The sequence below is a fragment of the Trichosurus vulpecula genome, chromosome 6 (assembly GCF_011100635.1).
Source record: "Trichosurus vulpecula isolate mTriVul1 chromosome 6, mTriVul1.pri, whole genome shotgun sequence".
NCBI classification, from domain to species: Eukaryota; Metazoa; Chordata; class Mammalia; order Diprotodontia; family Phalangeridae; genus Trichosurus; species Trichosurus vulpecula.
Genome location: NC_050578.1, coordinates 283,768,633 through 283,837,445, shown reverse-complemented (window position 1 = coordinate 283,837,445; position 68,813 = coordinate 283,768,633). Strand labels below are relative to the sequence as shown.

The following is a 68,813-nucleotide window of genomic DNA, read 5'->3' as shown; positions in this document are numbered from 1 at the left end:
AAACAAGGATGTCCATTATCACCCCTATTATTCAATTTGGTACTAGAAACATTAGCTGTAGCAATAAGAGAAGAAAAGGAAATTGAAGGAATTAGAATAGGAAAAGAAGAAACTAAATTATCACTTTTTGCAGATGATATGATGATTTATCTAGAGAATCCTAGAGAATCAAGTAAAAAACTACTTGAAATAATAAACAACTTTAGCAAAGTTGCAGGATATAAAATAAACCCACAAAAATCCTCGGCATTCCTGTACATTACTAACAAAGCCCAACAGCAAGAGATAGAAAGAGAGATTCCATTTAAAGTTACCGTAGACACTATAAAATATTTGGGAGTCTATCTGCCAAGACAAACCCAGGGACTATATGAACATAATTATGAAACAGTTTTCACGCGAATAAAGTCAGATCTAAATAAATGGAAAAATATCAGTTGCTCATGGTTAGGCCGAGCTAATATAATAAAAATGACAATTTTACCTAAATTAATCTATCTATTCAGTGCCATACCAATCCAACTACCAAAATTTTTTTTTACAGAGCTGGATACAATAATAACGAAATTCATCTGGAAGAACAAGAGGTCTAGAATATCTAGGGTATTAATGAAAAGAAATACTAGGGAAGGTGGCCTAGCCATACCAGATATTAAACTGTACTATAAAGCAACAGTCATCAAAACTACCTGGCACTGACTAAGAAACAGAGTCGTGGATCAGTGGAATAGGATAGGCAAGCAAGATGCAGAAGTCAATGACTATGGCAATCTACTCTTTGATAAACCCAAAGAATCTGGCTTCTGAGCTAAGAATTCACTATTTCACAAAAACTGCTGGGAAAATTGGGAAATAGTAGGGCAGAAACTGGCCATAGACCAATATCTTACACCATATACCAAAATAAAGTCAAAATGGGTTCATGATTTAGGGATAAAGGCTGATACTATAAGCAATTTGGGAGAGAAAGGAATAGCTTACCTATTAGATTTATGGAAAAGAAAAGAATTCATGACACAACAAGAGATAGAGAGCATTACAAAATGCAAAATGGATAATTTTGATTATGTTAAATTGAAATGTTTTGTATAAGAAAACCCAATGCAACAAAGATTAGGAGGGAAGCAGAAAATTGGGAGAAAATCTTTATAACCAGTGTCTCTGATAAAAGCCTCATCTCTAAAATATACAGGGAACTGAGCCAAATATATAGGAATACAAGTCATTCCCCAACTGAGAAATGGTCAAAGGATATGAACAGGCAGTTTTCAGAGGAAGAAATTAAAGATATCTATAGGCAAATGAAAAAATGCTTGAAATCACTACTGATTAGAGCAATGCAAGTCAAAACAACTCTTAGATACCACATCTCTCCTGTCAGATTGGCTAACATGACAAAACAGGAAAATGATAAATGCTGGAGAGGATGTGGGAAAATTGGAACATTGTTACATTTCTGGTGGAGTTGTGAACTGATCCAGCCATTCTGGAGAGCAATTTGGAACTATGCCCAAAGGGCTATAAAAATGTTCATACCCTTTGACCCAGCAATACCACTTCTAGGGTTGTATCCCAAAGAGATCACACAAGTGGGAAAAGGACCCATATGTACAAAGATATTTATAGCGACTCTTTTTGTGATAGTCAAGAATTGGAAATCAAAGGGATGCCCATCAATTGGGGAATGGCTGAACAAGCTGTGGTATATGAAGGTAATGGAATACTACAGTGCTATAAGAAATGGGGAAGATACGGACTTCGTAACAACCTGGAAAAACCTACAAGATACAATGCTGAGTGAGCGGAGCAGAACCAGGAGAACATTATACACAACCACAGATACATGGATTCTGTGAGGACTAGCCCTGACAGACTTTGCTCTTCTCAGCAACACAAGGTACAAAGATAACTCTAAAGTACTCATGATGGAGAGAGCTATCTACATCCAGGAAAAGAACTATGGAGTCTGGATGCAGATTGAGGCACACTTTATGCTCGCCTTTTCTTTTCCCTTTTTTCTCTCTTTTGTTTTTGTGGGGTTTTTTTTGGTTCTGTTTCTTCTTTCTCATGATTCATTCCATTGGTCATAATTCTTCTTTACAACTTGACTAGTGTGTAAACAAGTTCAATGCAAAGTTATATGTAGAAGATATACTGGATTCCGTGCCGTCTTGGGGAGGAAGGGGTGGGGGGAAGAAAATCTGGAACTCAAAATTATGTAGAACCGAGTGTTGTAAACTAAAAATAAAAAAAAAGAGGGCACTGAAGAACAGACTTAGAGTCAGTGTCAACAGAGCTACAGAAGAGAGTGCTGAGTGGAGAGTTGGGATTCATGAGTGATTGTTTACAGGAAGGCCCTAGCAGGGGAGACGGTTATAGGATGACTTGGTTCCTTGCTATAATACTGTGTTATAATTTCCTTTTTGCTGCATTGAAGTGGGCTTACTGGTTTTGGAATATAATTACTGCTATATTGAATTTGAGTAGCTGGTCCTGAGATTTTATCCTCTGGAATCTAAATAAATGTTATACTTCCTCTGTCTTCTAAAAAATAAAAAAGAACACATCAGGAGGACCCAAAAGGAGAAAAGCTCAGCTCAGATACTTAGTCCAGAAGTGTTCAGAGCCCAATCCCAATATAAAGTCTAATGTGAGGAAGTTAGCTAGAAGAATAAGTAAACAAACAAATAAAAAAATTCCGCCATAAAGAGTTCAGGTGACAGGCATGCTCAAAACACAAACCCAGAAGAAGGGAATGACTCTAAAACATTTTCAAGCAAAGTCTCTAAGAAAAACACAGATGGGCACAAGGCCTACCAGAATTCCTGGAAGGGATAAAGGAAGATTTTTTTTGAAGAGCTAAAAATTATTTTACAAACCAAATGAAAGTGCTGGAGGTAAAAAGGAAAGGAATTGAGAGCGATGTAAGATTTGGAAACAGAATTAACATCTCAGAAGAAAAGGACCAAAACCTTACCCAAGAATCAAATTTCCTGAAAACTGGAATTGGACGATAGAAACAAAAGTGTCCCTGAGACAATGAGGAATATTAAAACAAAGTCAAAGGATTGAAAAAATAATAGAAAATGTCAAGTAAATTATAGCAAACAACTGAACTGGAAAACAGATCAAAGAAGTATAGCTTAATAATCACTGGACTACCTGAAAGCCAGGATCAAAGAAAGAGTCTAGGCATGATATTTCAATAAATAATGAAAGAAAACTGCCCAGATTTATTAGAACTGGAGGGCAAAGCAGAAATCAAAAGAACCTGACTTTCAGTGACCACCTGAAAGAAACCCTCACATGAAAACTCCCAAGACTATTATAGCCCCCAATCCAGAACTTCAAGGGCCAAAAGAAAATATTGCAAATATCCAGAAAGAAATGATTCAGGTACAGAGAAGCCAGAATCAGAATTCCACAAGTCTTAGTGGCCACCATCATAAAGAAGTAGAGAACTTGGAAAACTATATCCTAGAAGGCAAAAAATAGTAGGCTTAGAACCAAGAGAAATTTACTTAGAAAAACTGAGTATAACTTTATAGGGGGAAATGGTTCTTCAGTAAAATAGAAGACTTGAAGCACTCCTGATGAAAAGACCAGAACGGGAACGGGGCAAGGGTGAATAATAGAGAGAGAGAGAGAGCAGATTAAGGAAGACATTAGTCTTCAGTGAAACAAACTCTAAGGAGGGGGGATTTGGAGAAGGGCTTGAAGGAAAGGAAAGGGAACTGTGCCCAAAGGGCTATAAAACTGTGCATGCCCTTTGACCCAGAAATACCACTGCTAGGGTTGTATCCCAAAGAGATCACACAAGTGGGAAATGGACCCATATGTACAAAAATATTGATAGCAGCTCTTTTTGTGGTGGCAAAGAATTGGAAACTAAGGGGATGCCCATCAATTGGGGAATGGCTGAGCAAGTTGTGGTATTTGAATGTAATGGAATACTATTGTGCTATAAGAAATGGTGAGCAGGAGGATTTCAGAAAAACCTTGAAAGGCTTGAATGAACTGATGCAGAGTGAAATGAGCAGAACCAGGAGAACGTTGTCCACAGTAACAGAAACATTGTGCAATGACCAACTTTGATATCAACTTAGCTCTTCTCAGCAATGCCAGGATCTAAGACAAACTCCAAAATACTCCTGGTGGAAAATTCTATCCACCTCCAGAGAAAGAACTTTGGAGTCTGAATGCAGATGGAAGCATTCTGTTTGCTCTCCTTTTCTTTTGCTGTTTTGTTTTGTTTTGTTCCTCCTTTCTTGTGGTTCCTCCCATTAGTTCTAATTCTTCTTTACATCATGACTAATGTGAGAATATGTTTAATATGATTGTACAAGTAGAGCCTTTATCAGATTGCACGCCATCTTGGGGCAGGGGGGAGGAGAAAGTGGGGAAGAAAATTTAAAACTCAAAATCTTATGGAAGTGAGTGTTGAAAACTAAAAATAAATAAATTATATATTAAAAAAAAGGAAAAGAAAGGTTATGAACCTGGGTGAAGGACAGAGAAGAGGGGCAGGAGCAGATTACACCAAACCCAGAGCATTGATGCTCCTCTCTCATCACTCTCCCTTTATAAAGATGGGGCAGAAAAAAAGAGGAGAAAAAGTGTAAGAGAATAAGATAGAGAGAAATACACAATTAACAATCATAACTGATTATGAACGGGATGAACTCACCCATAAAATGGAAGAGGATAGCAGGATGGATTAGAAGTTAAAATCCAATAGTATGTTGTTTATAAGAAATACACTTAAAACAGAAAGATGTACAGAGACATAAAATAAGAGACTGGAGCAAAATCTATTATACTTCAGCTGAAGCAAAAACAAAACAAAAAAGGCAAAGGTAGCTAGCATTCATGATCTTGGACAAAGCAACAGCAAAAAAATTAGACTTAATCAAAAGATAGAAACATTCTGCTAAAAGATACCATGGCCAATTAATGAATAGCAACACTACACATATAGGTACCAAATGCCATAGCATCTAAATACTTAGAGGAAAAGTTAATGAGTTAGAGAGAGAAATAGATAGTAAAACTATAATAGTGGGGGACTTCAGTTTACCACTACCTAGATAAATCTAACCAAAACGTAAGCAAAAAAGAAGCGAAAGACTCGAATAGAATTTTTAGAGAAGTTAAATATTAGAGACCTCAGGAGATTATTGTATAGGAATATAAAGGAATATGTTTATTTCTCAGTTCTGTATGGCACCTTCACAAAATTGACTATCAATAAAACCTCACAGACAAATGCAGAAATATTAAGTGCATCTTTTACCTATCACAATGCAATAAAAATTATGTTCAATAAAAGGCCACTGAAACAAGGATTAAAAATTAATCAGAGATGAAATAACTTAATCCTCAAGAATGGGTAGGATAAAGAACAAATCCCAGAAACAATAATTTCATCAAAGATAGAGATAGCAATGAGTTATGATCTTTTCATCTAGTAATTGAAGGCCTCTCCTGGGAAGGAACATTCATACTTATTCTGTTTAAGTCCAGAGCCTAGAACTGAGAACGATGGAGGGAAAGAAGGAGATGTAGGCTCAATGCAAGGGTACAATGGCCCAGCAGCGAGAGCTGTCCAGAGATGGGGAGGGCTGCCCTGGGAGGGCCGAGGCTTCTGTTTCCTGGAGATCCTTGCACAGAAGCTTGGCAACCTTTGTTGTGGAGGGAATTCTTGCCTAGAGTTAGGCTTGGTCTGGGGTCTTTAAGGTCCCTTCTGGCCATGCCCTTCTGAGATTCTGTGAGAAGGTTCTAGGGTGCTGGACTGGCAGCGGGACTGGGGGTGAAGGTCTGACTGCTCTTTGGCTGGTTCTGGGTGTCTGACCTTCGGTGGATCCCTCCCAGCTGCATGTGGTGGGGGAGGGACAAGAAGGAGATAAAGAAAATAAGAATAAAGAAATAATGATAGAAGAGCACCTGGCTAGCATTATCTAGTGCCTTCTGGCCTAGAAAGTGCTGTGCACACGTCATCTCACTGGGCAAAGAGCCAGCCCCAAGCCCTGCCTCTGCTCTCTCAATGCCCAGACAGCTTTCTAGGACTCTCGCTTCCAGATCAGGTGCTGAGCTGAACTGGTTGATGGAGTTTCCCACCAGGAATTCCCTACACTGAGGGAATAAGACATCAGAGCGAGAACAAAACAGTTCCTGTGTTTTCAGAGCACCTCAAGGTGTGCAAAGGGCCTCCTCACAGTACCTAGAGGGAAGCAGTGTGAAATTTATACTCCTTTTACAGTTGAGAAAACAGTTTCAGTAAGATGAGCTGCGTCACACATGGTCACATGGCTAGCCACCGTCTGAGGAGGGATTTTAACCACATTGCTATTCCTGAGATTCCAAGTCCAGCACTCTGCCCATGGTCCCACACAGCTGCCCTCTACTAAAGCCAGACACAGAGCAGCAGGGCCTGCTAGTCAGGGCCCTGAGCAATGACTGGGTCCCTACTGCCACTCTGTCTGGAAGCAGAGGCCCTTGGGGCTGGTCCAACCCTCACCACCAGCAGGAGCCTAGAGAGGGAGCCCAGAGCCAGGGTCCAGAATGGGCCAGAACACAGGAGCTGGGGTGCAGGGCCTGGGAGTCCACCCCAAGTAGGGGCTGTAAGACCCCCATTCCAGCAAACTTCACATGGCACAGTGCTGCCTGGCCGACAGGGTGGGACCATCACTTGGGGTCACTGAGCTTTCTTTCCCCCAAGCTTCAAAGGCTAAGTGTAGAGGCATTCAGGGTGAGTGGACAAGTTGGGGTCTGCCATGTGCCAGGAGTGTCTGGGGCAGAATGTTGTTTATCACCTGTGAGCCTGGGCTGCGTGCTGGTGGGGACTGCTGAGGTGGTCCTTCCAGAGGACTGGGGGCTGCTTTGGCTTGTTGGAAAAGTGACTGGGCTGGCCACGGTCGGTCTGGAGGACGAGCTGATGGTCCCAGTTGTCTTGGTCAACCCTGATGACGCACTGAGTGTCTGGAGGGAGCTTGACAGAGGCTTGTTGGTGAACACAGTGGTGGTTTCTGTTCCCCTGGTGCTCTGGGGTGTGGTTTTGGAGTGTGAGCCTGATGGGAAATAGCCTAGATGTTATCTGCTCAGTGCTGGGGTCACAGCCACCCACCATTCAGCTCTGGGGAAAAAAGCATTCATTTGGGCATTGTAATCCTCTTCTTGTCTCCTGGGCCTGCTTGAGGGGTGAGCTTCAGGGGCTCACCAGGAGGCAGGACATGACTGGGGAAGGGGTGATTGTGGGAGAGGGCATCTAATCAAGGGGTCATGGGCACTGAGGACAAAGGTGAGGAGGACAGGAACTCCCATTTATCACCCCCTTGGGTATCTCAGCATCTCTGTGAGCCAGGCTATACTGAGCCTCAGAGCAATGTCACTCAGATCTGGCTCTTCCGACCCCAGACCCAGTGAGCCTGCCACACTGCCCCACTCTCGGCTCCTCTGACTGGTCTCTGTGCCATCCTAACTGGAAAATCATGTGGCCTCAGTCTCTCTCAGACCTCTCCATGACCACTCATCCTCTGGAAGATCTCATGAGATCACAGATTTAAAGACAGCTGTGGAGGCTGGGGACCTGCCTGGCTTCTTCCTTGGCTTCTGTGTCTCCTACCCCCTTCTCGTCTTTTGGCTTTTCTAGCCTGTCTTCCTCTGATTCCCTTCCTGACCACACAGGGCTCTTCGGCCTTCTCATCTTCCTTCCTTCCAAGGACTGGACTTTCAAGCCTCGGCTGCCAGTTCTGACCTCTGGCCCCTACCCCACCTGCCTACCTACCTGGCCAACTTCTCTACAGCATCTCTCCCTGCAACCCTCTCTTCTCTCTGACTTCTCTGTTGGTTGGCAGCCCTACCAGGCCCTGGACCAGTCGTGCAGTGGGAGCCTTCACTATCTGCCTCCAAGCCTGGGAGCTGTCCACTGCCCCCCCGCGGCCTCCCCCTACAGAGCTCTGCCTCAGAGGTGCTGTGTTCTTTGATGTCCTGGCTGAAATTCCGGGCAGGGGAGGCCTTCTTTTCCATTCAGGCTTTGTGTCAGACTGATCCCCTCCCCACCATATACAGTCCTCCTTCTAGTTGAGTTTCCTTTCTCCACAGGCCATGGGTGGGGCAGAAGCAGCCTCACTGTGCTCCAGGCCTGTCAAGACCTCCCCTGCAGCATGGGGCAGGGGCCAGGGCTGAGAAGGGTGCCTGAGTCATCTGGACATTTAGTGGTGCTACATTCACCTGCTGTGTCCGCTGATGGAGTCGGGAGAAGTACTTCAGCTGAAACAGAAGCAGAAGAGGGTGAGTTACAGGAGGGGAGGCCCAAGCCTGAGCCCTTCCTTAGATCCCTGAGGCAGGCTGGCCCAGGCCTCCCCTCAGGGGGCCACATTTGGGCTGCTCTTGCCCAGGCTTTCTGAGAGCAGGGGGAGCTTGGGGAAAGGGCCCTTGGGTGCCTGACTCCCTAATCCTTCTGACACCCATGGTCTCCTTCCCTCCAGATGAAGGGTCCAGGAAGTAGAGGTCTGGGCAGGTGGAGGTCATCATTTTTGACCCAGAGTCACTACCCAGGTCATGGAGGAGAGTGGGAAATGTGGGCGTAATGGCGGTGGGAGGAGGTCAGCAGGGATGCTGGCAAAGGGGATGTCTGAGGAGGGAGGCAGGGTGGGAGGGGGCACCTGGAAAGCTTCCTGGTGGAGGCAGCTTTAAGGAAGGTTCTCTAGCAGGAGCAGAAGCCCAGAGCTGGAAATGCTCAAGGGATCTGAAACCTTGGGAAAAGCCTGGGCAGGGAAGCAGGGGTGGAACAGCTGACTGATTTGGGGGGTGCTTTAAAAGCCCCTCATCTTTGGAGCCTTGTTCTGTCTGCCTGCCTCTGCTGCTGATGGCAAGGGGTTCTGGGGGCTACCTGGGCCAAAGCCCTCATGGTCCAAGCCTCTGTCTGTCCGTCCCTGGGGCCTCTGCTTTTTCTTGCCTTTCCAAAAGACCCAGAGGGTCCTGATGAAGGCCCTGCCTGCAGCTCAGAGGACAGGGCCTTTTGAGGCTCGAACCTGGGGACTTGCTTGATAGCCTCTTTGGAGAGCCTTGTGCCCACAAATCTGGGCCTGTCTGCTTTGTGGGTAGCAAGGATTCTGGGCTGGTGGCCTGCAGGGGGAAGGGGGCCTTGCCCTAAGGCTAGAGGATCCCATCCCTCCCCTTCTCAGGAGCTGGTGCTGCCACCTCACCCCTTTCATTGGTGAGGCTGAGCTCCCTGCCACCCCTGGGGTTCAAGGAACCCTTCCTGGAGGGATGGACCAGGGCCAAAGGGGGAGCTGAGGATGAGGCCCCCAGAGGGTCAATCTGAAGAGTACTTACAGCAAGGCACACATCGCCCCTCCTCATGGTCAAAGTACTGGTCCTGAGTGCAGTTATAGCAGCCTATAGATAAGCAGGGGATGTGGAGTGAGGAGGGGGGGGGGTCCACTCTACCTCCAGGGCCTGCTGGATCCAGGGCTGGGGGGTAGGGCTGGAGAGTATGGATCTGCCTCCTTGTCTGGGCACTGGAGATGGACAGGGCCGGCCACGAGGGTGGCTGGGCTCCCTTCCCTCCCCTTCCTCCTCTCCTTCCCCTTCCTTTCCTTTCCCCTTCCTTCCCCTCCCTCCCCTCTCTCTCCTTCCATCCCTCCCCTTCCTTTCCTTTCCTTTCCCCTTCCCTCCCTTCCCTCCCCTCCCTCCTCTCCCCTCACCCCTCCTTTCCTTTCCCCTTTCCTTCCTTTCCCCTCTCTCTCCTCCCCATCCCTCCTTTCCCCTTGTGCCCTCTCTCAATGCTGCTCCCTGGGCTCAGGCCTTGCCCCCTGGGACTACTCTCAGGGCAAGACCTCATCTCAAGGCTCCCAGGACAGAGCTGACTCTGGCCCCGGTATTAAGAGACACTTGAGCACCAGTGGGTGGTATGTGGGACATCCCTCAGCCAGAATAGCCTTTCTATCCTTAGAACCCCTCCCCTAATAGGGCCACCTTGCGTGTCTGGGTGGAGCCAGAGCCCCTTGGGGCCTGTGGCATGGCAGAGCCCATGTATGCCAGCACTGGGATATGGCCTGGTGCCCTTTCCATCCAATCAGATGAGAGCATTGGTGCATAGTGCTTAAGCCAGTGTTCGAGACACAGACAGTGCCGTAGACATTTCTGTTTCATTCCCCTTCCCTTCCACCCCAGGGAATCTGTGTCTCTTCTGGTCAGGCTATCACCTTCAATGTTGATGTATTTGTTACTCTGGGACTGGAATGGGCAGAGGCAAGGCTGGTAATGCCATGTACAGTTGGCTTCCCTTGTGTACTGGTAGCTGCCATCTCCATCGATGAGTTTGTGGGTATTGAAGAAGTCACAATAGAGAGCTGAAATACAAAGTCATATCCACTCAGCAGCCAGAAGCCTCTGTCCCTGTGTGCTGCCCAGCTCCCTGCTGGGAGAGGCCAGGACAATGCCCAACCTGGTAGAGCTGATGCCCAAAATATACTCAGGCACCCTGGCAGCAGAGAAATCCCTCAACTGAGCTCACACCAGGAGGCTGGCAAAGTGCTGACCTAGGAGGCAGAGAGACAGATAAGGAAACTGAGGAAGCCCAGAGGGCAAGGGATTTTCCCTAAGCCACACAGGTTGAGAGCAGAGATGGGAATTTAGCCCAGGACTAGCCTTGTTCTATTTAGTCCCAGATGGAAGAACCAGGAGAGGGGAGAGAACTATGTGGCTTATCTCTACCTTCCTGAACTGAGCCAGAGGACAGAAAGAGTGGCTGGGGTTTACAGGAAACAGATCGGAGCAGCTAGGTGGCACAGCGGCTCTAGCACTGGCTGTGGAGTCAGGAGGACCTGAGTTCAAATCTAGCCTTGGCTACCACCTCACACCCATCAGATTGGCAAAGTTGACAGAAAGGGAAACTGAAAAGGCCAGGTACTGGAGGTGTTATTGGGACACAGGTACTTCTGTGCTTTTTTGGTGGGGCTGGCTGGTCCCAGCCATTCAGGAAAGCCCCATGGGACTATGTCCTTACACTGTGCATACTCTTTGACCCAGTGATATCCCTACTAGGTCTGTGCCCAGACAGATTAAAGAAAGGGGGAAAGGACCCATATGTACAAGAATACTGATAGCAGCTCTTTTTGTGGTGGCAGGGATTTGGAAACTGAGGGGGGACCTACCAACTGGGCGGTAAATGAAGGTGACCAAATAAGGAATAGTGAAGGGGACAGTTTCAGAGAACCCTGGGATGACTTGTATGAACTGATGTAGAAGAAAATGAGTAAACAACTTCGAAAGACTCAGGAACTCTGACGGACACAATGTAACAGCTGGAGGGAGATGCCATGGGCTCCTCCGAGGACTGACTGAGGCTTAGTTGCTGTGGATGTGACTCGTGTAGGGATTTATTTTGCTTTATTTACACTTTGTAATGGTTTTTTCCCCTTCCTGGCTTTCTCAATAGATGGGATGGAGAGAATTTGGAACTGAAAATAAAATAAAATAGAATTAAAAAAAACCAAACAAGCCCCAGCTGAGAGAGCTGAGCCTGCATCTACCTCACTTGCCAGCCTCAGCTCCCTCGTCTGTAAAATGGAGATCTCCATAGTGCCTCCTCTCTCCCCTGAGGCATAAGACCACAAGAAGTAACAGATGAAGCCCCTGGTAAAACTTGTGTGCTATGTAAGGGGTAGTTATTGGGTTTATTCATTCTGGAGTAAGGGCATCAAGAGGGACATGTGTGTGGGCATCAGCCTGGGGCATGCTGGCAGCTGGCCGGCCATCATGGGGGTGCTGCCTGAACTTTGCCTGGTGGGTGGGCCCTTAAAGGATCCTAACCCATTCCAAGACTAGAAAGGGCCCAGGAGAGAGCATCTGATCCACTCCTGCTTGCCTTACCATCAAGGCTGTGTGCCCTTGTCCCAGGGCACACAGAGGCTCCCTGATGACAGAGATGCCCTCTGATCCTGCTCTTCCTCTCCTCTCCCCCATAGATCATTTCCTAGGATTGACTCTGCTTTCTTCCCACCGTGGTGGGGGTCCTGCAGCCCCTCCACTCCCTCCATGTGTGGGCAGATGGGCCCTGGAGAGATAGCCCAGGAACACCAGACCCCACTCTGAGTTCCCTGGGGCTCTGCCAACAAAGTCTGAGTGTTCTGGCCACCTGTTTGGGATGATGACACAGCTGAGAGTGAAAACAATGGCCAGCAATGTGTCCTGGGATCTTGGCTGCCTCTGGTCCAGCCCATCTGGGCAGGAGCAATTCCCAGGCCAAGAGGCAATCCCCGAAGCCTCCCTGGAGTGGGAGCTGCCTTCCCAAAGCCAGGGCAACCCCCCAACTTTGACATTGTCTTGTTCAAACGGCCCTCTCCCATCCAGCCTAAGCCAGCCTCCTTGTGATCGGAGCAGCAAAGAGAAGCGCATCTGAGGACCCAAGAACAGGGGTTGGCCGTGGAACTCTTACGACAGAAGTCTGGAGCCCTCCAGTCGACACAGACACCCACGTCCAAGCACGCCTTGGCATAGGCTGCCACGGCATCACACATGCACTCGCAATCTCCTCCTGAGTCACAACCGCAGGCATCACGCACGCAGGCATCGTAGTAAGGTATCCGGTACACCTATGGGCAGAGGGAAAGGGACACTTCAGTGCCTGGCCCTGTCTGGGCAGTGCCACTCAGCTGCTGTTGGGCTGAGATCAAGCCCAGATGCCCAGCCTGGCACCTTTTAGCTCTGAGGCTCTGGCCAGATGGGCTCAGGGTCAATCCACTTGCTGTACTCTGGTCCCATGTGTACTAGTAGGTGGGGACCCCCTGGAAGCTGCTCGCCCTAAACACATGGGGACTTGGGGATTGGCTGCTTCCTGGGTGGTCCCAGAGGTCTGGAGGCTCTGGGGTCTGTGCCATAGCTGGGGTAGAGAGGAGTTTGAGAAACTCTCACCTCTGCCAGAACCTGGCTGGGTCATCGTCTGGGACAGTTGTGCCTGGGGGCTTCGCTACCCATGCCCTGTGGACCACAGGAGGGAGGGATAGTATCTAAGCCTCCCTTCCCTGGCCTGGGCTGGGACCTAGAGAAGGAGCCAGCTTGGGGCCCCAGAGCACTGACATGGTGAGCCTGGGCCCTGGGGTGTCTGTGAGCCCTGCACATGGGGCGGGTGACACTGGGAAGGAAGCCTCCCATTTCAAGGGGTGAGGAGGAAATAAGGTTTTGTCCCTGCTGCTCCCCTTCCTCAAACCCCTTGCTCCCCAGCCTGCTTTTCCTGGGGCTCCATGGCCACTCCACCCACCTGGCCAGAGGGTCCCAGCACAGCCTGATTGAACTCCACTGGGCTCCAATGCAGCCTGGCCACAAAGGCTCCCTTTGGAGTTGGCCGGAGGCGAATGCCAGGCACATACAGCATATGTTTGTCCCAATGCTATATGGCTGGGAGGGCCCTGGGCCCCTCAGGCTAGACTACTGATGGCTTCGGCTGCCTGGGGCTGCCTCTCAGCTGGACCGTGTGCTCTGGCATCCCTTCCCCACCTGCATCTCATCTGCCTTTCCCCAAAGGCCTCCTATCACCCATCAGAATTCAGAGGTCAAGGGAGGAGGGCCGCGGCTTTGTGCTTAGGCCCCACAGAGCATAGCTGGATAGATCCTCCAAGCAGGGCAGCCCTGGCACAAAAGCTCCCAGGAAATGATGGGCCTGAGCTCTGGGGGAAGCTGGCAAAGGCCCCACCCCACACTACCCCATCTGCCAGGTCCCCAGCAGGCCCAGGCTCCCGCCCTAAGGCTGAGAGGGGGAAATGCTGCCTCAGCCTTCCAGCAGACTCAGGGCAGCTGTACCTGTCTGCGTCCCCCTCCCCAGGCCTGCTTCCACATGCTAACCTTGTGAAGTCCCTGGGGCCTGCCTCCAGGAGCCAAGCACAATGCATGTACACAGACACACATGCAGACATGTGCCCCCCAGCTGGCACACATCCACATCCACCTTCCCTCAAAGGCACACTCACAAGCATGACATTCAAACACACGCACGCACGTGCACGTAGATATGTGCACAATTCATACATGCGCCCCAAGCAGGCAGCATGCCCCGGCACCCAGAAGCAACACATGCACACGTGAGAACAGATGTGTATACACTCACACACGTCCACAGCGTGCCTGGAAGTAAGGTGGATTTTCGTCTGCCAGGATCCATGTCTGTAACAATCTCCATTTCCCAGGTTCATGGTTCAAAACATTCCCACCACGCTTGCGCAGTGTTACATAATGATAAATGATATAAACATTTGTACTTAAATTGCAAACATCCACTGCGACCGCGCAGTGAGAAATCATGGTAACAGACCGGTGAGGCCATTGCTAGCAAGGTGCCTTCTTTGTCCATCGCCCTATAAAGCAGGTGGGCTCTGATCAGTGAGCGGGGAGCCCGTACGGTTGAATGCACAAGCTGGATGCTGTATGTGCCTTGATCACTCCCTATCAAGGCTTGGGGGGAATCCGTGTTTGCCTCAACTGGCTCCCATTGAGGCTTGAGGGGATTCAGGGGAGTGCACGAGCTGTGCCTGTCTCGATTGACCCCATTGAGACGTAGGGGTAGGCACCCTCCCTTCTCACCGGCACCTGCGAGAAGCGCGATTAGGGAATGCTGTAGGAGCTGGCGCAGCCCCTTTGAGAAGGCTAGACTAGAATGAAGCTGATTATCAACCCCTCCGAAGGTGTCTGCCTGTCCTCGCTGTCTGACCCGGTCAAGAGTGAACCTGGGTGTTGGCCGGTCTTACATCACCCCAGAGGCATGGCACACAATGCACACACAAGCGCACACACACAGTGGCCTTCACTCATGCACATACATACACCGGCACACGTGCACAGAACTCACATAACGTGCACGCACACACACACCCCCACACATGCATGCATCCTAAGCACATACATATACACACCCAAACAGGAATGTGCACACACACATACGCACAAGCACACATATGCACAGAAGTACCACACACACACACACAATACACACACACACAATACACTCACACACACATGCATGCATCCTAAGCACATACATATACACACCCAAACAGGCATGTGCACACACACATACACACAAGCACACATATGCACAGAAGTACCACACACACACACACACACAAAGCACGCACTCATGATACACAAAGCACAATAACACACATCTACACACAAACACATGTGCACACAATGCAGACACACAAGCACACATGTGTATAGGCACAGAAGCACCACACACACCATACACTCACACACACAATGCACGCACTCATGATACACACAATACACACACACAATACACTCACACACACATGCATGACTCCTAAGCACGTACATATACACACCCAAACAGGCATGTGCACACACACATACACACAAGCACACATATGCACAGAAGTACCACACACACACACATAATACACACACACAATACACTCACACACATGCATGCATCCTAAGCACATACATATACACACCCAAAAAGGAATGTGCACACACACATACGCACAAGCACACATATGCACAGAAGTACCACACACACACACAATACACACACACACACACACAATACACTCACACACACATGCATGCATCCTAAGCAATACATATACACACCCAAACAGGCACACACACACACATACACACAAGCACACATATGCACAGAAGTACCACACACACACACAATACACACACACACACACACACCAAGCACGCACTCATGATACACAAAGCACAATAACACACATCTACACACAAACACATGTGCACACAATGCAGACACACAAGCACACATGTGTATAGGCACAGAAGCACCACACACACCATACACTCACACACACAATGCACGCACTCATGATACACACAATACACACACACAATACACTCACACACACATGCATGCCTCCTAAGCACATACATATACACACCCAAACAGGCATGTGCACACACACATACACACAAGCACACATATGCACAGAAGTACCACACACACACAATACACTCACACACACATGCATGCCTCCTAAGCACATACATATACACACCCAAACAGGCACATACACACACATACACACAAGCACACATATGCACAGAAGTACCACACACACACACAACACACACACACACACACCAAGCACGCACTCATGATACACAAAGCACAATAACACACATCTACACACAAACACATGTGCACACAATGCAGACACACAAGCACACATGTGTATAGGCACAGAAGCACCACACACACCATACACTCACACACACAATGCACGCACTCATGATACACACAATACACACACACAATACACTCACACACACATGCATGCCTCCTAAGCACGTACATATACACACCCAAACAGGCATGTGCACACACACATACACACAAGCACACATATGCACAGAAGTACTACACACACACACACATACAATACACACACAATACACTCACACACATGCATGCCTCCTAAGCACATACAGATACACACCCAAACAGGAATGTGCACACACACATACGCACAAGCACACATATGCACAGAAGTACCACACACACACACAATACACACACACACAATACACTCACACACACATGCATGCATCCTAAGCACATACATATACACACCCAAACAGGCATGTGCACACACACATACACACAAGCACACATATGCACAGAAGTACCACACACACACACACAACACACACACACACACACAATACACGCACACACACATGCATGCCTCCTAAGCACATACATATGCACTCCCAAACAGGCATGTGCACACACACACAAGCACACATATGCACAGAAGTACCACACACACACAATACACACACACACACAATACACTCACACACACATGCATGCCTCCTAAGCACATACATATACACACCCAAACAGGAATGTGCACACACACATACGCACAAGCACACATATGCACAGAAGTACCCCCCACACACACACAATACACACACACACAATACACTCACACACACATGCATGCCTCCTAAGCACATACATATGCACTCCCAAACAGGCATGTGCACACACACACAAGCACACATATGCACAGAAGTACTACACACACACACACATACAATACACACACAATACACTCACACACATGCATGCCTCCTAAGCACATACATATACACACCCAAACAGGAATGTGCACACACACATACGCACAAGCACACATATGCACAGAAGTACCACACACACACACAATACACACACACACACAATACACTCACACACACACATGCATGCCTCCTAAGCACATACATATACACACCCAAACAGGCACATACACACACACATACACACAAGCACACATATGCACAGAAGTACCACACACACACACACAACACACACACACACACAATACACGCACACACACATGCATGCCTCCTAAGCACATACATATGCACTCCCAAACAGGCATGTGCACACACACACAAGCACACATATGCACAGAAGTACCACACACACACAATACACACACACACACAATACACGCACACACACATGCATGCCTCCTAAGCACATACATATGCACTCCCAAACAGGCATGTGCACACACACACAAGCACACATATGCACAGAAGTACCACACACACACAATACACACACACACACACAATACACTCACACACACATGCATGCCTCCTAAGCACATACATATGCACTCCCAAACAGGCATGTGCACACACACACAAGCACACATATGCACAGAAGTACCACACACACACAATACACACACACACACACAATACACTCACACACACATGCATGCATCCTAAGCAATACATATACACACCCAAACAGGCACATACACACACACATACACACAAGCACACATATGCACAGAAGTACCACACACACACACACACAACACACACACACACACACAATACACGCACACACACATGCATGCCTCCTAAGCACATACATATACACACCCAAACAGGAATGTGCACACACACATACGCACAAGCACACATATGCACAGAAGTACCCCCCCCCACACACACAATACACACACACACACAATACACTCACACACACATGCATGCCTCCTAAGCACATACATATGCACTCCCAAACAGGCATGTGCACACACACACAAGCACACATATGCACAGAAGTACCACACACACACAATACACACACACACACACAATACACTCACACACACATGCATGCATCCTAAGTAATACATATACACACCCAAACAGGCACATACACACACACATACACACAAGCACACATATGCACAGAAGTACCACACACACACACACACAACACACACACACACACACAATACACGCACACACACATGCATGCCTCCTAAGCACATACATATACACACCCAAACAGGAATGTGCACACACACATACGCACAAGCACACATATGCACAGAAGTACCACACACACACAATACACACACACACACAATACACTCACACACACATGCATGCCTCCTAAGCACATACATATACACACCCAAACAGGCATGTGCACACACACATACACACAAGCACACATATGCACAGAAGTACCACACACACACAATACACACACACACACAATACACTCACACACACATGCATGCCTCCTAAGCACATACATATGCACTCCCAAACAGGCATGTGCACACATACACAAGCACACATATGCACAGAAGTACCACACACACACAATACACACACACACAATACACTCACACACACATGCATGCCTCCTAAGCACATACATATACACACCCAAACAGGAATGTGCACACACACATACGCACAAGCACACATATGCACAGAAGTACCCCCCCCACACACAATACACACACACACAATACACTCACACACACACATGCATGCATCCTAAGCACATACATATACACACCCAAACAGGCACATACACACACATACACACAAGCACACATATGCACAGAAGTACCACACACACACACACACACAAAGCACGCACTCATGATACACAAAGCACAATAACACACATCTACACACAAACACACGTGCACACAATGCAGACACACAAGCACACATGTGTATAGGCACAGAAGCACCACACACACCATACACTCACACACACAATGCACGCACTCATGATACACACAATACACACACACAATACACTCACACACACATGCATGCCTCCTAAGCACATACATATACACACCCAAACAGGCATGTGCACACACACACACAAGCACACATATGCACAGAAGTACCACACACACACACACACACATCGACACACAAGCACACAGGCACACACGCTCCCCACCTCCTCACCTTGCTGTGACAGGCAGAGAACGTGTTGCTATTGATGATGGCGCACTTCTTCTCGGCCCACGCCTTCCGGTAGGGATTCTGGAGGCAGGGCTCCACCACGAAGCTGATGTCGCCACACAGGGGATTCTCCTTCCAGGAGTTCACAAACTCCAGCTCGCTGGAGGCCACGTACTTGCTGCGGGCCTCAAAGTCGTCCTTCATGTTACCATTATAATTCCCACACAAGCCGCACAGGGGATCCTGAGGAGGGAGACCCAGGGTTGCTCCCCTGTGCCCCGCCCCCACCCCTGCCCAGCCTCTGGGGTCCCTGCTCACCACCCTCCCCCGCACCTCTGATCCCTCTTGCTATCCCTGAATCCGAGTGGGGGGTGGGCACTGTGTGAACTCATGACTCATCTTAGAGATTTTTTTCCTGTCATCTCTCCCTACCCTGCCAAGAGAAGTGAGGGGGTCTCGGGCAAAAAGTGTGGGGTGGTATCTGAAAGCAGGGCGCTGAGCTGCATTGAATTTCTAGATGGGGGTGTCCCAGGCCAGGCCACACACAGCATGGCAGAGAATGTAGATGGGAGAAGTCCCCACTTCCCTCTTCCCCATTACGGAGGCCCACGGGTATGCCCCACAAAGTGAGGGGTTGGGAAGTCAGGCCCCACAAAGTGGGGGGTTGCGGGGGCTCTGTGGCCAGAGCACCAGGCTGAAAATGCGTCTCTGACGATGGTCCCAGGCTATTGTGTTGTGGGCACATAACAGACCTGGCACTGTGGGGCTCCCAGGGAGGTGAAGGAGGGAGCTGGGCACCCCCAGCCAGGCCTCACCTGAGAGTCCCGGAACACCTTGATGAAGACGCTCATGTGTTTGTTCCAGATAAGAGTCAGGTTGAACTTGCTGGGAATGATGACATCAAACATCAGGTGCAGAGCGTTCTTTTTCACCTGGATTTGTACCTGGGGGTTCGTCCCCGTGATGGTGTACGAGGCGTCCGATAGCAGGAGGGACAGGTCCTGTGAAGGGGCAGCTCTCTTTGAGGCCCAGGCAGCCTGGACGTGGGCTTGAGCTGATGCCCTTAGCCAGGGGGCCATGTCCGGCCTCCGGCCCCTCTCTTGGCCTCAGGGAGGGTGGCCCTGAGAACTTAGAAGTCCAGGAATGGAGACCTGCTTCCTCCCCACACTGGGCGACCCTGGGCTAAGTGACTTCTATGAGCCTTGGGGGGGGGTGTGTGGAGCGACCATGGGGTCACATGTGACAGCCACACAGATTTGAACAAGTTGGCATGGACTGGAGAGGAGCATGGGAAGTTGCTGATGGAGGGCCTATTAGTGGTTGTAGGGAGGGGTCAGGAATGATGAGGATAAAAGCAGCCAGTCCTGGGGAGCCTTCTGGAGACAACTGCATGTGGAGCCATGGGTACAGCCCCAACCACCCTCTGCCCTCATTGTGGGCCCCCATAGGATCACTTTGGCTTGTCACTTGGTGGCTCTGGGTTCTAAAGCACCTTCTTTCCTATGGCCCTAAGGTGGGGAGGTCCTGCCTGGTGCCTGGCAGAGCCTTGAAGGCTCCCAGCCCAGGTGTTTCTGAGAGAGAAGGGCAAAGACACAGAACTTGGTAGCCCCGAGGGCCAGGTTCTGGCAGTCTGGAAGGAAGCAGGAAAAGAAGTAGGAGTGGGAGGAGGAGAAGGGAAGGGAAAGGAAGGGGAGGGGAAAGGAAGGGGAGGGGAGGGGAAGGGGAGAGAGAGAGGGAGAGAGAGAGAGAGAGAGAGAGAGAGAGAGAGAGAGAGAGAGAGAGAGAGAGAGAGAGAGAGATCGAAGAAGAAGAAGGAGGAGGAGGAGGAGGAAGAGAGGGGAGGGGGGGAGAGAGAGGAATGCTAACAAGACAATGAACCCAGAGGCCTGAGGCCCCCCCCTCCCTGTCAGGCCCCAGTCCAGCTTCTCACCCCAAGAAAGAGTTTGATGGCCCGAGAGCAGGTGACCCCTGACTTCCCACAGATGACATTCTCTGTCACAATCTTGAAGGTGGGATGAGAATTGTTGGTGCTACAACCATCCTGAGGGAGAGGAGAAGTTTGTGTAACCATGGTGGAGGCCTGCAGGAAGGCTCCCTCCTGCCATCAAGAACACTAGTAGTTAGAATGTATGAGAGCCACAGAGATGCCAGCCTCCTGCAGGGGTGCATGGGCACTTCTGGGCAGAGATGCTGGCCTCCTGCAGGGGTACCCGGGCACATCTGGGCAGAGATGCCAGCCTCCTGCCGGGGTGCCTGGGCACATCTGGGCAGAGATGCCAGCCTCCTGCAGGGGTGTGTGGGCACTTCTGGGCAGAGATGCCAGCCTCCTGCAGGGGTGCCCGGGCACATCTGGGCAGAGATGCCAGCCTCCTGCAGGGGTGCATGGGCACTTCTGGGCAGAGATGCTGGCCTCCTGCAGGGGTACACGGGCACATCTGGGCAGAGATGCCAGCCTCCTGCCGGGGTGCCTGGGCACATCTGGGCAGAGATGCCAGCCTCCTGCAGGGGTGCCTGGCGGTCCCTAGGGATGGGGATGGCCCTGGTCCACAGTGAGATGCCCCTTGGTGGCTGCCTCACCGTAGTCAGGACATATTCGCAGTTCCCGTCAAACACGAAACGCTGCCCATCAAAGGTGGTCAGGTGGCCCTCCCCGTAGAGGGTGCAGGTGGAGGAGCACTTGTCTTTCTTCAAACATTGCCATTTTCCCCGCATGCAGGTGCTGGATGGGGGGGGGGCAGGAGAGAGTGGTCAGTGAGGAGCCCTGTGCCTGTGAAGCCTGGCTTCTGAGGCTTTCCCATTCTCAGGGACAGTATCTCCTGTTCTATAGAGGAAGGTCAGAGGAGGGCTTGTGAACTCTTTGGGGCTGGGACCTGGGAGAGAGCTGGAGCAAGAGCCCCCTCAGCCTGCACCCTCCAACTTGAGGCTAGATCGCAGCCAGGGTCGTTCAGGAGCCCAGGGCACTGGGCCAGGGGTCTGGGGCAGCCTGCAGCCATCTCCTTGGAAGGCCAAAGGCCATGAAGGTGCCATCTTAGTACAGCGGAACGAGCACTGGGTTTGGGGTCTGATGCCTGGCATGGCCACTTGCTAGTTGTATAACTGGGGAGTCCCTTTTCCTCCTCAGGCCTCAGCCTCCTTGTCTGTAAAATGAGGAATGTGCACTAGGTGACTTCTAAGCCCTCTTCCAGCTCTGAGCCCAATGGTCCTCTGAGCCTGTGCCACAGTGAGACTTCCTGGGCTGTCTCAAGACCATGTCCTCTTGTCTCTGCTCTCAGGCTGACTCCAGGGAGGATGAGCCTCCCTCCCCAGAGAGCCCCGGCCAGCTTGGGAGGGCTCCCATGGTTAGGAAGTGTTTTCTGACAGCCTGCCTCACGTGGCCCCCGGCACCTTCTCCCACAGCTCCTGGTTCTGCCCTTCAGGACCAAGCAGGATGAAGCTCCCCCATGTCCAAGGTCCTTCCCCATCCTGCTTGCTCCACCTCCAGATGCTGTCCAGCTCATGAATGTCCTTCCTAAATCGGGCTGCCCACCATGGAATCCAGGCCTCCAATGAGGTTTATCTAGGGTAGAAGGCCAGGGCAGTGATCCTTCCTACTTCATGCAGCCCACGGTGGTGGGAGCATTTCTGGCTGCTGTCACTCATGTAGGGTGTGTCCTAAAGACACACACATACGCACACACACAGACGCAGATACACATATACACAGATAGACAGATGCAGACACACACAAAGACACACACACAGACACAGACACATGGACACAGATACACATACACAGACAGACAGACACACAGACATACACATACACATACAGACATAGACACATAGACACATACACACACACACAGACACACACATGCACACAAAGACACACATGGACACAGACACACACAGACACACACAAACACAGACACACAAACACAGACACACAGAGACACAGACACAGACACACACAGATACGTACACAGACACACACAGATACAGACACAGACACACAGACACATATAGACACACAAAGACACACACAGACACACCCATAGACACACACACACAGACACAGATACACATAGACACACACAGACACAGACAGACACAGACACGAACACACACAGACACACACAGGCACAGACACACAGAGACACAGACACAGACACACACACACACACAGACACACACAGATACAGACACAGACACACAGACACATACAGACACACAAAGACACACACATAGACACACACACAGACACAGACACACACAGACACAGACACACACAAACACAGATACACATAGACACACACAGACACACACACAGACACACACAGACACACAAACACAGACACATAGAGACACAGACACAGACATACACAGACACATACACAGACACACATAGATACAGACACAGACACGCAGACACATATAGACACACAGAGACACACATAGACACACACAGACACACACAGACACACAAACACAGATACACATAGACACACACAGACACAGACACACAAACACACACAGACACAAACACAGACACACAGAGACATATACACAGACACACAGAGACACATACACAGACACACACAGATACAGACACAGACACACAGACACATACAGACACACACAGACACACATAGACACACACATAGACACAGACACAGACACACACAGACACACAAACACAAATACAGACACACAGACATACACACAAACACAGATACACATAGACACACACAGACACGCAAACACACACAGACACACAGACACACAAACACAAACACACAGACACACACAGACACACATAGACACACACACACAATACACCCACAGAGCTCTGGAGGGTGCTGATTCTCTCCTTGCACACAGCCAAAGTGACCTGGCCTTTTCAAAGCCCCTGAGCTCACCTGTCCTGAGTATTGCTGTGCCACAATGGCCTCAGAACCATCCAGGAAGGCAGGGGAGAGGGGCTCACTTACCACGTCTCGCACTCGCTTTGGATCTGGGCTCCTCTGTTGTAAGAAAGGCCTCCAAACTCACAGGGGCAGTCGTCGGGCGGCACACAGTCCCCATTCAGGTTCTCGTAGAGTCCCTCAGCACAGGCACAACCGGACTCACATTTGGTGGGTACCTGGGGAGGATGGATCCAGGGTCGGGGAGGGGCGGCGCAAAGAGAGGAGCCATGAAAGGCCAGGGCGGGCACATTCTGCTCCAAACCCAGCCCGCAGAGATGGTGGGGGCAATGGAGAGGACCCTGGAGGCAGGGAGGGCCCCAGTTTGAACCTCAGCCTTAGCCCTCCTTGCCAGTGTAACCAGGGCACTCCTCCTCCTGTTCTGGGCTCCCATTTCCCTCCTCAGTAAAATGAGGCAGCCGGACTCCATGCTCGTCATTGGGCAAGCCACCTCCCCATTGTGCGGCCTGGCTTCTCATGGCTTTCCTAAACTCATCCTTGCCTCCCCAAACTGGCCGCCTCACTGCCGCCAGAACTCCAGGCAGCCCAGTTCTCTAACTGTGCCCTAGGCCTGGGGCTGTCGGCAGCCCCTGTCCCCCAGTGGCCTTCTCTGTCCCTGGGGCCCAGCAACGGCATAGAGGGCTGTTTGGGGGAAGGTGTGGCTTTGCTTTGGGGTCTGCATCCCCAGGTCCTCCCCTCAGAGATGGGGGGCCCTCCCTGTTTCTGTCCTCTCCCCTCAGCAAAGAACTTACACAATCAGTCCCAGTGGCTAACATCTGGCAGGTGGGAGCGCATGCAGCACCATATTTACTGTCTGAAGACTGAGAGCAGGACAGATATTTCTTGGGGGCCTTACAGGACTCTGGTGGAGAGGAGAGGAAGAGGAGGAGGAAGAGGTGGAAGATGAAGGACATAAGGAAAGATATGGGGGAGAAGAAGGGGGAAGGGGAAAGAAAAGAGGGAGAAGGGGAGGAGAAGGGGAGGAGGGGAGGAGAAGGAGGAGGAGGAATGGGGGGAAGAAAGGATATGGGAGAGGAGAAGGGGGATAAAGGAGAAAGAGGAAGGGGGAAGAAGAGGGGGAGGGGGGGAGAAGGGGAGGAGGGGAGGAGAAGGAAGAGAAGGAATAGGGAAGAAGGAGGAGAGGAGGGGGGAGAAGGGGAAGAGAAGGTGGAGAGGGAGGAAGGGGAGGAGGAAGGATATAGGGGAGGAGAAAGGGAAAAGGGAGAAGGAGGAAGGGGGAAGATGAAGGAGAGAAGGAAGGATATGGGGGAGGAGAATGGGGAAGGAGGAGGGGGGAGGGGAAGAAGGGGAGGAGAAGGAGAGCTCGTGAGTTTCCCTGGATATTCCCCCCAGCCCAGGCTACTGGCTGTGGGGGCCTCCCCCCGTAACCCCTTCCCCGCATACCTGAGGGATCTGGAGGTTTGCCAGTACAGCTCAGCCTTCCGTTAACGCAGTAGCTACGACAGAGAGGAGGGCAGGGGTCAGCAGAGCCCCTCTACCCCTGAGCGGTCTTGGGGAGGCCAGTCAGGCAGACCCCAGCCTTTGGATCCCCACAACATTTATGAAGACACCGTGGCTCACACTGAGGGAGCTTGACTTGCCCAGTCCCCCAGCTCCCCATCTGTCGGAAGCCCCTGACTCCAGCCCTGCTGCTCCCCCCTCCCCACCACTGGGCCCAAGAGACCATCAAGCCTACCCCCTGATGATACACACAGAGTGAGCCCAGAGAAGGGAACGGACCAGTCCAAGGTCATGCAGGACCCCAGATGCAGAGCCTGAGGTGACAGCGAGCCCAGGGCGCTCCTGCTACCCTGTCCTGCCCATCATGTCCCACCCATCTTCCCTGGGGCTGCCAGGAGGTGGATGGTGGCAGTGGAAGCCTGGGAGGTGCGTTATGTTGGCGCTGCTACTGTCACCGAGCCCCACCCCCACTTCAGGCAAGCGCTGTTGCCCATCGGAGCGGGCATTCCTCTCCGGCTCAGAAGGGGAAGAGAAGGGGGCCGAGCGCTGAGCTGAGGACTATTTACCAATATTATCTCAGCGGATCCTCAGAACATCCTTGGGAGGTGAGAGCTATTATCAGCCTCACTTTACAGATGAGGAAAATAAGGCAGACAGTGACGAATGACTTGCCCAGGGTCACTCAGGTAGTAAGTGTCCAAGGCAGGATTTGAATTCAGGTTGGGTACTCCCTTCGCACACAGAACCACCCGCCACCGCCACCCACACCCCCCTGGTGCTGCCCCCCGTACCCATTCTCAGTTCTGTAGGTCTCTGGTCTAGGTCCCTGAGCTCCACTTCTGTGGTCAGTTCCAGAGACTAGGAGCTGGCCACCCGGCACACAGCAGGTGGGTGTGCACAATACCCCGGACTAGTGTGTGTTCTGTGTTGGATGTGGGGCTAACAAGACCCAGCCCCTGCCCACAGAGAGATAGCTCCTCACTGTCCTGGTGGGAGAGGAGACAAGCCAGCAGTGGGCACGGGGAAACTGAGAAGACAATGGAGGAGGTGCACAGGCCTCGGGTCAGCTGAGGGCCTTAGGGACACATAAGGGGAGAGGAAAGAGAGCAGTGGAAGGGGGCGGTGATCATGGGGAACTTGTCTGTGTATGAGTGTATGTTTATGTGTCAGTGTGTGAATGTGTGTGTCTGTGGGTGTATGATTGTGTGTGTGAGTGTGTGCATGAGTGTATCTATGTGTGTGTCTGTATGTTTGTAAGTGTGTGTGTGTGTGTGGTGTGAAGGACCTAACTTAGGCTTGGACACAGGTCCAACTGCTCAGTGCCTGCTGGTTCCCTCCTTCTTCTGGTGCCATTCTAAGCCTTTTTACGGTCTGACTCCAGCCTGCCTTCTGTACCTGCGTCCCATCTCTCCCCTGCGTTCTCTCTCCTGCTGTGCCCTTGAGCTTGGCGCGCCATCCCTTCAAGGCTCAGCTCATGAAGCACCTCCTCAGGTAAACATTTTCCCCTCAGCTCCTCGGATCCCTGCTTCTTTCCTCTTTGCAAGACCCTTTATTGACCCCTCTGGACACAGATTCAATTCCACCCATCCCCCTGCCTCTGAACTTGAGGTCAGTAACTTTCCAGCCTAGCCAGACTAAAAGATCATGCAAGAAGTAACCTCCCTATTGTCTCGGTTCTAGCTTGATTGGCACTGGTTCAGCAAGTGGAAGGCCCAGCTGTCCCCTTGTGCTGGGCATGGCCTAATGATGGGACTGTGGACGAATCACTTACTGACCTCATGCCTGTTTCTCCATCTGTAAAATGGGAGCAACCCACCTCCCTTGGGCCTCAGATGCTCAGAGAACAAGCTCACCAAGGAATTCCACTGATGATGGTGGACTGATCAGCCAGAATAAACTTCTGGTCTTCCAGGAAACAGGGGCATCGGGACTGGCGGACACATTCACTTCTGTGGTCCAGGTAGGTGCCTTCTGGGCAGTTACAGCCATCTACTGGGATGTCACTGGGGTGGCACTCGAGGGTGTGGTCAGCAAGGGACAGGCAGGTCCGGTTACAGGCTTGGCTGTCATAACTGAAGGTCTGGTTCCCAGTGCAGGAGACGGCTGTGAGCATAGGCCAGGAGGGAATTAATACTTGTGTGCCCCTCCACAAGAATGTTACAGAGCCACCCAGGGCCGCTGGTGGGGAGGCTGGTAGGTTGTGTTAAGGGGGTGGCCAAAGGTGTCCTGGAGATGGACAGGCCCCTTCCCCAACCAGGGGTGCTGAGGGCAGGCCTTGCTCCTCCCCCCAGGACAAGGGGGGTCCCTGGGGACACGTACTGCAGTTGTCCACAGTACTTCTCCAGTCGGTCAGGATGAGCCCCATGGAGGCACACATTCGGGCATAGGAGCCCAGGGCTGAGCAGATATAGGGGAAGGTCTCCTCGTAGTTGCAAGCTTGGTAGACACATCTCTGGAAGCGAAGCAGGTGGGGTCAGGGTGAGGCAGAGCCAGGGGTGGGGGGTAAGGCAGAGAGAGGGGAAGCAGCTTCCATAGGGACCCCAGGAGAGGAAGACTCAACCAACAGGTACCACTGCACCACTCCAGGCACTTTCTGGGACAGTGTAGATACTCCCCGCCCCCACCCTGGGAGGGGGCAACCTGGGCTCTCTGACTCCTGCCCAGCTGGGCACACAGATGTGGCCATGGAGTAAAGTGCTAGGAACCATGCCAGACCGATCTCAGAGTGGTGGCTCTTGGATTTTCTTCTCCTGTCCCTCATTTTTCTTGTCCGTGCCTTGGCCGTTTTAAAATGTAATCGCCACCCCCACCCCCCCAATTAACAAGCATTTAGTTTTCATTCCCTCCCATCTCCCCTCCCTCTCCCACCCCGCTGGAAAAAGAAGAAAAGAAAAATTGAGCTCTTGTAACAAATATGTGTTGATTTTTATTATTCGGTCTTGTCTGACTCTTCACGACCCCATTTGCGGTTTTCTGGACAAAGAGGTGTGGTTTGTCATTTCCTTCTCCAGCTCATTTTACAGGTGAGGAACTGAGGTAAATGGGGTTAAGTGACTTGCCCAAGGTCACACAGCTGGTGTCTGAGGCTGGATTTGAACCCAGGGCTTCCTGACTCTCTGGCACTCTGGGCACTGTGGTGAGCCTAGCTGTAGGCACAAACAAAACAAATTCCCTCCTCGGCTGTGTCCCCCCCCCCCCCCCGCCCCATATGTGAGTATATGGAACGCACACATGATACATATATGTATGCATGCACATGTGTGTATGTGTGTGTATATTCACACGTGCGTGTGCAGCTCCACACCCAAGCGTGGCTGGCCCCTGCTGCCTCAGCCGGCTTTCTCCGGCTTCCTGGGGTGTCCTGGCGGGTCCTTGCCCGTCCTTGCACTGGCCAAGGTGCTGGAGCCCTGGTTCCGCTCCCTCCCTCAGCATCAGTACAGACGAGTCTTCCTTGTGCACAGCCTGGAAGCGCTCGTCCCTGCTCCTGGTCTCCTGCTTAATGGGTCTTCCCTGAACGTCCAGTGCTAGGCCACCCCCAAAGAGCCATATGCCTCAGGCATGGTGAGGAGCTCCACCGCAGCCTCGGGACTGACCTCACAGGACAGGCCTCAGAGACTGCCCACTAAGGAGTGGCAGAGGGGCATGCCACCTGGCATTTCTGGCAATGGTGTTCCACTGAGGCAGCTGGTGGTGCCACAGTGCCCAGAGAACTGAGGAAGGCCTGAGGTCAAATCTGCCTGAGACACAGCAACTGTGTGACCTTGGAAAAGTCACTTAACTGATGTCTGCCTCAGTTTTCTCATACATAAAGTGGGAATAGTAATCACATCTACCTTAAAGGACTGTCATGGGGATCAAGTGAAATGCTTGGCACAGTGCCAGGCACACAGGGAGTGGCTGCTGTGATCCAGGAGGGGCAACCATGACTGAGGCCTTTGACCTGCCCAAGCCTCAGTATTGTCATCTGGCAAATGGAGATAGTTACTTCTACCTGCTTCACAAGCCCCAGTACTGTGTGGGAGAGCAGGGGTGAGCTGTGGAGCCCCATGCCGGGCATGCGCCTGTGAGGGAAGGTGCCACTCTACCTTGTAAAAGGGGGTCGGGTTCACTACCGCATGACAAGCCTCAAACACCGTCCCTGTCTTCACCAGCATGGAGCAGTGGGTCTCTGCACACATCTCTGAGTGAGGGAAGGCCAAGGTCAGGCATGATAAATGGGGCAAGATAGCCACCCACCCACCTTCTGTGCTCCAAAGGGTGGCAAGGGGAAGCTACCTAGATGTGTGCCAGGTGTGGGTGAGGTTTCAGGCTAGAGGGAACAACAGGGTTCCCTCTAGGGAGTGCCCAAAGCCAAATGGGCTCAGCCCCCACCCTGGACTTGCTGGGCCTGTGGTCCCAGGCTGGCCTTGGGGTCTGGGGAAGCTGGTGGTTGGTGGCAGAGCTGGCCTGGGGATGGGCTGGAGTGGGTTTCAATGGAGGAGAGGCGCTCCAGGGGACAGTGGAGCCAGGGGTGAAGGAGGCAGATGCTGGGTGGTCCGAAGGCATTGACCTAGGGCAGAAGTCCCCTGGACCCTTTAGCCAGAGGCTGAGGCCTGAGATCTTGCCCACTGAAAGTCCAAGGGTTGAGGCTGGAGGAAGGGCCTGAGGCCCTGGGGCTGCCCAGAGGCTGCTTGGTGCCCACAGAAAGTGCCAGCTGTGGCTTGCCAGGCCCGTGGGGGTGCCATGGATGGCCTGGGATGGGGGTGTGACTGCAGGGCCCAGAGCCTCTCTGGGGCACTCACTGTTGAGCTGGCTCATGGAGCAGGGGTCTGTCTCGCGCTCCAGGGCATTGGGGCAGTTTCCTGACCTCCAGGAGTCCACAAAGAGGGAGGCTGTGCCCTCAATAATATTCATGCTGCTCAGGAAGTCGTCTGTTGTGTCTCCGTTGTAGTTTCCACAGAGTCCTAGCAACAAGGACAAGCATAGCTGCTGGGATGTCCAGCTGTTCTCTGCATACCTGTCTCCATCCCTTGGAGATCCAGGTCACATAGGCAGCCTTAGAAGCTGGGGCCAGAGGGGACCTCAGACCCAGATCCGGCCAAGACATGGCAACCCCCTCGCCAAGTGGTCACCCCACCGTTTGACCTCTGCACCGATGGGGAGCTCACTACCTGCCCAGGCAGCTGCTTCTTTTGAATACCTGCAATTGGCTGTTTTCCTTTATGGAGCCTCCCTTGTCCTGTCCTCTGAGGCTAAGCAGAATTTGTCCAGCCTCTCCCCAGATGTCAGCTCTTGAAGACAGCTTTGACATGAAATGTCCTCCATCCCTGGGGTTCTCTTCTCTAAGCTAACCTCTCCCTTTCAATGGCTTTATTCAACAGTCTCGAGCCCCCTCCACATCATGGTCACCTCCTCGAAGGCCAGCTATGCCTCCAAGGTCTGTGTTTTGTAGCCTCACTGGCTTCCCTGGACTCCTGGGGTAGATCAGCCCGGCTCTGGGTGACCTGGCTTGGCTCATGGTGGTGAAGTCTCTGGGGAGGTACAACAATCCTGCAGACTGTGCTGGCAGGTACGTCAAAGCTGTTCAAAGCCAAGCTTGCCCCCTGCCCCTTTCCCCCACTGTCCCTCTTGTGCCCTCAGAGACCCTGGCTCCAGGCTGGGCAGTGGGAAAGCCCTGCTTCCAACCCTGCCTCTGATGCTCACTAGATGGGTGACCTTGGGCATCTGGGTAAACTGAGGCACTGGACCCAGAGGATTGACCGGAGCGTCTCTGAAGCTCTGCTGGGCTCCTGCCTGGGCATGGTGATTGAGGCTGCAGGGGACACTCACCTCGGGTATTGCCTTTAAACTGGAGGCCAACTTTTACATAGACCTGGAAGACGGGCCGAAGCTGCACCACCAGCTCCAGCCCAAAGGTGGTGGCCATCTGGAGGTGGGTGGAGGTCTGCCTGAAGACTGTGATGTCACCTACAAGGCATCCTACTCAGGCCCGGCCTGGGCCTCCTGCCCACCCTCCCAGGTGTTCCCTCCCTATCAGCTGGCTTGGCTGCATGGGAGGGGAAGTCTCATGGGACTGGATTCAGGAGGTGGTTGGGATGCCCCAGAACTGGGGAACTCCCATGGGACTCCCCATGCCTGTAGTAGGGTGAGGAGGGTGTCACCTGTAGCAGCTGCCCTGAGCCCAAGGGGCCTCAACATTGGCTGGGAGGCTGACTCTCTTTGACAGTCCTGCAGGCCCAGCCTGGCTCCTTGAGCCCAGTGGGGCTCTTTCTCCTCCCTTCCTCCCAATTAGAGGCTAGTGAGAAAGGCTCTAGGCTGTGCAGTGGGACCAGAGCAGTGGGCATCATTCTCCTTGCTTGACCACAGTTGTCTCAGGCCTTCCCAGCTCTGAATTTCCTAGCAGAGAGTCGGGAACCAATGAGGGCCCATGAAAGTGCCTGCAGTTGGGGAGGGGGCATTGGGCTCAGAATTGCCCTGCATGAGCTCTGCTCTGCCAGCTGACCAGGGACAGCTATGGGGTCCCATGGAAACTTTAAGCAGGGTGGTGGTGCCTACCAGGGGCTCATCATCACCTGTTTGATATGGTAGCCACTTGATGTCCCCATCATCTGTGAGAAGCTCATCTTGCGAAATCATGATTTTGTCCTGGAAAGGGAATGAGCCAGAGCCCAAGGAAAGGGGGAGGGGGAGATGGGATGGGGGAGCAGGGGATACAATGGGGGAGGACATGATGGTAGAGTGGGCTAAGAGGAGCTGGCCGGCCAGGGGAGGGTGAAGGTGAGAATTCACAACCACCCAATGACTTTGAGATCGTTGGGAGTTTGCTTCCAGTCAATGTCCCTCTGTGCCCTGGGAGTGCATATTCTTACTTTTCTTAACTTATCCATTTAGTCTTTTTCTCTCTGTGTCTGTCCATTTCCCCTCTTCCTCCCTCCTGCCCACTCATTCTCTTCCTTCCTCTCTGTCTTTCTCTGCATGCGTCTCTGTCTCTGTCTCCAGCTCTGGCTCTCTTGCTTGCTCTGTCTCTGTCTCTATCTTGTCTCTCTATCTCTGCCATGCTCTGTTTCTTTGTCTCTTTCTTGTTTCTCTCTCTCTCTCTCTCTCTCTCTCTCTCTCTCTCTCTCTCTCTCACCCACACACCCCCTCAGTCTTTCACACACTAACCATCCTTCCTTGGTTCAAAGTGAGGGTGGCACACCCAGGCTAGGAAGAGACATTTGTTTTCCCTGTCGGTTCCACGCCCTGGCACCAGCCCATGTTGGTGGCTCTTGGGGGATCTTGGGGGAGCACTTTGTTGGAGACACCTCCACTCCCACCCCAGGGCCTGCTTCAGGACCCGAGTAAGCTTTGGCTCTCGTTGCTTCCCCTTCTCTAGAAGAGATCCCTAAGCTCCACCCAGCCGTGCCAGCTCTGGCCCTGTGCCCTCAGACTACCTTGGTCGATGAGTAGATGACAGCTGTGAGCGAAGTCTCTGAGTGAGAGTAGCCAGATTTGTCGTACACAGCCATGAGGGTCCCATTGTTGGGCAGGTTTGGGCTCTGGGGGAGGGAGATGAGGACGGCCTTGATGAGGAGGCAATTGGGTGAAGAGGAAGCCAGAGTCTGGTCTTGCCTACTTCCTCCCAATCCAGTGCCCCTGAGCACTCAGTGGCCCGAAGCCCCACCATCAGAGAAGTGCAGACCGTCCCAGGGGAGCCTTAACACAGTCTCCCTGGAAGGTGCCCAGACAGGGGGTGGCCCTGCTCTGAGACCACCCTGGATTTTGTGGCTGCTAGAAATAGATCCATCAACCAACCAATAACCAATAAAGTCCCTACTATGTACAAGACACCAGCTAAGTTCCGGGGGTACAAAGCCCCAAATCCAACAAGTTCTGCCCTCAGAAGGCCTGCAGTCTAACAGGGGAGGAAGTAGGATGAACATGAGGTCATTTGGGGAGGGAGGGCACAGAGAGACTGGGGAAACAGGAAAGGACTCACAGGAGCGGGGGGCGGGATTCTAAGGGATGGCAGTGAGGAAGGAAAGCCTTCTGAGCAGGGAGGGCAACAAGGGCACAGCCACAGAGCGGGGGCATGGGGCGCCATGCGTGGAGAGCAAGTCGGCCCACATGTCAGGAGCACGGAGCACGGGGGAGGTTATGAAGGGCCTCGAAGGCCAAACAGAACATTTTAGGCTTGATCCTGGGGGTAAAAGGGAGTCCCTGGAGGTTACTGAGGAGGGGGTGTGTGTTGGTAAGCAAAAATGGGCTTCTTAGCACTTAGTTCAGCAAGTGCCCTTGAATAGCTTAGCTTTGTTCCCTTTGAGTATTTCATGGAGCCTTACTAGGTGCTAAGCCCCGGGCCCAAACCCCTATTAGGTGTAAAACCTTAGTGGGTGTGGATTGGCAACTAAGGTGGGGCCCAAGGTGGGGCTAACTCCAGGGAGGGCCTAGTTTACACGTCTGGGACAGCAGAGGCTTTTAGACCACGTGGGTTTAAGTCCACCTCTTTGTGATGATTCTAGGTCACGTGGGTGAGTCGCATGTGTGACTCACCCCTGATGCTGAAAAAAGATAGAAAAACCAGGGGTTGGCTGTCTGTTCCTTGGAGCTCCTCCCTACAGCAGTGGTGGCAGCATGACTCTGGGCCAACCCCTTGTTCCGAGCTCCCGGGCTGAACCTAGATGTTGGTAACTATGAATCTGTATTGGGTCTGTCTGTTGATGCTTCTAATCTGTTTGTATTTTGTTCTGAAGTTCAGGGTGCTGGATTTTTCCCTTGAACTAAGTGAATGCTGTCTGTATGCCGGATTAAAGTAAACTTGTCAACCCCTTCACCTTGCTTTCCTTAGTTAAGCAGATCAGAAGAACCTGTGCTGTTGGCAGCTTTCTGGGTGCTGGCTGTGGGTGGATCTTATACCCCCACAGAAGCTGCTAGCCGGATTGTGGAAACAGGGTGACATGGTCCATCCCATGCTTTAGGAAGATCCCTTTGGTGGCTGGATGGAGGCTGGCCTGGAGAAGGCAGAGACTGAGGCAGGCAGGCCCCCCAGCAGCCACTGCAGAGATCCAGGCTTGAGGGGAGGAGGGTCTGACCCAGGGAGGGAAGGGTGCGCATTGAGGGTTAGGGTGACAGTAGGAGGCACAGGAAAGAGACAAGATTTGGCCATCGACTGGATGTGTGGAGGGAGTGAGAATGAGGGAGCGAGGAGATTCCCACAGTGGTTTTTTCTCTTTTTAAAGGTCAGGGACATCGGCATGTTTTAAGGAGAGGGACAGTGCCAGTATCTGGGAGGGGGAAGATTAGTGACAGTGGGGATGATGGAGCAGGCAGTCAGTGGGAGGAGATGGGGTGGAAGGAAATCACTTGGGCAGGGGAGGGATAGGCCTTGGCAATGAGGAGGGTTTTCATGTGAGACTGGGTGAAGGGGGACGTGGTGGAAGAAGGCATTGGGGAGATGTGAGATGAGGAGGAGGAGGAGGAAGAGAGAGAGGGAGAGGAGGAGGAGGAGGGGGAGGAGGAGGACAGAGAGGAGGAGGAGAGAGAGGAGGTGGAGAGAGAGGAGGAGGAGGAGGAGGGAGAGGAGGAGGAAGAGGAGGGAGAAGGGAGAGGAGGAGGAGGAAGAGGGAAAGGAGGAGGAAGAGGAGGGAGAGGAGGAGGACGAGGGAGAGGAGGAGAGAGAGGAGGAGGAGGAGGAGGAGAAAGGAGAGGAGGAGGAGGAGAGAGAGGAGGAGGAGAGAGGAGGAGGAGGAGGAGAGAGAGGAGGAGGAGAGAGAGGAGGAGGAGGAGGAGAAGGGAGAGGAGGAGGAAGAGGAGGGAGAGGAGGAGGAGGGGAGGAAGGGGAGGAGGCCGAACGGTGGGGGAGAAGAGCGAGTTTGTGGCGACTGGCATTTCATTTTCTCAGACCCATCCCAGCCCCAGGGGTAACATGCATTACTGTCTTAGCACCTCCCATAGGGAATGGTGGCCCATGTCCAAGGTCATTCATTCGTGGTAAGGGCAGTTTCCCAGGAAGCTGACAGGGAACACAGGACATGATTTTGAGCTGGGAGGGACCTTGGCAGGCAACTAGTGTGACTCCCTCATTCTACAGAGGAGGAAGCCCAGGCCCCAGACCCAGGCTGGAAGCTCGGTCCTTTGGATGCAGAGCGCTCTGGGTCCTGCTGGGTGGCCGGAGCTTCCGACTAGCTTTGGGGAGAGGGGAGGGGGAAACCTTTATTCTCTCTGCTCTCCTTTGGAAGCTGATCCAAGGGACCAACTCTGCTCTCCACATGACGGGATTTCCCAACGCTGCTCAAAAAAGGATCCCGCCCCCCCCCTCCCCCACTGCCTGACGCACCACCATTAGCATATAATTCCTTTGTTCCCTCTGAAGAAAGCCAAGCTCTCCCACCCTCGCCCTGGCTCAGGGATGGTCATGTGTACTTGAGTATGAATGAGCTGGAGAAGTAGCAGCCCTGTTCAGGGTGCAAGCTAACCTCGGGCTGGGAGGTCCTGGGAGTGGGTGTGCAGGTGGAGGGGAGGCCCAGGGCCCCCAGGCAAACTTCTCCAGTCCTCACCTGGTCCAGGGCTGTCGCTGTCTTCTCTGCCCACTCTGGAGTGAGACTGTCTGAAGCAGCAGACATCCTTCTTGGTGACCTCCCCCCGCACTCCCCCAGTCCCATACGTGGGAGAGCGACTCAAGGGGTGGAGGCTAGGTGATTGAGGGCTCCCTGGCAGAGGGGGCCCGGTCCTACCTTGACTAGGATGTAGGTGCAGGTCCCATGAAAGCGGTACGGCTGGGAGTCAAAAGTGGTGACGAAGGATCCCCCCTCCAGGGAGCATCGGCCTGGACATGGCAGCTCGGTGCAGATCCACTGGCCTGAGGTGCACTGACTGTGGAGCACACGGCTCTGGTGAGGGGGGCCTACTGGCCCTCCATCCAGGCTGGGCCCTTAGGTTCTGGCTGATTTGAGGAGCCCCCAGAGTCCTGGAATTTCAGAGTGTGCCTCCACTGGGCTGTGGGGGTGAGGCTGATGTATGCATGTGTGTATGGGAGGGGGGTCCTGAGGGAAGCAGAGCTCCCCACTTCTGACTTTCTAGACTAGTCCTGGGCCAGGTTGCCCCAGGAATGAGGACTGCTGGGTCACTGGTAATCCACCAAGGCATAGAATCTTTAGTCATTCCTGGGTCCTGGGAGGGTCTGTCTGCAGAGCAAGACTATTGGGTGTGGGATCTGGGGCTGTCTCAGTGGTTCCCAGACTCCTGGGGCTAGAAGGGTCTGGCACAGCCTCCAGTCCAGCCCAGGCCTGACCCAGAACCTCCAGCATCTGCTTGGGGAGCTCCAGGGAGGGGGCTTCTGAGCTGTCATGAGCTGCCTGCACCGCTGTCCAAATGGGCTGTGCCCCATGGCTGACTCTGAACCTCCTGGGCCCTCCAGAACCCTCCCCCAACCCTGGGGACCCACCAGGTTCTGCAGGTGGCTTTCAGGACTTCTCCAGGGGCATAGATGGCTTTGTTAAACGTGCAAGGGCACTGATCGATGGAGACACAGCTCTGGTTCTTGGAGATGTCATCAAGTACCATACCTGTGGTGACAGGAAGCGTCCATGAACTTTAGAGCTGAAAGGTGAGTTGGCTCCCAGAGAGGGCTGGGGCTCCCTCAGGAAGTCAAGGAAATCCCGTTGGGACTGGAATAGGGTGCTCTGGTGAGGGCTGGGAGGCAGGGCCTCCTCTCCATAGCAGGGTGATGTGGGGGACCCCCCGTGGGACCCCCCCATCTTCTCCAGCCCCTCAGGGCCTCTGGGCCTCAGTTTACCTTCAGGGCAGAAACAGCCAAAGGTGCAGAAGCTGGGGCAGCTGTGTGCTGGGTTGGAGCATGTCTTCATGCAGGGCATCCCACACTCCTGGTAGACCTGGTTGGCAGGACACTCCCCCAGCGCTATGGTCACATGCCCAGGAGAAGCCAGCAGTGAGGAGAGGGACCAGCAGACATGCCAGGCCCCTTCTCCCTTCTCCCTTTCTGCCTTGAGTGGTGTAGCTTTGTGCTTTCTCTGCACTGGACTGTAAGCTCCCTATGGGGCAGATCTGGGTCCTGGCTGTGCTTGCACCCCTGCCCACCCCCCTGTCCTGGCCCCTGTCCAGGCCCAGCAAATGAGACTGCAGCCCCAGCTCTAGACCAGTAAGAGATGCCCAGGGAGGAGGCCTGGGGCAGGGCCCAGGAGCGCCTAATCACGGGGAGTCCCTGGGACCTGAGGGTTTTCCATGGGGAGGAGTTTCTCCTCCCCCTCTGTCTAGGGCTTTGTTGTAGATTCCTAGGTTCTGCCGAGGTCCCCAGGGTCACACAGATCCTAAGCATCAGCAGGACTGGAGCCCTGATTCCAGGTCAGTGATCTTTCTTCCACCTCCTCTGTCTGCAAAGTACTCTCCTTGGAGGAACAATCATGGCTATTCTCAGATGAGGAAACTGAGTGTCAGAGAAGTGACCACATAGGCTCTGTGACTGAGCACGCCTTTTCACCCTTCCTGCCTGACAGAGACTTCAATCCTGTGCCCCTGGCCTCCTGGCTGTCCCACCAACAAGAGCCCCAGGGGGCGGCCGGGGGATGGGGGTGGGGAGGGATGCTCTAGTCCCAGGCAGCTGCCAGCATTGGTCGGGGGGAGGCAGTAATCGTGGCTGTGCCTGGGGTGTGTGTGTGTGGAGGGGTGGTGAGGCAGTAATCCCAGGCGGCTGCGGCTGGGGTGTGTGTGTGTGGGGGGGGGGAGGCTGTAATCCCAGGCAGTGGCCCGGGTGGGGAGCAGATTTCTGGGGCCCCTGGGCTCCTGCCGCTGCCTACTGAACAAGCCAGGGGAGCCCCCAGCTCCTCCTGCCCCGGGCACTCACAGCAGAAGTTGGGCCTCCTCCAGTCGTTAACCTGCTGGCCACTCATGGAGCACTGTCGAGAGTACTCGGACAGTGTGGGGCAGCTGCAGTTGGGCCGGGCTGGCTCGGGGCAGGTCTCCAGGTCCAGCTGGCAGCGGGCAGCGAAGGCGGCCTTGGACACATTGCAGTTGGGACCGACCTGAGTCAGCAGCTGGAGACAGAGCTGGGTCTGTTCAGGGAGGGAGACGGGGTCACACTCCTGCGGCCGCCCCAGCTTTCTGAGGGTCCTAGGGTCCGACTGGGGGCCATGGGAGCTAGCACAGGGAAAGACATTCCCATCCCACAGGTGAGCCAACAGGGTCTGAGAGTCTGAGGTCCCTCAGATTCGAGTAGGGCTGGGCCAGGAGCTGCCTTGGGGCAATAGGACAGGGAGGGATGGGGGTGGGGGGGATCTGTCTGGGCACATTCAGAGTACTGGAGTGGGGGCAGTCCGGAGGAAGGCACAGAATCACCAAAGGGGCCACAGGCAGGTGTCAACAATCCCTCTGCCCAGCCAGCCTGTGCTTGGAGACCCCACCAGCGATGGGGAGCTCACTGTGTCCCGAGGCAGCCCAGCCTCTCCCAGCAGGCTGGATCTGGGATCCTTCCTTTATTCCCCTCTCCGGCTCCTGCTTCTGTCCTTTGGGGCCAAGCAGAAGGCTCCTCCCTCTTCCAGGAGACAGGCTGGCCAATGCTCCAATGCTCCAGACAGCTCTCACTACGGCACCCCCCCTTCCCTTCCCCAGTCTCCTAAGACATTGGCCTCAGGCCATTCCCCAGCCCGGTTGTCCTTCTCTGGACATTCCCAGGCTCATCACTGTCCTCTCTAAACTGTGACTGGTGTCCAAAGGTGAACTCAGTCCTCTGGACATGCTCCATACGGAGCAGAGATGAGCGGGCCTCTCACACTCTTCCCTCAGTCCTAGACCCTCTGCCTGTCTGATTACAGCTGTAACTGAATGAGCTCTCTGGACCTTCAGGGGATCCCAGGGAGGATCTCAGCCCACGCCCACTCCCAGATCTTTTTCAGATGACTCCACTATTGATCTTGGGCCCTGGCTGGCCCAGACCCCTCTGGGGGGAGGGCATGGACTGAGGTGGCCCAGGGCTGCCAGGCACCCCAACCACAGGCTCCCCCTGCTTCCCCCATTCCAGTGGCCCTGGCATGCTGGCTCACTAACATGCAGAATTGTCTTTGGTTCCTCTGACACCATGACTGTCTGGTCTGCGGGGTGGGCCCCAAGCATTGGCTGCCACCTGCCCTTCAGGGCTCACATTGTCTGCCTGGCCCTGACACTAGACAGCCACCCTACTAGCAGCCAGTAGCCTTGCAGGGCCTCCCTCCAACTCAGCCCCTGCTTTGAGATCGGCCAAAGGCAAATGTGAGTGGCTGCCTTCTTTTTATTGAGAGCAGAAGGGTCATGGCTCCTAGCCCAGGGGTATGAGGTCTCTTTCTGCCAGTGTCTGAGGGCTTTGGGATCTGTGCTGGGAGAGCCTGCTGGGAGGGGGTAGTACACTCACGGTGGAAGGGCTGACCTCAGGGAAAAGTGTGTGTGTGTGTGTGTGTGTGTGTGTGTGTGTGTGTGTGTGAGCATGTGTGTGTGTGGGAAAGAGTGTGTATATAAGTGTGTGTGTGAGCAGGTGTATGGGCACGTGTGTTGTCCCCTCCCTCCCAGCCCCGCCCGGGGCAGCAGTGCCAAGCCTTCTCCCGTACATGGTTCCTGGGCATCCTGTCGGCCATGGGCAGCTCCTCATAGGCACAGATCTCCGTGGGGTCATCCAGCTTCTGCAGGGCGGCGTACTCATATGGCTCCAGAAACTTGCCTGGCAGGGAGTGAGCGGAGTGTGTCACAGTTGGGCACGGGAGCTCCCTGCCAGCCTCACCTTCCCCAGGACAATGGAACTCAATGTCCATTTACCGTGGCATACAAAGACAGAGGGGGAAACAAATCCCTGCCCTCGAGGAGCTTCCCTTCACAGGGACATAGATAACAGGTAAACGTAGCCGTGGCACTGAGAAAGCCTCCCCCGGGAGGAGCCGGGGGTCTAAGAGGCAGCAGTGAAAAGGGAGAGCCCAGGCATGGGGGAAGGGCAATGCCCAAGCAGCCGAGGGAGCAGCAAGCAGGGGTGTCTGGCTCCAGTTTGTGGTGGGAGCCGTGGGAAAGGAGCTGGCAATGGGCAGTGTCAGGGGTGGGCTTGAGTCTCCTTCCTGAGACTATGGTGAGTGACCAAGGGGTCCTGGGCGGGGGGGCGGGTTGGGGGGTGCACAGTCAGCTGGGCTTTAGGAAGCTGATTTCTGTGTCCATAGGCCATGTCCCTATGAGGGGAGAGACATGGACCGGGACGGGAGCCACGCTGGGCAGGAAGAGGGAACCAGCAGCTGAGCCCAGAGCCTAGCTCCAGCCCTTTCCAAGGATCCCTTCCCAGGGCCTGTCCCCCTAGACTTTCTGCCTCTGACCGAGGCAGGAGGAGACCAGGATCTCTCTTGGGGGCCTGCCTGGGGCCAGTTCTGCTCCAGGGATCTGGAGGCCTCCCCTCTCATGGGCCCAAGATAGCGGAAAAGGGGAAGGAGGGGAGGGGAAGGGGGAAGAGGAGCGAGAGGGGAGGGGAGGAGAGGGGGGAGGGGAAGGAGGAGGGAGAGGGGAGGGGGCGGCAAATGTGGGCTCAATGCCAAATCAATTGGTCACCACCTTCGCTCTGAAACTCATTAGTTTCTTCTCTGTCAAAGTCCCCGCACAATCCGCAGGTCTTCTTCATGTACTTTGTCTCCACCATGACCTGGAGGGAAGGAGAGTGCGGCAGTGATCGGCCCCCACCTGGAAGTGCTCCAAGGAGCCCCTGGAAGCCGTCCCGGGCCAGACCTTACCATGAGATAGTCATCGTCATTCCACATCACCACCAGCTCCATCTCCAGGAGCTTTGCCACCAGCCGTACGTTCTGCCCAAAGGGCATAATCTGGATCCCATTGCAGGTGTAGGGCAGGCTGACCACCCTGGAAGAGAGAAGCCCTCAGCCCTCTGCGTGGCTGCCCTCCGCCATGAGTTAGCGAGTGATCTTGGCAAACAGAAGGTGAGCCTGCGGGGGGCACCTCGGGAAAGCTCAGGTCTGGAGCCTGGAGGTGACTGATGGGCCCAAGGCCATGCAGAGAAGGAGTGGCAGTGCCAGGCCTTGTGACCAGGCACTTCCCTGTTGCCAGCTTTGGTCTCCAAAGTCTGTGGTTCCCCTTCATTCCCGTCTGCATCGAGGGGCCGTGAGGTTGGGCCAAGCCCTCAGCAATGCCCTCCAAGACTTCTGTCCTCTGCCCCCCTACCCCTGGGATCCTGTCTTTCTTCTGGATCTTGTGGATCCTGGGTGTCAGCTCTGTCCCCTGGAACCCCCTGGGAGAATGCTGGAGCCCTGGCTCTGGGCCCGGGCACCCCCTGGGAGAATGCTGGAGCCCTGGCTCCGTCCCCCAGTACCCCCAGGAGAACAATAGAGCCCCGGCTCTGGGCCTGGGTACCCCCTGAGAGAATGCTGGAGCCCTGACTCTGGGCCCGGGCACCCCCTGGGAGAATGCTGGAGCCCTGGCTCCGTCCCCCAGTACCCCCTGGGAGAACAATAGAGCCCCGGCTCTGGGCCTGGGCACCCCCTGAGAGAACACTGGAGCCCTGGCTCTGTCCCCCGGGCACTCCCTGGCTCCAGGCCCACATGGCTGCCAGCAGGCAGAGCTTACCCAGCATCCTTAATGGAGATGACCGAGTTCTCCACAATGATGACCGAGGGCCCCACCTCAATGATGATCCTGGAGATTTTCCTGTCCCCGCCCCTGCGCAGCTGGATGTCAAAGTCGGGGGAGGCGTCGTTGCAGACGGCAGCAAAGATGTAGTTGCAGGTCCCAGAAAAGTCATAGAGGTGTTTGTCAAAGGTGGAGAAATGTCCCCCACCCCACGTCGAGCACCAGCCTCGGTTCAGGGCTGTGGGGGAGGAAGAGCAGGTCAGAGGTCAGTGGACCTGGTATCTGAGTGCCCAGACAAGGCAGGTGGGGGTGGCAGAGCCACTCAGTGTGAATGGTGACTGTGGCCCAGAGCTGGGAGGGTCCTTAAGAGGCCTGCTCAGGAATCCCTTTACAGATCCTAGCCTCTCCTTGAGCACGTCAGGTGACAGGGAGCTTACTCTGAACCAAGAGAGTCTGTTCCTATTGTGGGTCAGAGAGTTCCTTCTTGGACTGAGTCTGCCCCTTGTAACTTCTCCTGGGGTCCTGGTTCTGCCCTTTGCAGTCATCAGAACAAGTCTGTCCCTGAATCTTCCTTGTGATGACCCTTCCCAGTGGGCTTGTTCCCCCACCGCCTTTTCTTTCCCAGGGTCAGTACCTCCCAGCTCCTTAGCCATCCTCATCAGCCTGATTGGCCTGGGTACACGTCCCAGGCAGTGAGGAGGCCACTCAGAACAGAGCATGGTGCTCAGAGGACAGTGGGACTCTCACCTTCCCTGTCCTGGAAGCTAAGCCTCTCCCGATGTGTCCGGACATGGTGTTCAATGCCTCAGGTGCCACATCCCACCCCGCTGACTCCCTGCTGTCCCAGGACTAAAAGTCTACATTTTGTGGGGCTGGACTGCTGCTAAGCCTGTCACACACCTCCATTCTGTACTGGCCAAGGGAAGGCCTTGAACCTAAGCGCAGAACCTTCCATTTGTCGACTCCGGTTGTCCTGCCCATGGGGTTATTCTGTGGCTGCCAAGGTCCTGGCCCTAGGCAGCAGGAGGCAGCCCTAGGGAGTCAGACTCGGCTTCTTCATTTTGTAGGGGCCAAGAAGGGGAGAGAATAAGCATTTAGGTAGCATCTCCTGGGTGCCAGGCACTGGGCTAAAGTCTTTCTACGGTCAGGGAAGACCCTAGACTTGGAACCCTTCTTTGATTGGGTGGCCTCAGAGGCTGGCAGCACCACCCCAGAGGGATCCGTCCTGCCCAGGGGCCACAATGCAGCCCACCAGAGATTGCAGGCTGGGCCCAGGGGCAGGAGGGCCCATGGCTTCTTCTCCTCTGCTGCCCCGGCAAGGTCAGTGTGCCCTTGGAGGAGCACAGGGATGGAGCTGGTTTAGCCCCACTTCACTCAATCCTGACACATTTTCTCTTCTTTTCTACACCCCCCACCCCATGCTGGGTAGGTGCCTCCCCAGCCCCCGCCCCCCCAGGCCACATTCTAACTTACTGGAAGGAAGGTCCTTTTTCTCCTCCTTGGCCAAGGATACTGCAGCCTCAGGGCCTAGTGGCAGAAGGAGCATCTCAGAGCAGTGGAGGCTGTGTCTACCCAGCCCCCTCTCTCTGAGGCCCGCAGCCTGGCCTCCCCAACTCCCTTCTCAGTTTCCTCTGGCAGGGTTTCCCAAGGAGGAGTTATGGGGTGCCAAGCATCCAGCCTCCCAAGGTTTTGTGACCCCTCACTGGGTCCCTTGTAGGGTCCCGAGGCCCTGCCTGGACATGTGCTGGGGCCCATGGTTGATTTGGGCCTCCTACAAAGGGGCCACTCTGTCCTCGCTATCTCACAGGCAGGTCTGAAACTCTGGGGAAGTTGGCTGGCTTGGGCCCCAGGCCAGGTCTTAGAGCCCTGCAGGTCCTGACCTCTGGCAGCCCCCAGCTTCCTGCTCTGAAGGAGCCCTCCCCTAGGCTTGACAAAGCCCCTCCTTCTTTGTGGGTGGGATGGACCCTTTAGTCCCATTGAGGACACCTTACCTGTGGTTGTCTGAGACCCTGTCCTGCTGCCTGGAGGAATAAAGACACCAGGAAGAGGGGTCAGTGTGCCTGACCTCTAGGGGCTTCGGGCCAGGGGCTAAGAGATGCCTACGGATAGGTGGGGCCAACATCATCCTAGCCTTTACTCCGGGGAGGCAAGAAATGGGGAAATTGTGAAATTGAGTCAGGAGAGCTCGATCCTGGCACCAATGTGGCTTCCTGGCCACGGGGCAAGTCCCTCCCTGCTGCTGAGTCTCAGTATTCTCGTCTGTCAAATGAAGCTGATGATTCCTCTCATGGCCAGGCCATGCCTAAGCCTGCTCTGAGGAATGTGCCTTGCAAACCTCAAATCACCAGAGAAATAGGAGCTCAGCCTGGTGAGGGGGTCTGATCTGGGGAGAAGCTCCTCAAGGCAGGCCCAGGGTCCTGGCCAGGAGGTAGCGCACTATCCCAAGGACTGGTGGACACAAGGAACCTACCATCCAGAGCTGGATTAGAGGCCATTCAGGCCAGCTTAAACAGGGGAAACCAAGGCCCACAGAGAGGTGGGATGTGCCCAAGGTCCCATGGGGAGGAAGTGGGGGAGATGAGATTTGAACCCAGGGCCTTTGGCCTCAGCTTCAGGAGTCGCACAGTTTTATCCAATCCTTCTCTGGGTCTCTGCCCCCTAGAAGTGCCCAGGACAGTGCTAGAGATCCCAGAGCTGGGATTGACTCACCCAATGTCAGGGCCCTCTTCTCTCTCTGGTGTAGTTTGTTGGCAAAGTAATTGTCCTCCAGGCCTGTCCAGGGAAGAAGGTGGCATCCATCAGACATGCAGTCCATTCCCTCATCACCCCTCCCATTGTTCATGCCCCATGTATTAAGCATCTACTATGTCTAGGGCCTGTGCCAGGCATAGTGCCCACCATCAGTGAGCTTGCATTCTACATGAGCATTGGTGAGGGGCAATCCTACTGCTCTGTGGAGCATTGGAAAAGGCCTTCCTTAAGGACATGACCCCAAAGGGCAGACCCAGGAGCAGAGGGAGGAGAGGATAGGGGCCAAGCTGTGAAGGACAGAACTCGCCTGGCCCTTTGCCATACTGGATACCCTCCTCTTGAGCCTTCTACCTCCCTGGGGTCATGGCAGTGGAGCTGGGTTCTCAATGAAGGGTTGGGGTTTGGCAGAAGCAGCAGGGGGTGCCATTCCCAGCCTAAGGACCACAGGCTGACTGACCACCTGAAAGCCCAGAGCTGGTATGGAGGCCAGAGCCTGGTCCAGCTTGGCTGGTGAAAGGGATGTATGGTGGGGAGTTAGTAGGAGCTGGATCTGGAAAGGCAAGGTGGCACCGGTCTTGGGAAGGCCATCAATGCTGGGCAGACAGGTTGGCACTTTCCTCAGTAGGCAAAGGGAAGCGATGAAGACCTTTGAGCAGGAGAGGGTGTGGAAGAGGGTGACTTGGCAACACATAGAGTAGGGATCCTACAGTGGAGGGAAGAGAAAGAACAGGAGGGAAGTGGAATTGGCCCTACAGGTGGGGCCAGCCAGGGCTTGGCACAAGGCCATGCTGTGGTCACTGCCTGGTCCACTCCTTGCGCTTTGCCACTCTGAAAACACAGGCAGACCCCTGGGCAGGCGATTAGATGCCATTATCAGAGGCCAAGTCCATTTCTAGAAGGCAAGAGAATCAGGGGGCCAGTGGTGAGTCAGATGGGCAACTCAGAGCCTCAAATCTGCCCGAGGGGAGGACAGAGCATTTGTGAAGGGGAGAGTGAGGGACAAAGACAGGGATGGGGAAGAGGGAAGGACTGAGCGCTCCCCTTCAGCCTGGACACCTGAGGCTTCTGTCAGCACCCAGGCCATACCTGGGAGCCCAAAGAAAGGTCTCTATCCCTCAGCCTGGGCTGGCTCTGGGCTTGCCCTGCTCTAGGCCTCCACTCAGAGGGTGCAGACACCAGGAGTCCAAGAAGCAGGTGAGAGAAAAGCAGTGAGGACCCAGAATGGAGCTCAGGACTGGCCCACAGGCAGAGGATGTGGCACAAATAATGAGCCAGAGAAGGAAGAGATGGAGCGCTAACCAAGGCTCATTGAATGGCCATCATAGCCAAAGGCTGCGGAAAGGTCAGAAAGGAGGCACACCGTCGGAGAAAGGGTCATTAGATGGGTGGGTGGGGGGCAGAACCAAGATGGTGGATTAGGGGCAGCCACCCAGCTGAACTCTCCCAACATTCCCCTCCAAACAACTTGAAATAATGCCTCGAATCCTATTTTGGAGTAGTAGACCACAAAAGGTCAGAGTGAGACATTTTTTCAGACTAAGAAAACTTAGGTTGGTAGGAGGACTTTGTGACACCAGGGTGGTAGCCTGTCTGGAGCCCATACATGTGGCTGCAGCAGCAGCTTCGGGAGCTCAGAGACAGAGAGGGGGTCAGACAACTGGTCAGGGGACTCTTGGCTGGCACCGGGTGCAGCTGGAGCTGACTGGCCACTCCTTTGCCCATGCACAGCTCTGGGTCGCAGTTCCAGGATGGAGAAGAATGCTAGTGGTCAGTCACAAGGGAGGAGAGGTCCTGGTCACAGTGCCAAAGCAGAGAGGAGCACTAGCGCTTGTGCTTGCAGGGGAGCAAGGCCCCTACCAGAGTGCAGACCAGGGGAGCAATGACCATGCCTCTCCTTGGATCATACCACTTTGGGAGCACCAAAGACTTGCAGGCCCCCAGAACTAGCTCTGAAAACAGCAGCATGAAAAAGCCCAGAGCTTGGGACAGAGCTTCCCCACCCCAAGGTGAGCAGAGCTCAACTTTAACATAAAGTTCAAAGTCAAGAAATAGCTGGGAAAAATGAGTAAGCAGCAACAAGAATCTGACCATTAAAAAGCTACTGTGGTTGTAGGGAAGAGCAAGACATAAACAAAGAAGACAACAGTGTGAAAACAGCTATAAGCAAAGCCTGAAAGGAAAGTGCTAATTAGACTCAAGCCCAACAAGGATTTCAGGAAGAGTGGTTGAGGGAAAATCGGGAAAATAAGTAAAAATTATGCAAGAAATTATGCCAAAAATATATGAAAAGAGAATTAACAGCTTGGTAAAAGAGACACAAACAATACTGAGGAAAATAACACCTTAAAAAACAGAATTGGCCAAATGGTAAAAGAGTCACAAAAATCCATGAAGAACTCCTTAAAAAGTAAAATTAGCCAAATGGAAAAGGAGGTACAAAAATTCACTGAAGAAAACAACTCCTTAAAAATTAAAATTTGCTAGGTCTATATCCCAAAGACATCCTCTCCCCCCAAAAAAGGTAAGGATCTATTTGTACAACCATATAGCAGCTAAGAACTGGAAATCAAAGAGGTGCCCATCAATTGGGGAATAGCTAAACAAGCTGTGGTATGTAATTGTAGGTGTAGGGTGTGTTCAGAGAAGACTCATACCTCTGGTGTGAGGGCTGCCAAGACCTTTTCAGGCCTGCTTTCCACCTTTGGTGTGTACTTAACTCTCACCTGTGGCTCCAAGAAGCTGTAGCATGCACAGTGGCCACACCCCAGTAAACCATTTCAGCCAATGGACTAAACCAGGCTGAGGGTAATTGAGGGGTCTCAAACCCATTGGTGAGTTAGGGGGTGTCTGCCCCAAGCATGTGAAGACTTCCTCTGGTGGAATGGGTGGATGAGAACAATCTGTCCCAATGGCCATGAAGGCCATCAAGGAGCCCTTAGAGCTTTTTTAGACCTTGAAGACGCCAAGGTCATCTGCTGCATCTAGAACCATCACCATCTTCTTGACTCTGTCCTGCCACTAGACTGTGATGACTGGAGGAGAGAGTGAGGCTGGCTTCTTGCAGCTCTGCCTCACTTCAATCCAATTTACACTCAAGTCAAAAGCCATCATCCACACCATTTTACCATTTTTACATCTCTCAAAGTCCTGTGGCAACAGGCAAGTGACAAAGCAGTAGGTGCAGATACACTGGGAGCTGTAGTCACAACCCTGCACACAGGTGGGCCAGGCCATAGGGTCATCTCCACACTGGAAGCAGCAGCAGGATTTGGCGGCCCTCAGGTGTCTGAGCAGCCTTTTAAGGATCACACTGTTCACCTCCTGGTCTGAGGAAGTGGCTAGAAAAGGTGCCCTAAAAAGAGTCTGCTTACCCAACCCTGACCTGATTACTGTGGCAGGTAGGGATCCCACTCTGCAGTTGAGATACACACACACACACACACACACACACACACACACACACTTCAGCGAAGATGATTCCACTCACCATTGAAATATGGAATGTGCGCACACTTATAGACAACACAAAATCCAGCAGCCCAGAGTGAAGAACAGCTCTTGTGAGAGAACTCAGCAGGAATCACTTCCAAACAGCAGCCCTGAGTGAAATAAGGCTGGGAAAGGAAGGCCAGCTTCCTGAAGTTGGAGCTGGATACACGTTTCAATGAAGTGGCCGCAGTGAACGGGAGCCTGCACCGTGAAGCTGGTGTAGGTTTCGAAATCAAACTCATCTTGCCAAGAAGCTTGTATGCCTCCCAAAAGGAGTGAACGACAGGCTCATGACAATGCAGCTGCCACTTGCAGGAGAATGTCACGCCACCATCATCAGTGCCTATGCTCCCACCATGACAAACCCTGATGAGGTCAAAGAAAATCATTTTGAAGACCTGATACCCCTTATCATCCATGTGCTGAAGGAGGACAAGCTTATAATTCTGGGTGACTTTCATGCTACCAGACTACCAGACTTGGCAGGGAGTCCTAGGGAGGAACGGAGTTGGAAACAGCAACAGCGGTGGTCACTCACTACGGAAGATGTGCCTCTCATGACCTTCTCATCACCAACGCTGTCTGCCGTTTACCTAAACACAATAACTTCATGGATGCACCCTTGCAGCAAACACTGGCATTTAACAGACTGTGATTTTAAGGAGAAGAAACAGACAGGATGTGAGAGTGAGGAAGGTAACACAGAGTGCTGGACTGATCACAGACTTATCCTCTCCAGGCTATATATTAGAATTCAACAAAAGTGGTAGTGCCCAAGGCCAAACGACCCCCGGAAGAATTAACGTCAACAGATAGATTAGAGTGCTGAGGGCTGGCCACTCCCTCACAGAGGGCAATGAGTGATGTTGGTCCTCAGCACTGGGTAGAAGGGGCTGCCTCCACAGGGAGTGAGCTCCCATCACTGGGGCACTCTGAGAAAAGACTCCATGGCCACGAATCACATGAGTTAGACACACAGCTCGTCCCTTCCAGCTCTGAGAGTCTGGGTTAGGTGGGGGAGGGGAGGAGTCTGGGCTCCAGCTTCTTTCAAAAGGACCTGACCCATTGTTTCAGGTGAGTCACTGTCCTCACCTTCCCTCAGGCCCCTGCTCCTAGAGAGGCAGCATGGAATAGCACCTAGAACTCTGGACCGAGTCAGGAAGAGCCAGGTTCAAATCCCACCTCAGGCCCTTGCCTGCTGTGTGTCTCTGAGAGCAAATCTCTCTCTGTGTCTCTGTTGCCTCATCTGTAAAGGGCAGAGCCTCTTCAGCTCCCACCATGTAGGAGGGAAGTCTGGATGGGCCAGGCAGGTTCCTACCCTTGGTGAAGGTCCATTGGGGGGTGTCAGGCTATGCCACAAGGCTCAGGGCTCTGGGATAGCCTTGAGCAGGGAGAGGGAGATGCTCTGGGACCACCTGGGCTGGGCAGACACTGACCATGCAAGTATCTCTGGCTCATTAAGAAGGGGCCTAGGCTCCCTGCAGCCAGGTGAGCCCCAGGGCCTTCTAGGGAGGGTGAGGGAGGGGGCAGGGGGCTTTCTGGCTTCTTGTCAGTGAGGGGCAGGAGCCAGTGGGCTCCCCAAGGCTCTTGACAGGCATTGGGAGTTGAGGAGGTGAGAGACAAGGCCTGAGAGGCATTCCTCCTTCCTGAGCCCTGGCACCCTGGCATTGGCACGAGGACACCAGAAGGGCCTGCGCTGCATGTGTGGGCCAGTTCTTGTAATTAATAAGCCTTCAGAGAGCCAGATCCTTATCTGCTATGCAGCTGAGCCCCTAGCTGAGATGTGCCAGGAACACCCTGTTCTCGGAGCCTCGCTGGGCTTCCTGGGTCTTAAGTAACATTGGTATAGCAACCTTCCCCTGGGGAGGCTATCATTTCTTTTCCCATTCCAGCCCCAGAGGAGGGAGGCATGGATGCACCCAAGGATACTTCCACTGGCCTGCCCTCCCTGTAGGAGGCCCAGCCTTCCTCCCACAGGTCAAAGGCAGGGCCTGGCCTCCTGCCTCCAGACCTGGCTGCTTTCCAAGCCATCTAGAACATCTGGAAAGAGGCCTGGCCCTCCAATTGACCGAAGGCAGAGGCCCGGGTTCTGAGTTTGGGCTCTACCACTTAACTCCTGGTGTGACTTTGAGTAAGGCCTTTGTCTTTGCCACACTTCACTGTCCCCGTAACAGGGGGGTAAGACTAGACCATCCCTAAGGCTCATGGGAGCTTTTACCCAGAATGTAGCAGGCCAGTCTTCCTTGGAATTGCCCATGGCTTCCTGACCAGCTGTCCAGCCAGGAGGTCCTTTCTGATGCCTGACCCAGTCCTCCTTGCCTGCAGCCCAGAGAGTCTCAGCTGCCAGGGACCCGCTGGATGGAGAGGGCATTGCAGCTCCTGTCCACAGGGCCAGGCTCTCTGTGTGAGCTGAGGGAGAAGTCTGCAGGAGCTGCCACTGTCTGCATAGCTGAGTATTAATCCAAATTGGCAAACGTTAGTAAGGGGCTATGTTGGGTGTTGTGGGTGAGAAGATACAGATGATCCCAGTCTTGCCTCTAAGCAGTCCTCCCATGCTTGGTAGTGACTGGGAGCAGGGTGGCAAATGGAATCCATCGGATGACGAGCTTCGGAAGGGGAGCCCTGAGCTGGCGGGGATCATGGGAGGCTTCCTGTGGAGCAGGAGGGCTGGTGCATTTGAGCCCTGGGAGATGATCCTACCCTGGAAAGATGAGCAGGGTGCATGTGCCAGGCCTGGAGGGTGGCCCCACAAACATATGGAGGCAGGAGGTGAAAGTTGGGTTTGAGGAGCTCTGAGAAATCAGCCTTGATAAGGAATGTGGGAGAACAAGGTTCAGTTCCAAGGACTCCTGCCTCAGTGGGCAGGCAGGGCCTTCTCTCCTGGCCAGGCCCATTGGACTCTGGTAAATGAGCAGGTTCAGAAAGGTGAGAAGCTGCTTAGCTGGCTGGGACTGTGGAGCCACAGGCAGCCCGAGAGGCCTGGCCTTAAGCTCTTCTTCTATACTGACCAGCTGAAGGATAGTCCAGATCATGTCTCCTCCAGGCCTCAGTTTCCTCACCTGTCCAACAGGCCAGTGATTTGTGCAGCAGTTCCCTCCCAGGGCCATCATGAAGCTCGCCCACATATAGCCTTACACTAGCTCTCTGGGAATGAAGGAGGCTTCAGCGGCCAGCAGACCTTGGGCTCAGCTCTCAGCTCTCAATGCCCGAGAGGAGATGGCAGAGAAGTAGGGACTCCCAGCTACTCTGAGGCTGTGAGGGTCTGCAAGGCCTAGGCAGGGCCCAGGCTCCAAAGGGAGGGGCCATGAGTCCTCTGTTGGGAAGGCCTGGGAGTCTCCTCCCAAGATACCTGACCTGGGTTGGGCCGGGACCCATTGTCCTGAGCTAGGGGTGTTTTGGTCAGTGCCCATGGAAACCCCCAGATAGCATCAGCAGCCTGTAGCCTGCCCATGCAGATCCTACCAGAAGCCAGCTGGCCAGTGCCCAGTCTCCAGCCCCATTGGCAGCTGCCTGCTCCTGGGGGTACCTTTCCCCCTCCTGGAGTCACAGGCAGCCTACGGGGCACTGGTGTGGAACTTGCCTCTGAGGACACTCACAGGAAGTGACCTGAGCCAGCTGCTGGGCAGGAAGAAGAACTCCCTGGGGCCTGAGAGGCCACCAAGCCACCCTGGCCTGGAACAGCACAGCCCAGGGATGGGATCTCATTCCAGGGAGAAGCTCCCCCGACCCTACATCCATAATGGTCACAGCCTTGAGGAGTTCCAGGGGGATTCAGCTTGGCCAATGTCCAGCCCAGCTTAGCCTGGAAAGGCTCTGTTGAGTAGGGAAGAGAGTACCAAGTGCCCCAGAATCCCTATGTCTCTGACTCCCCTGCCAGGCACGGCCTCTGCTGGGCCCTGCCTCCACGGGCAGTGTTCTGGACTCCAGCCATCTGAGCATGCCCCTGAAACTCCTTTCCTTTGACTCTGGGGGTATCTTGTAGGCACTCAGTTATGCACTCATGGTCTTCACCTTTAGGCTTTCTTTGTATTCCCAGTGCCTGGTCTAGTACCTAGTGTACATAGTAGGTGCTTAATAGATGCTTTTGGACTACCTGGCTGATAGGTACTGGATCCAGCAGGTAGGGTGCTCCCCATGCAGGGAGCAGGGATGGCTCAGTTGTCTCTCCCCCAGAGCTGGGTCATAGAACTTGTGTGGACTGAGAAGGTGACCTGAGCCTAGCGGGAGTGTATCAGAGCAAGGAGTATTTGTGGTCCTGAGGCTGAGTACTGGGCAAGGACGTAAGCCAGAAGCCTCCAGGAAGCAGTGGAGGTGTGGCTGGGACCCTGAGAATGGGATGGGATCTCAGATCCAGCCCCAGCCTCCTCTGAAGTCTGCAGTGAAAAACCAGGGCAGGGGGCTTGGCTGGGCGAGTCCAGCTGCAGTCTACTGGCAATCCAATCAGGGTCAAGCCCACAGCTGTTTTGCTCCACCCACTCCCAGCTCAGGAGCTTGCAAAGTACAGACCAGAAGGGCAGAAATCGGCCTTTGCCCTGGATTAGACCACGTTGGGTACACTGAAAGTTTACAGGTCTCTCAGCCCGAGGTCCTTGAAGAACCCAGCACTCAATACCCAGAGGAAGCAGCAGCCACAACACCCAAGAGGATACAAAATAGGACCAAAAGTGGTTCAGAAATTCCCTCCAGAAGTGAGCAGAGACTGTCCTGAATAGAAAGTCTGAAGCTGGGAAGTAAGGCTGGGAGAATAAGCAAATAATAAAAAGTGCTATTACAGTGACTGGGATGCTCAAGACACAAACCCAGGAGGAGAGAATGGCTCTACAGCAAAGCCTTGAAGGAGAATACAGCCTGGGCACAAACTCAGTGGGAATTCCTGCATGACACAAGAAAAGAGTTTTCAAACAATTTTCAGGAAGAAATGAGGAGTGTTTTAGAAAAGAAAGGAGGAGAAACTTGTAAAGGGAACCAACAGCTTAGTACAAGGCACAACAACCTTTCCCAAGGAACATATTCCCTAAAAATTAGAATGGACCAAATAATAGTTACTGACTCCATGGCACAACAAGAAATAGTAAAACAAAGTCAAAATTTTGAAAAATGAGAGAAAATGTAAGGTATAACATATAAAAACCACTGATTCACACCAAATATATGTGAATTTATATATATATGTACATGTGTGTATGTATGTATATATATGTGTGTATAAATACACACACACACCAAATGGCATAGTGTTTAGATACTTAATGAATTATAGAGAGAAACAGACGGTTAACTATAATAGTGGGGGACCTCAGTGTGCCACTTTTAGACCTAGACAAATAAAAAAAAAAACAAGAAGGAAGTTAAGGACCTGAATATAATTTTAGAAAAGTTAGATGTGATAGCCCTCTGGTGATTATTGAGTGGTAACAGAAAAGAGTTAACATCTAAGCTTGACAATGTCACCTTTAGAAAAAGTTAGGATGTGAAAGGACATAAAATCTCATAAATGCAAAGAAGTAGAATGCTCATCACATGTTTTGTGATAATGCCATAAAATTCTACTTAATAAAGGGCCATTGAGAAAATGATTAAAACTAATTGGAGGCTACATAATTTAATCCTAAAGAATGCATGAGTCAAAGAATGAATCCAAGAAACCATAAATCGTTTCATCAGATATAGTAGCAATGAGAAGATACACTAAAAATTTTGAGATTAGGCCAAAGCAGTCTTTAGGGGAAAATTTATATCTTTAAACACTTTCATCAACAAGAGAGAAATTGGGCATGCAACAAAGAAACTAGAAAATCAACAAATTACAAAAATCTCAATTAAACACTAAAATAGAAATACTGAAAATGAAATAAGAAATTAATAAAACGGAAAGAAAAAAACTTCCACGGAACAAAGAAATAAAAACAGTTGTTTAAGAAACACAATAAAACAGATAACTATAGGGTAATTTGTTTTTAAAATGAGAAGAGCCAAATGACCAGTATCAAAGATGGAGAGGATGAATTCACAACAAATGAAGAAGAAATCAGAAATTATTTTGCCCAATTATATGCCAATAAAACTGACAGTCTAAAAGAAATTAATGAATATTTACAAAAATATAAAATGTCCAGGTTAACAGAGCAAGAAATAGAAGACTTAACATCACCTCAGAGGAAGACACTGAACAAGTCACAGATGAGCTCCCCAATCAAAAGGAAAAAGAACCGTGGGACCAGAGTATCAAACAATAGAAGAACATCGATCCCAACGTCGTACAAGTTGGTTGGTTAATTAAAAACGAAAGGACAGGAAAGGGTCCCACCAAATCCTTCTAGGATTTAAATATGGTCTGAAAACCTAAACCAGGGAGAGTCATTCCTAATGACTATGGATGCAAAAATTTTAAATAAAATATTAATAAGTAATTATAATAACATATTATGAGCAGCTGGGTGGCACCCTGGGGGACAAAGTGCTGGGTCTGTAGTCAGCAAGACTCACCTTCCAGAGTTCAAATCTGGTCTCAGACATTTACTAGCTATGTGACCTTAGGCAAGTTACTTCACCCTGTTTGCCTCAGTTTCCTCATTTGTAAAACGAGCTGGAGAAGGAAATGATGAACCACTCCTGTATCTCTGCCAAGAAAACCCCAAATGGGGCCACGAAGAGTTCGACACGACTGAAACGACCAAACACCAACAGAGCAACATCTCCCAAAGAGTACGTGCTATGATCAGGTTGGATTTGTACTAAGGATGCAGGGTTGGCTTAATATCAGGGAAAATTATCAGCACGATAGACCATATGAATAACAAGAACCATATGATTATATCAATAGAAGCAGAAAAAGCTTTTAACAAGGTACCACACCCATTTTTGTTAAAAGAAAAAAACACTAGAAAATGTAGGAACAGATGGGATCTCCCTTACCATGCCAACAAGTGTCTATCTCAAAGCAAGGGCAGCAACCCACATAACGGGGCTCCCTCTCTAAGGAGGCCAGTGGTGAAGCAAGGACATCCATCAGCAACATTACCGTTTGAAATAGTTTTAGAAATTTGCACTTTAGCAAGAAAACAAACAAACCAAAAACCACCAGGAGAACGAGCGGCAGCGAGGAAGACGCAAGATGTGGCTTTTCACAGATGACCTATGACGATTTACTCAGAGAACCTTGTAACGAGCTAAAAATGAATTGAGATGATAACTTCAGAAACATTGCAAGAGATAAAATCAACCCACATAAGTCAACTAGAATCTCTATGTGTTACCAACAAAATCCAACAGGAAGAAACAAAAGGGAAAATTCCATTTAAAATAACTAGAGATAATATGAATTGAGAGTCTATTGGCCAAAATGCACACAGGAACTGCACGAACACAACTACAAAATAAAGAAAGACCTAAGTGATGTGGGCAGTAGGCGCTGCAGTGGACAGAGTGCCAAGCCTGGAGTCAGGAAGCCCCGAGGTCAAATCTGGTGTCAGGCATTTACTAGCTATGTGACCTTGGGCAAGTCACTTCACCCTGTTTGCCTCCGTTTCCTCATCCATAAAGCGAGCTGGAGAAGGCAATGGTAAACCCCTCCAGTGTCTCTGCCAAGAAAACCCCAAATGGGGTCATGGAGAGTTAGACACGACTGAAATGACTCAGTAACAACTCCCTGACTTCCGGTCTAGCTGCCCATCCCCTGGACCACCTGTAAGCCTGGGGGTTGGGGGTGGGGGAGGATGGATGATGATGTGCCCTCCCCACTGCCTGACGGACGGGCGATGGCCTCAGTGTACACCGAAGCAGGTGTTTTTCAGACTTGGCCAAGTGCGTAATTAATTGTATTTGACTATGCGTTATTTGTTACAAGGGGAGGCAAGATGAGAGTGGAAGAAAATAGACTTTGATTAATGGAAAAGATGAAATGAAAAACATAATGCCTGGCTCTCTGGTTCTGATCCATTTCCCAACGGTATTCTCCATTACTTTCCCTCCCCCTTTCTCCTCTACCTTGGCACCCCAAACCCTGCTTTGTCCACACAGTGACCCCCAAACCCTCATCCCCTCAGTTCTCTCCCAGGCCATCTCCTCTGCACTGGCTACACCCTCTCCCTTTCCCCATTTTCACTCCTTGGTGAAACAGTCCAACTCTGTCCTCTAGAGTCTCTGGCCCCCTATCCCACTGAAGATCTTGTCTCAACCAGACTCCGCCTTGGGTCACTCCCACCACCTGCTGCTGAATGAAGTTTGAGAAAAATCAAACCGTGATGATGGGTCTACTGCGAGCTGATGTTCTGGAGCCTCACCTGGGCTCTCATTGCTGCTAGGAAATCCTCCACTCCCTTATCGACTCCCTCTCCCACCCTCCACAGAGGCTCTTCCAAGCCTTCTCATCCCTCCTCCAATCTCCCACGGTTCCCTCTCTCTCCCCCTCTCAGCTGAGATCCTCACTTTGTAACTTACAGAAGAAATTGTGACCATTCACTGAGTGCTCCCTCTTCTCCCCTGCCTCCTCCCTGTCTGTGTGCGGAGGTCCTCCTCCTCCTTACCAAGGCCAGCCCCTCAATCTGGGCAAGGAAACCCATTCCAGCCCATCTCCTCTGGCACAAGCAGTCTGTCACCCCACTGCTCACTAATTTCAAACTCTCCCTAAGTCCTGGCCGCTTCTCTCCTGCCTACACACATGCCCATGCCCGCTTGATCCATCCATCCCTGCCAACTTGTCCCCTATGTCTCCTTTTTGTGGCTAAACTTGAGAAAGGCATCTCCACGAGATGCCTCTAGCCTCCCTCTCACTCATTTCTCAGCTCTCTCCAGTTTGGCTTCCAGTCTCATCATTTGACTGAAACGCCTCCCTCCAAAGTCATTAACAATTGCTTAATTTTCCAGCTGAACACTCTTTTCTCCATGCTTGTCTTTCTTGACCTCTCGGCATCATGGGACACTTCTTGACTCTCTCTTTTCTTTAGAATTGTGCGACCTTCTCTTCCCTGGGTTCTCCTCCTCCCTCCCCCCCACCCGTCTCTTTTCTCGGATCTTCATCCCTGCAAGCTTCCTGTTAGAAGGTTCTTGACTCTGTGATTTTCAATTCAGTCGAACAGACATTGGTGGAGCACCTTCTTCCTGGGCTGCTGGCCTCCTCAGCCTCACCTTGACTCCTCCAGACTCTCTTCATCTTGTCCCTTTAGACACTGGCACGTGCCAGGCAGAGTTTTGGGTGTCCTTTTTAGTCCAGCCTTCAGCTTATTGCTATCCTTCCTTACTCACCTGTGGTACTCAGGGCTCATAAAGGATCCTCCTCTCTCCTGCTACCAGCAAAATTGAGGGGCCTGGAGTGGGGTCTGTGTGTGGGAGGGTGGTGTAGTGCAGAATGGCAGCCTTACTCACAGCCCCCAGCCTCTCATCCCTCTGTCACTGGCCCCTATATACTTGCTGCCTCAGACACATTTCCTCAGGCTGTCCTGGCTGTTGAGAAACTGGAGAAGAGCACCCCAAAGGCTCTTCTTTTCCTTTTCCTTTCGTGGCCCCAGAGCTGAGGATTATGCACAAGGAAGGTCCTTGGTGAGTACCTGTCCAAAGGCTCCCCAGCCAGCAGCAAATGGACCCTCCATTTGGGAGGAGGGAACGGGTCCCTCCTAGGAGCTTCAGGTTCAAGAGAACAGTCTTCTAGAGGACTGAAGGCAGAGCAGCGCAGACGGCAGCAGAGGCCCAGAAAGGTGGGCATCATGCCTGCAGGCAGACCATACCTCAGCTGGTGGCCCAGCACCCACAGACAGGGGATTGTACCAGGCTGTGTAAACCCTACCATCACCCACAGGGATGTTGGGTGCTTCCTGTCCCCATTGTCCTTTCTCAGGCCAGTAGCTGAGGTCCCCACTCCTTCCTCTGCCTCGCAACGAAGATCCTACAGGAAGGCCAGTCCCTCTTTCTTATGGTCACCTCTTTCCTGGTCTCAGAGCCAGGGAGGCAGCCACTCTGGCATGAACTCCAGCTCCCTTTCCTGGGTAGGAGTATGAGAAAAGGTCATCCCAGGCCCACCCACCCCCTTCCTGGGGCTCTTTAGTTGATGACAATGACTCATTCCTCTCCATGAGAGGTTCCTCCCTCCCTCTGGTTGGGTTCCATCTGCCTGCCACAGCTGCCACCTCTGCTTCTCAGCACCCTCTGATCAATCTCCCCTCCAGGGGCCCCGGGTACCTGGGCTGGCTCCCAGGCTGCTGCTCAGTGGAAGCTCTAGAAGCTGGTCCAGCTTGTACTCTGCCGAGTGAGTTAGAAAACTGGGCCAGTCAGTCTGCCTGCCTCCCTTCCTCCTTCCTTCCTCCCTCCCTCCCTTCTTCCTTCCTTCCTCTCTACCTCCCTCCTCCCTCCCTCCTTCCTTCCTTCCTTCCTTCCTTCCTTCCTTCCTTCCTTCCTTCCTTCCTTCCTTCCTTCCTTCCTCCCTCCCTCCTTCCTTCTTCTCTCCCTTCCTCCCTCCCTCCCTCTCTCCCTCCCTCCTTCCTTCTTCTCTCCCTTCCTCCCTCCCTCCCTCTCTCCCTCCCTCCTTCCTTCTTTCCTTCTTCCCTCTCTTCCTCCCTCCCTCTCTCCCTTCCTTCCTCCCTCCCTCCCTTCTTCTTCTCTCCCTTCCTCCCTCTGTCCCTCTCTCCCTCCCTCCCTTCTTCTTCTCTCCCTTCCTCCCTCTGCCCCTCTCTCCCTCCCTCCTTCCTTCCTCCTTCCCTCTCTTCCTCCCTCCCTCCCTCCCTCCCTCTCTCCCTCCCTCCTTCCTTCTTTCCTTCTTCCCTCTCTTCCTCCCTCCCTCTCTCCCTTCCTTCCTCCCTCCCTCCCTTCTTCTTCTCTCCCTTCCTCCCTCTGTCCCTCTCTCCCTCCCTCCCTTCTTCTTCTCTCCCTTCCTCCCTCTGTCCCTCTCTCCCTCCCTCCTTCCTTCCTTCCTCCTTCCTTCCTTCCTCCTTCCCTCCCTTCCTCCCTCCCTCTCTCCCTTCCTTCCTTCTGAACATCACCATTTGCCTCCTTGATAATTCTTGCCTCCCAACTCTCTCCTCCTGAGTCGGCTCTTCATCTACTGCCCAAGTGACCTTCTTTGAGGCCAAAGATGGAACTAAGGCAGGGCAGGCAGCACTTAGTTCTGGGTGCTGGGATTCAAAGGGCCTTCATTTCCAGCCACATCTGAGTCTGGGACAATTTAGCTCCCAGCCTTAGCTCCATCAAGGGACAATTTCTCAAGTGCTTACTCCACGCTGGGTGTGATCCTCCTGTTTCCCTAAGACTCTGCTGGAGGGGCCAGGCTTTCTCTTACAACACCTGCTCTGAATATCCTCCAGATCAGGCCTGCCCAGCCTGGCAGTAGGTAGGCGCCAAAATTAAAATAGGCTGCCCTTCTTCAGGCCGCAGATGGGTTAGACTAAGGGTTGGTTGCTGCGGGTCACGCGACAAACAGGAACGTGCTCAGTAGACACCACGCGGTTTCCGTGGGCCGCATGTTGCGCAGGCCTGCTCCAGACCATTGTGCCCTAGCTGTACGCCTCATCACCACAGTCCCATCGACCCCCAGATCTCCCAGCAAAGTCCCGACAGGCCTTCGAAGGCACTTCATTCTCCTCCACCTTGCTGGCCTCTGCCTGAGAGTTTCTGCTCCAGCCTGGCTGTGCGTAGCAGAGGCCACAAAGCGAGACATCCCATCCTTGAACCCAGCGATTCCACGGCTGGGACCCTGCCCTGAAAACCATATGGAAGCCTCCAGATTTTCCCAGCAGGACCACATGCCTTCCTGAGAGCTGGAAGAGCCTCGGTGTTCCTTGTTATAGGGGATGGCTAAGTATCCATTGATGGGTACCCAGCATTTCTGGGCTGGGGTTCGGGGAAGCTAACAGGAGCTTCAAGTGAGGAGAGATCTCTGGAATGCAGGAAGGAGGGCTGAGGGGCCTGAGAACGTGGGCTTCCCACCTTGGGTCACTGCCCCCCCCACACCCAAACACCATGCCCTGGGCTTCTGCTGCCTCATTCCTCTATCCCTTCTTGGCTCCCCCAGCCTAGCCCTCCCTGATGCCTGCACCTAGGTCAGGCCACGCTTCTGCAGTGAGGGCATAGGCCATCCGGAGCCCCAGTCCAGCTGCTGTGGCCTTGCCTTGGTCCTCCCTGCCAGGAACTAAAATTCTGAGTCCGAGCTCTGACCTCCTGCCTTTATTTAGTCACGATCCCAGCTTCTGGTTTCAGAGAGCCGGAGGGGCTACAAGATGCCTTCCACATACTGTCTCATCTGAGACTCACAACGATCCTGGGAGGGAGTGCTGGAATTAGAACCCCCACTTTACAAGTGAGGAAAAGATGTGACTAGCCCAGGGTCACACAGCTGGGAAGTGTCTGAGGCTGAATCTGAACTCACGTCTTCCTGACTCTCTCCGCTGGGGCTCCACCTAGCTGCCCACGTATCTTGACTGGCTCTGTGTTGTCTCCCAAGTGAGGGTCAGACTTTGCCTGGCATTCAAGGCCCTCCACAAGCTGGTCCCACCCACTTCTCCAGTCTTGCCCCTCATCTCAAATCTCTGTCATTCTCTCCTCCCTCCAGACCTTTGCTCCAGGCAGCCTACCTGGATCTTCTAGGCTGACAATAGTCTCCCCTCAGACCTTACACGGGTGATATTGGCTCTGAGCATCATCCACAGCCTGCCCTAAAGCAGTAGAGGAAGGAGTGCAGCACCACCTTGGCTCTGACAGTGCAGGGCTCACTCATCTAGGACAGGGTGAGCCTGAGCCTGAGCCTGAGCCTGAGCGGGGCTGCCGGCATCCCTGCGCTGGGACCATGTGTGTGGTAGCTCTGGATTGATTGCAGAACACGGGGCTCACAGGGCTTTCCTGGAGTGGGGAGGCCCGGAAAGGACGGCAGTGTGGACACAGGGAGGAGGCAGGCCTGCCCATCCCTCCAGCACCACCCTAGAGTCAAGCCACTGCTGCCCCAACTGAGCCGGCTGAGGAGAAAGGAGAAAGGTTCAGTGAGCCTCAGGACTGGAGAAGTCTTCCTCCCACAGAGATGAAGCCTGGAGGGCAGCCTGAGGGGAGGCAGCAGGAGGTGGGGTAAGAGCAGGGATCTGCAGGACCCTGGCTGTGCAGGTCAGGGCAGGCAGGGGAGGTCTGGGAAATGTCCAGGGCAATACTATCCTCCCCATCCTTCAGGCTCCCTCCCAATTCGGGAGTCCTCATAGATGGCTCACTATCTCTCACCCCACTATCCAATAGGTTGCCAAGGCCTGTCCATTTCCCTCTCAGGCTCTCTTGCCCATTTCCCCTCTCAGTCTCTCTTGTCCATTTCCCCTCTCAGTCTCTCTTGTCCATTTCCCTCTCAGTCTCTCTTGTCCATTTCCCCTCTCAGTCTCTCTTGTCCATTTCCCTCTCAGTCTCTCTTGTCCATTTCCCCTCTCAGTCTCTCTTGTCCATTTCCCTCTCAGTCTCTCTTGTCCATTTCCCCTCTCAGTCTCTCTTGTCCATTTCCCTCTCAGTCTCTCTTGTCCATTTCCCCTCTCAGTCTCTCTTGTCCATTTCCCCTCTCAGTCTCTCTTGTCCATTTCCCCTCTCAGTCTCTCTTGTCCATTTCCCTCTCAGTCTCTCTTGTCCATTTCCCCTCTCAGTCTCTCTTGTCCATTTCCCTCTCAGTCTCTCTTGTCCATTTCCCCTCTCAGTCTCTCTTGCCCATTTCCCTCTCAGTCTCTCTTGCCCATTTCCCCTCTCAGTCTCTCTTGTCCATTTCCCCTCTCAGTCTCTCTTGTCCATTTCCCTCTCAGTCTCTCTTGTCCATTTCCCTCTCAGTCTCTCTTGTCCATTTCCCCTCTCAGTCTCTCTTGTCCATTTCCCCTCTCAGTCTCTCTTGTCCATTTCCCCTCTCAGTCTCTCTTGTCCATTTCCCTCTCAGTCTCTCTTGTCCATTTCCCTCTCAGTCTCTCTTGTCCATTTCCCCTCTCAGTCTCTCTTGTCCATTTCCCCTCTCAGTCTCTCTTGTCCATTTCCCTCTCAGTCTCTCTTGTCCATTTCCCTCTCAGTCTCTCTTGTCCATTTCCCCTCTCAGTCTCTCTTGTCCATTTCCCCTCTCAGTCTCTCTTGTCCATTTCCCCTCTCAGTCTCTCTTGTCCATTTCCCTCTCAGTCTCTCTTGTCCATTTCCCTCTCAGTCTCTCTTGTCCATTTCCCCTCTCAGTCTCTCTTGTCCTCTTCCCCTTTTCAGCATCTCTTGTTAGTTTCACTTCTGCCACCTCTCTTGTCTATTTCACTCTGCAACATTCCCCCCCCCCCCACCCTGGCCCAGTACACCTTTTTTCTCTCCTCTGATACTGCCATCACCTGGTGCAGACCCTCACCCCCTCAGGCCTAGACCTTCACAGTTGTGCTGGGGAATCTGCCTTCCTTCACTCTCCCCACACCAGTCCATCCTCCATTCAGGAACTAAAGATGTTCTTAAAGTATAAGGCTGATCAGGTCACCACCCTCCCCCCCCACTCAGTAAATTCCAGTGACTCCTTATTACCTGTAGGAACAAATACAAAATGATCTATTTGGCCTTCAAAGCCCTTCTTCATAACCTGGCCCCTTCCTACTTTTCCAATTTTCTTCTCTATTATTCCCTACCCAAGAACTCTTTTGATCCAGCAACACTGGCCTTCTGGCTATTGTTCCAACAAGATCTTCCATATCCCAACTCTGGGCCTTTTCCCTTGCTGTGCCCCACACCAGGATTGCACTCCCTCCTCACCTCCACCTTTTGGCTTCCCTGGCTTCCTTCACATCTTAGCTAAAGCTCCCGCTTCTGCCAGAATCCTTTCCCAGTCCTCATTGGTCTTAGTGCCTTCCCTCTGAGATCACTCTTAATTGACCCTGCATCTTGTTTGGACCTTTGTTTCCTGTCCTTTTCACCTACACCAGGAGCCTTTCTTTGTATCCCTATCATTTAGCCCAGGGCCTAGGCCATAGTAGGCATTTATAATAAGCGCTAGTTGACTTCTCATCCTGGATTTCCACCCACCCTGCAGTGACCCTCCACCTCCTGCCTCTGCCTTTGCCCTGGCTCTCCCTCAGGCTTGGAATGTTCTCCTTCCCCAACTCCTTTTCTTAGAGGCTAGTTCATTTAAAAGTCAGCCAAAGCCCACTTTCTATTGGAAGCCTGTCCTGATTGCTCTCAACTTCACCGCAGCTATTGGAAACTTCTCTCAAAATTACCTTGTACCTGCTTCTTGTAAACCTATATCAGCACATGTGGTTCTCCCCCATTAGACTGGAAGCCACTCATGGGCAGGGCCTGTTTCACTTTTGTCTTTACATTCCCAGGGCCCAGCATAGGCCAGGCACACAGCAGGTGCTTAATCAATGCTTGTCAATTGATTGACTTGTTGAGAGCTGGGCTTTGCATGGGAGTGGGGAGGGGGTTGTAGATGGACATTGGGGCACGAAAGTGATGGACGCTGGAGCCCAAGAGCTCATATCAAACACCAAGCCAGGCATCCTCTAAGAGGAAGAGCCAGGAGAGTGACAGCCCTCCCCCCCGCCCCACCCCAACCTGTGCTCCATCTCAGAGGGAAGAAGCAATTCTCATGAGCATGGGAGGGCCCCTCTGAGGAGACCAAGCAGGTGTGAAGCAGTTTAGGCCTCCTTTCCTGCCCACTGATCTCAGGAGCTGCTCAGGGAGGGTCACCTTGCCCTGATCTAGAATTTCTGGGAGGTCTCACTCCCTCAGCCCCTCCCTAGTCACCAGGCTAGGCACCTGCAACATTCTTGGGCCTGGGGCTGGGCAGTGAGGACAGCCATCTGGTCACAGAACCTTGGACTACAAGGAAACAGAGAGAGCAGAGGAGGAAACTGAGAAAGCCCAGAAAGGGAGAGGAAGCTGCTCAAGGTCATAGAGGGAGGGGATGTCAGAGGCAGGGCCATGACCAAGGCCCCTGCATAGCATACCAGGATGATTGCGTTGCCCTCCTGGGTGTCTTCACCAGTGGCATCCCTTACCCAAAGTCCTGTGAGGCCTGGAAATGAGGAGGTTCAGGCGCCAGGCAACCTCCAAGCCCAGGGTGGCTGGAGGACAGAGGGCAGGCAGGTGGTGCTGAAGACACCCTCCCACCCAGTGGAGAAGTCATCCTTCCCAGAGGAAGCAGCCCCCACCTACCCATGGGGTGTCCAGAACCCTGGGAGCTGCCTTGTCTAGCCTGTATGTGCCTCAGTGGCCCCCCCAGAGCTGAACTTGGGTGTCACCCTGGCCCTTTGGGAGCCTCCCAGACTCCCTTGCCGGGTCCAGATCTATCCTGGGAGACCAGGTCGGTCCAGCCCCAAGGCGATGCAGTGGCATGGGGTGAAAAGGGATGAGAACTCAAGGGAAACCTCAGGCTGATAGAAAGGTGAAAGTAAAAGAGAAGAGGAGAGACGGACCTTTGGGGTATGTGGGCCTGCCTGGGATTCCAGGGGGATTTCCCCACCCGCAAGGGCTGCCAGTACCATCCAAAGTGTCATGTGAGTATTGGAGAAGGCAGGATCTGGCTGTCCCAATGCCCCAGAGGCAGGAGCAGCAGGAGATGGCCCAATCTACCTTCTTCCAAGGATATTTGAACTGCTGGGGGCTCTGTGGGGACCCCATTCTAGCTGTGTCTCAGTGAAGATGGTAAGCCCCTCCACCAGCCACAGCAGGCAATCCTGTATGAGAGAAGCCAGTGGGCTTCAGGAGCGGCAAAGCCCAGGGGGCCGTGGGAGGGCAGCCTGAGTGGAGGGCGTCTCGTGCCTTCCCCTGCCATGTGTTCAGCAAGCTTTGTTCAAGAGGCTGGTGGGGCTCAGGAACTTGGCACCCCCCAGGGGCAGGCCCAGAGCTCTGACATCTGCTTGCCCAGCCTCCCCTAACCAGGGTGAGCAAAGACAGAAAGTGCGCCCAGATGAGATAGGGCCGGTGTGGCCCAGAGCCCAAGCCCCACCCTGACTGGGTTATGCCTCAGCCAGTGCCCTACCAGTCCTGCCTGGCTTTTCCGCTATTGTTGAAATTACTGTGTATGCTCAAATGAGTTCACTTCTCCCGTGCCTCCTTGCCGGGCCTGGCTTCACTTCTCAGTGGTTGGTTCGTTGTGCCAGGCTCATGATGGGGGGGCAGGGGGGAGACAGGCCAGGAGGATGCCCAGGCTTCCTCAGCTGTCCTGGCTGGAGTTAGGGAAGGAATGAGGGATTGGACCTGCAGGTCCTTCACCCAGAGGGGAGGCCCTTCTCCAAGGTAAAAGGGTGTCACTTGAGAGACTGCCCTGTAATTTATTAGATGCTGAAGCCTGGGAGCTGGGCGGTCCCATTCATCACACTTAACCATGTGAGACGAGTGTTTGCCCAGTGATTGTCTGCTGGCCAGAGACCTACAGGTGAGGCAGGGTGGCCCTTGTTCCAAGCTCTAATTCCCATGGGGGTCAGGAGTCTGCCAGGAGTCAGGGGGCAACCGCCTGGTTGAGCTGCTTCTGCCCATAACCAGAGTTCCCTGTGTCCTGTGAGTTGGCTTAGGAGTCCAGTCCTCCTGTACTCATCAGCCAGCCCGGGAAAGAAGCCCTTGCCCAAGGCAGGGTGGCTGCTCCTCAGGCAGAAGGTTGGCCCACTCACCTGTACCACGCAGAGCCCCCCAGCAGAGCAGAAGGAATGGTACCCATGAGCAGACCATGGCAGGGCCCCTGAAGGGACAGACCCTCTTCCTGCCCCTCTTGTTCTCCTCAGCTCTCTTCCTCCTCCCACCACCTCGGGCACTGAGGATACTGCCACCTTCTAACCCTGCCCCGGAGGCTGAGACACCTTATATATTGCAGGTTGGGCCCTCCCTCCTTGTCAGTAACCTCAGTGATTACAAGAACTGGCAAAGGCAAGCCCTGACCAAACAGGATCTGTCCTTTATCAGAGAGCACGCCTCAGCAGTATTTGGAAAACAGAGCATGCACCCCCCCTCCCCCACCGGCACCCCCTGACGGAGCCACCTTGGGCTCAGGTGCCCTTTACAGACATAATGCCATGTGCTGCAACAGGGTGTCGGGGGGGCGCCCTTGTTGCTCACCCCCAGCCCCTCAGCCGTAGCTGGGGCATTCCCGAGGCACCCAGCACATTGCCTTTACACCAAGGTATGGGTGAAGTGGGCACCCATCTCCAGGGTGTGAAACACGGGCACCTCTCCCCCCAGCAGCCATTCGGTCCCAAAACACCTTTTTCACTGTTTGTCCTGGGGACAGAAATGCCACCATCATCGCCTCGGGCCTTTGGCTAGGCCTTGGTTGGTCAGCCAGGCCATGAGGTGACTATGGAGGGCTTGAGCCACTTGAGTCACCAGTGGAAACCCACTAAGTGAAGAGTGTCCTCTGGGGCTGGGAAGATCAGGGCAGCCCCAGGGCCCTACTGTGCCCGAGGAAAGGGCAGGCACAGAGAGCAACACCCAGTTATTGGCAAACAGCATGGCCCTCTTGGTTTTGTTGAGGGCAGCCCCCCAGAGAGGAATCTCCAGCCTGAAAGTGACCCAGAAGCCTCCAATCCAACCCCTACCACGTGGGAGTGGCCTCCCCAACATCCTCTGACTCAGGTGCCCACCACCTGCCAAGGCTGCCCCTGGCGGCTAGACCAATTTCACAAGGCACAATGCCCAGCACATAGTAGGCACTCAGTGAATGTTTACTGACTTGTTCACACTGGCATCCTGGTCCTGCCTGTCCTGAGGGGCCCCAGGGATCAGCTCCTTGTGGACAGGGGCAGTGTCTTGATCCTTGCTAACCTGGGCAGCAGAGCTTCAGCTGGCCCTGGCACATGGAAAATGCCTAACAAATATTTGCTGAACGAGGGAATGAATGAATGAAGAATGGGGAATGAGAGTGAGGCTCTGAGGGAAGGACGAAGATCTGGCCTATCTGATTGGCAATTGGAGTGGCATTGCTGCCAACCATGCTGGCGGGACTCAGCTCCAGGCTGCTGGGTGGCGCTGGGTTGATTCTGGAGCTCCCCTAGTTCGAAATGGCACTAACACTTTTGAGACACCTTGGAGCTATAAAAGAGGCCGGTTTGTGCTTGGTGTGGACAGATCTACCATGGAGAGCTGTCCTGATGTGGAGCAGGGCTGCTTCTGGAGGTAGTGGGCTCCCCTTGCTGGAGGGGAGAACTGGAGAGCATCTTGCTGGCTCTGGGTTGGGTCCCTTCAGCAGGGAGATGCTGGCATGGTGGGATCTGGCAGGTTATCTGGGGCCTCCTGAGGCTGTAGCCATGCATCCCTCCCTCCCTCTAGAACCTCCTGGTAATGACGCCCTCTGCAGAGTGCCTAGGGTTTGCTGAGCCCTCGCTCCTTGGCACTCAGGGCAGCAGCATTGATAAGGATCTCATGAAATAAAGCCCTCAGTAAACCCCAAGGTGCTGTGGGGATGTTAATTCTTGTCACGGATGAGTCGAGACCCCTAGTGCAGATGCCACTCCAAGGACTGGAGGCTTCTAATGTTTGGCTGTAGGTATGATGCTGGAGTCTTGGTGGGGCTTCCATGGGAGCCTTGATGAGACTGGGAGACCAGGAGAGGGCCCCATGAAAGAGGTCCTGTCAGCATTGTTGGGTCCGTTACTCAGCCAAGGAACCTGAAGCCCAGAGAGCAGGGTGAAGGAGCCTGTCAAATCAGAGGCAGGTTCTTCCCCCAGATCTCCTGGCTGAAGCCCTCTATCCATTAAACCAACTTGCCTGAAGAAGCAGTAAAACCCTGGGCCCCAAAGGCTTCTGGGTCAGTCAACAGCAACATGCACTTATTAGGTGCTTGCTGTGTGCTAGGCACTGTGTTAAGCACTGGGGATACAAATACAAGCAAAAAGACAGTCCCTGCCCTCAAGGAACTTCCATTATAGTCAGGGAAGACAATCCCCAAACGGGGTGCTGAGGAGTGTGGTGGATGTCCGGCCAGAAGAAGGGCCACAGGGGAGGTCCCGGGCATGAATCGTGGGGCTGACATAGAGGAAAGGGCTGGGGAGAAGGGGAGCAATGGCCAGGGTTGGGGCAGAAATCTCCAAGCTCCTCTTTGGAGAAGTTTTCCCTTTGGGGACACAGACACCTTCATCTTCTCTATGGCCACTTTGGGCTTGAGTCAGGCCTCTTGAAGCCTCTTGCTGGGGCTGGGGCATGAGGCTGGGCCTGGCTTCCTGAGGAGTGAATTGTTCCCTCTGATAGCTTTCTCCCGGAGACGATGGTACTGTTGGGCTCTGCCCTGGACAGATACTGTCGGGAAGATTGTGTCAGCTCTGGGAGGGCAGCCAGGAGAGTGAAGGCCGATTTGGCTGGACCTCCGAGTGTGTGGAAGAAAGGAATATCCTCCAAGGCTGGAAAGGTAGGCTGGACCATGCGGTGAAGCCCTTT

The 68,813-nt window shown here is 53.0% G+C and overlaps 1 protein-coding gene across 1 annotated transcript; it reads right to left on the bottom strand.

Annotated features, from left to right (window-relative positions):
• Nucleotides 1-8,124: 8,124 nt before the first annotated feature.
• Nucleotides 8,125-50,865, bottom strand: MUC6 (mucin 6, oligomeric mucus/gel-forming). The gene is made up of 38 exons (XM_036765331.1): nucleotides 50,763-50,865; nucleotides 49,931-50,155; nucleotides 48,662-48,757; nucleotides 46,609-46,766; nucleotides 45,759-45,833; nucleotides 45,459-45,651; nucleotides 44,964-45,026; nucleotides 44,246-44,275; nucleotides 43,728-43,781; nucleotides 43,397-43,585; nucleotides 42,252-42,492; nucleotides 41,405-41,531; nucleotides 41,226-41,316; nucleotides 40,253-40,362; nucleotides 38,521-38,728; nucleotides 37,456-37,578; nucleotides 37,105-37,225; nucleotides 36,395-36,533; nucleotides 33,116-33,220; nucleotides 32,255-32,327; nucleotides 31,512-31,649; nucleotides 30,485-30,646; nucleotides 29,789-29,883; nucleotides 28,023-28,155; nucleotides 27,557-27,806; nucleotides 25,647-25,699; nucleotides 24,995-25,104; nucleotides 24,270-24,421; nucleotides 21,877-22,018; nucleotides 21,230-21,340; nucleotides 20,115-20,300; nucleotides 19,303-19,542; nucleotides 12,443-12,599; nucleotides 10,209-10,355; nucleotides 9,337-9,399; nucleotides 8,891-9,126; nucleotides 8,553-8,675; nucleotides 8,125-8,268 (listed from the first exon to the last, which is right to left on the bottom strand). Exons 1-38 carry the CDS (start codon nucleotides 50,863-50,865, stop codon nucleotides 8,125-8,127), a joined length of 5,166 nt encoding a protein of 1,721 aa, XP_036621226.1.
• Between the last annotated feature and the right edge of the window lie 17,948 nt (nucleotides 50,866-68,813).

Bases quoted from the DNA above. Each gene is read 5' to 3' on its own strand.
- MUC6 (XM_036765331.1), bottom strand. From the start codon at position 50,865: ATGCCCTCTCCATCCAGCGGGTCCCTGGCAGCTGAGACTCTCTGGGCT. The intron at 41,532-42,251 runs GTAAGCTCTGCC...TCTCTCTTCCAG, and splicing joins ATCTCCATTAAGGATGCTGG to GGTGGTCAGCCTGCCCTACA. The intron at 37,579-38,520 runs GTGAGTGCCCGG...ATGTGACCATAG, and splicing joins GAGGAGGCCCAACTTCTGCT to CGCTGGGGGAGTGTCCTGCC.